The following is a 72,089-nucleotide window of genomic DNA, read 5'->3' on the forward strand; positions in this document are numbered from 1 at the left end:
CTTCACCAACAAACTAAAAACTGACCCAGAAACCTAAAAATACCCCTTTACCCACAAACTGAAAACTGACTCAGAAACCTCACAAAACTCCTTTACCCACAAACTAAAAACTGACCCTGAAAACTTACAAAACACCTTTACCCACAAACTAAAAACTGACCCTGAAACCTAAAAATACCCCTTTACCCACAAACTAAAAACTGACCCTGAAACCTGACAAAACCCCTTCACAACAAACTAAAAACTGACCCTGAAACCTAAAAATACCCCTTTACCCACAAACTAAAAACTGACCCTGAAACCTGACAAAACCCCTTCACCAACAAACTAAAAACTGACCCTGAAACCTAAAAATACCCCTTTACCCACAAACTGAAAACTGACTCTGAAACCTCACAAAACTCCTTTACCCACAAACTAAAAACTGACCCTGAAAACTTACAAAACACCTTTACCCACAAACTAAAAACTGACCCTGAAACCTAAAAATACCCCTTTACCCACAAACTAAAAACTGACCCTGAAACCTGACCAAACCCCTTCACCAACAAACTAAAAACTGACCCTGAAACCTAAAAATACCCCTTTACCCACAAACTAAAAACTGACCCTGAAACCAGACAAAACCCCTTCACCAACAAACTAAAAACTGACCCTGAAACCTAAAAATACCCCTTTACCCACAAACTGAAAACTGACTCTGAAACCTCACAAAACTCCTTTACCCACAAACTAAAAACTGACCCAGAAACCTAAAAATACCCCTTTACCCACAAACCAAAAACTGACCCTGAAACCTAAAAATACCCCTTTACCCACAAACAAAAAACTGACCCAAAAACATAAAAATACCCCTTTACCCACAAACCAAAAACTGACCCTGAACACTTAAAATACCCCTTCGCACATACACAAAAAACAGACCCTAAACGCACAAAATGTAGCTTTGATAAAACTACCCACCCTGATCTACTATAAACTCTACACCCCACTCCTAAAAATATGATACATTTATTGATTTAATATCTACTACATTATATATTTTTGATTCTTTTTACTACATACACAAAATACCTCAATTTAGAACAACAACCTAATAGTGTTCATAATTTCGTATTTAAATAATATTTATATAAAATTTCGATTCTAAATTAAAATGAAATACAAGGCAAAATGTTTACTTCTATGATTAGAGTATACTTTGTTTATACACTACCCACCCTTATCCCCTTGAAAATATACATCCCACTCATAACATCATTAGACAAATATTTTTAGAAAATATATGAAATTATTATAATTACTAATATATTTTAGTACATAGACAACAGCAAACTTAAAAAATAAGTACTATATTCGAATAAAATCGATATCATTTCGCAAATATCGAAATATTAATTGCAATTTTTGAAATTTCGCAAATTTATATGAAATAGCGAAATTTTAATTTATATAATCACCCTATATATTTTTAAAACACTACCCACCCTTATCCCCTATAAACTCAACATCCCGCTCCTAAATTTATAGTACAAATATTTAAAAAATTTAATGTAATATTTTCATATTTATAATTATTTTTTATACATACACAAAAATTATTCATAATGTTTAATGTACTCCCTAAATTGCGATCAAATTTTGACTACTCCCAAACAATTTTTTATAAATATCGAAAATTTGAAATCTAAATGAAATGCGAAATTTAAAATTTTACAATTTCACTATACTTTTTTAAAACACTACCCACCCTTATCCCCTATAAACTCTACATCCCGCTCCTAACATTAATATACAATTATTTCGTAAAAAAATAAATATTTAGATATATTTACACAATCTAATAATATATATCCAAAATCAAAGAACAACTAATTTAACAATACTCAATAATTTTATACAAAATTTCGCAATTATAAATATTTTGATTAAAATTTCGCAAATTTATAAATTTACTTCAAATGCGAAATTTATTATTCCATATTTACACTATACTTTTTTAATACACTACCCACCCTTATCCCCTATAAACTCTACATCCCGCTCCTAACATTAATATACAATTATTTAGTAAAAAAATAAATATTTAGATATATGTACATAATTTAATAGTATATATCCAAAATCAAAGAACAAATAATTTAACAATACTCAATAATTTTATATAAAATTACGCATTTATAAATATTTTGATTAAAATTTCGCTAATTTATAAATTTACTTCAAATGCGAAATTTATTATTCCATATTTACACTATACTTTTTTAATACACTACCCACCCTTATCCCCTATAAACTCTACATCCCGCTCCTAGACTTCTAACTAAAAATAATAAAATTAAATGTAAAAATTATCTTATATATAAACAACATTTAAATAAATCATTACTTAACATACTTTAAAACATCAATTTTACATATCGATATTTTTGACAATCGATATTTTCAGCATCGATATTACTGATTTCGAAATTCATGTCTTCGATATTTTTGACACACACATGAATCGATATTTTCTACGACGATATTTTTGTTTTCGACATTTCGGACCATCGATATTTTGGACTCGATATTATGGTACATCGACATTAACAACTCGATATTTTGACTGTCTACCGGGACAGACATGCTTGGAGCAGTGGGGGGGGGGGGGGGGGGGGTGGCGGAGCCTAGCTACCTTGTGGCTGCCGTAACGTCAAGCTTGGCTTCTTTCACCACTTTCATGTTTCTTATTTCTAGCGAAGTCAAAAACTCATCAGAGGCCTACTGATTTTGTTCGATTTTTTTCCCTTCCTTTTCAAGTGTGTTTCATGCTAAAGTTTCTGTTTAACAGGATACAGGGATTACTTCGTATTTTACATATGTCTTCTTTATTAGGGGTTCTCTCCGGTTGAGTCAGATGATGTACCTCTAATAAATGGTCCGGGTGGAACTAGTTTCTCAATCAGTGGGGAGTAGATGGGCATGACAGATTACAACGGGGGACAAAGGTCCGCATTACCCACCCTTCACTACTTGCAAAGACTAGACAGAATATTTCTATTCCACGTTATTTGCAAACAGAGAGTACCTCGAAAGAACTATTCCTTGAACAATAAATGTCCAGCCAATCAATCAATCAGGCATGACGGATTACAACGGGGGACAAAAGTCTGCATTACCTATCCTTCACTATCTGCAAAGGGAGACAGAATATCTCTATTCTTCTCTGTTTGTAGACAGGGAATATCTCAAACAGCAATATTCGATAAAAAAATTAGTAGGATTATAACACTTTAATAACTTATAAATATATACATCGCAACAAAAACAGTAAACACCTTAAAACATTTTTTATTAAAACAGAAGCAACAATGACAACTAACAGTAGTGATATCCTGGGCGGGTGATGGAACTGGGATTGTTAATGGAAAAAGATCTACAGAGAAAACTATTGGTGAATTATACTTCTCCGGAAATTTAAAACTCACAAATGTTTTATTTGTGTAATCGTTTCAGGTCAAACGGATTGTGGGACAATGTTTACAATGGAAGAGTCACCAAAAGGCATTTGGATCGATGTTGCAGCAGGCTGCCATTTTTATAGTTATTTAATAAAATGTTTTACCCTGTTACTTAGCTGGTGTGTTGTATATATTTATAATATTTGCATAGGGTTTGTCATTATTTTGGGTGGGGTGGGGTGGGCGGCGGAGTCGAGCTGTCTTACAGCCATCATGGTGTGGAGCTAAGTTCATCTTACTAGTTTCGTATTTCTCATGAGGGGTTGTTCTTAATGTTTCTATTTTAGCGAGGTCAAAAACAGATCCCATTAGTGGCCTACTGATTTTGCTCGATTCCTTTTGTTTTTTTAAACGATTTTTCACTATCTGCAAAGACTAAACAGAGTATTGCGACTCTGTGCTTGTTTGTAAATACAGAATGAACCAAAGAGAACCAATTCTAAAACAGTAAATGCTTGGAAAGCAATCAATCAAATAGAGAGAGAAGCAGGCACGACGGATTACAACGGGGGCAAAGGCCTGCGTTAACTACCCTTCACTATCTGCAAAGAGAGAGTACTGCTAAGAGAAAAGAGGGAGGGGCAGGGGGGGCAGCGTTCAAAGCACATCAGCGTGCATAAACATGAAAATGTTTTTACCTATCATGTACTTGACATTTGACAGCATTTGATATTTGGTATTAAAAAAACATTGAAATTCACTGAAAAAACCATAGGTTATAGACCATATATAGTTAGGGATTAGCATTTACAAAACCTTATTTTACTCGCATAAAACCATTGAAATTCGTATATATAGTTAGTTGCGCTAACTATATATCGCGCACCCGCAATCCACTGCTGATGATGTCACATATTACATCATTCATGACATGGTCAGTGACATCACTGATGACATCACTGATGACATCATCCAGTTACTGTATGTTCCTGTAAAATTAAAATATGTCTTACATATTGAAGAATGAGTGGATGTATAAGTGTCTGGATGAAGGATTTAGTAGGTGCATGACTGACTGTATGAGAGAGTGATTAAATGTGTCTCACTGAGTGCATTGGTTAGTGACTAAACTGTCTGAATGTGTGCATCAGTATGTCTGTTGTTGTGTAAGATGCTGCATGTGTTAATCAGTACCTATATGAGTAACTATATGGGTTATTGATTGGTTGCCCAAGTATTTGTATGGGAGAACGAGTGTGTGTGTGGGGGTGTCTGGGAGGTGTGTGACTGTGCATAGATGTGTTAGCAGTTGATTCACTAGATGTATGGGTTCAAAACTGCATGTGGAAACAGCTGTCTGGGTGGTTGACTGTGTGCATGAGTGGATTGGTGAGTGAATGGATATCTCAGTGCTACATGTCAAAGTAAGTACATATGTAAAACACAGTACATGTGAGAATTCACATATATAAATTACTGTGTATAAGAGCCAATGAATGTGTGAGTGGCTGCATGGATCATTGAAAACTTGTATCAGTGATTGTATATGAGAGTAAATATGTGTTAGAATATGTTTGAATAAGTAAGATGTGTATAACTGTATAGTTGAGGAAATGGAGGTGTGATTGATTCAGTGCATGACTGACTAGGTGTGTGAGTAACTCAATGGATGAGTGACAGCCTGTGAGTGTCTGTTTACTCTGAGTGTATCTAAGGATATATTTGAGTCTGAAGAGGTTAATCGTATTATCACATGATTGATGTCATCAGTGATGTTTTCTGTGATGTCATTCGAGATATTAGTGATGACATTTGAGATGTCAGTGATGTCATCAGTGATGTCATTTGAGATGTCATCAGTGATGTCATCAGTGATGTCACTGACCATGTCATGAATGATGTAATATGTGACATCATCAGCAGTGGATTGCGGGTGCGCGATATATAGTTAGCGCAACTAACTGTATATGCGAATTTCAATGGTTTTATGCGAGTAAAATAAGGTTTTGTAAATGCTAATTCCTAGCTATATATGGTCTATAACCTATGGTTTTTTCAGTGAATATATATATATACATATATATATATATATATATATATATATACATATATATATATATATATATATATATATATATATATATATATATATATATATATATATATATATATATATATATATATATATATATATATATATCTATACTACTATTATAAAGAGAGAACTGTGTCCTTTGAGCCAGGTAAACTCGAAAAGTACACCACCAATCACAACACCCAATACAGCGTTGGAAAGGGGAGGTCCAGGAGATGGACATAGGCTATACATCGACACACCATATACATTGGGGGGGAAAGAACGTTAGGGGAAAAGTAGTCCGTATGGGCGTATGCATACAGTGATTAGACGCGCGGCGTTCCGCGTCACAACGATTGCGAGAGGCGCAATGGCGTGTGGACGTCGTGTTACGTAAACGCGGCGTTCGGTGTCGGACAGGAGCGCTGGAAGGAGCAAGGGACCGACACCCGACATGCGGAAGTACTCATCTGATGGAGTGCCCAGCGCGGGGAGGAGCCATCGCAAAATGCAAATATTGTGAGTAAGTAGTATAGATTCACATTTTAAATGTTTGACGGCGTGTAAGGAATCACACTTGACCGTGTTAGCAAAACGCTTTTTCGTGCTGAACGTGTAAATACAGCAAGCTGTGAGTGCAAGCGGTGCCATTTGCTTCTCAATGTTAGCTGGGGGGGCCTCAGACATGTTGACCCCGGCGCGCCCTACCACAGCTTGCACCTCTTCACATTATCCGGGGGAATGTCTCCCATTCCAGTAAAATGTGCACCCTGCCACCTTAGGATCTGGCACCTTCTGACTACGCATGGCACTATCTCCCAAAAACAATAACACCCCCACCCGCCGCTGGATCGCCACATCAACAGTCAAGTGAGCCCTCCTTCAGACAGCGGGGTACACTCCAACTGCACTTCGCCAACAGCTGCAGGGTCAGAACAACAGGGCGGGCAGGGGTGCCGAGCCACTTCAGCGGGCCTCAGTAAAGTATGGGTTCGGACAGGCACTTCAGAAGAGCACAGCAGATGAAGTGCCCAGCGCGGGGAGGAGCGGCGATGCTGGTGGGGGAGGAGCGGCGATGCTGGTCAGTACTCTCCAAAAGCCTACCCTACGGGCTGCTAGTATATATATATATATATATATATATATATATATATTTATATTTATTTATATTTATATATATATATATATATATATATATTCAGTTTCACATTTGCCCAAGAGCAAGGCACACTCACTGTCGGCATTACATTGGGTCAGGAAAGGGGAACAGGCACGCCCAGCGTCTGCAGCACCTGACGCGTTTCGGGCATCAGCCCTTCCTCATAGGTTCGCTGCTTGCAGATAGAAACCAGCACAATGACTCTCCAAGTTAATCCCTTTAATACAGCTCAGGTGAGTAAAGTGCATCCTGGGACTGGTCGTCACAAATTAATACCCATGTGGGTTGCTGGCGTCTTACATGCAAAATTTCAAAGTTCATCATATCAGGGAGTGTCGCCCACACCTTCCCTCATTGAGCCACTTGCCAGTTTGTCCCGCAAAGCCATCCACGAACAGCTGCAGAACCGCTAAGTATGTGCGGCGGTGCACCTCCCGGCCGGACTAGCCGTTTTGTATTCAGTTTCACATTTGCCCAAGAGCAAGGCGCACTCACTGTCGGCATTACATCGGGTCAGGAAAGGGGAACAGGCACGCCCAGCGTCTGCAGCACCTGACGCGTTTCGGGCATCAGCCCTTCCTCATAGGTTCGCTGCTTGCAGATAGAAACCAGCACAATGACTCTCCAAGTTAATCCCTTTAATACAGCTCAGGTGAGTAAAGTGCATCCTGGGACTGGTAGTCACAAATTAATACCCATGTGGGTTGCTGGTGTCTTACATACAAAATTTCAAAGTTCATCATATCAGGGAGTGTCGCCCACACCTTCCCTCATTCAGCCACTTGCCAGTTTGTCCCGCAAAGCCATCCACGAACAGCTGCAGAACCGCTAAGTATGTGCGGCGGTGCGCCTCCCGACCGGACTAGCCGTTTTGTATTCAGTTTCACATTTGCCCAAGAGCAAGGCGCACTCACTGTCGGCATTACATCGGGTCAGGAAAGGGGAACAGGCACGCCCAGCGTCTGAGGCACCTGACGCGTTTCGGGCATCAGCCCTTCCTCATAGGTTCGCTGCTTGCAGATAGAAACCAGCACAATGACTCTCCAAGTTAATCCCTTTAATACAGCTCAGGTGAGTAAAGTGCATCCTGGGACTGGTAGTCACAAATTAATACCCATGTGGGTTGCTGGCGTCTTACATGCAAAATTTCAAAGTTCATCATATCAGGGAGTGTCGCCCACACCTTCCCTCATTCAGCCACTTGCCAGTTTGTCCCGCAAAGCCATCCACGAACAGCTGCAGAACCGCTAAGTATGTGCGGCGGTGCGCCTCCCGGCCGGACTAGCCGTTTTGTATTCAGTTTCACATTTGCCCAATAGCAAGGCGCACTCACTGTCGGCATTACATCGGGTCAGGAAAGGGGAACAGGCACGCCCAGCGTCTGCAGCACCTGACGTGTTTCGGGCATCAGCCCTTCCTCATAGGTTCGCTGCTTGCAGATAGAAACCAGCACAATGACTCTCCAAGTTAATCCCTTTAATACAGCTCAGGTGAGTAAAGTGCATCCTGGGACTGGTAGTCACAAATTAAAACCCATGTGGGTTGCTGGCGTCTTACATGCAAAATTTCAAAGTTCATCATATCAGGGAGTGTCGCCCACACCTTCCCTCATTCAGCCACTTGCCAGTTTGTCCCGCAAAGCCATCCACGAACAGCTGCAGAACCGCTAAATATGCGCGGCGGTGCGCCTCCCGGCCGGACTAGCCGTTTTGTATTCAGTTTCACATTTGCCCAAGAGCAAGGTGCACTCACTGTCGGCATTACATCGGGTCAGGAAAGGGGAACAGGCACGCCCAGCGTCTGCAGCACCTGACGCGTTTCGGGCATCAGCCCTTCCTCATAGGTTCACTGCTTGCAGATAGAAACCAGCACAATGACTCTCCAAGTTAATCCCTTTAATACAGCTCAGGTGAGTAAAGTGCATCCTGGGACTGGTAGTCACAAATTAATACCCATGTGGGTTGCTGGCGTCTTACATGCAAAATTTCAAAGTTCATCATAACAGGGAGTGTCGCCCACACCATCCCTCATTCAGCCACTTGCCAGTTTGTCCTGCAAAGCCATCCACGAACAGCTGCAGAACCGCTAAGTATGTGCGGCGGTGCGCCTCCCGGCCGGACTAGCCGTTTTGTATTCAGTTTCACATTTGCCCAAGAGCAAGGCGCACTCACTGTCGGCATTACATCGGGTCAGGAAAGGGGAACAGGCACGCCCAGCGTCTGCAGCACCTGACGCGTTTCGGGCATCAGCCCTTCCTCATAGGTTCGCTGCTTGCAGATAGAAACCAGCACAATGACTCTCCAAGTTAATCCCTTTAATACAGCTCAGGTGAGTAAAGTGCATCCTGGGACTGGTAGTCACAAATTAATACCCATGTGGGTTGCTGGCGTCTTACATGCAAAATTTCAAAGTTCATCATATCAGGGCGTGTCGCCCACACCTTCCCTCATTCAGCCACTTGCCAGTTTGTCCCGCAAAGCCATCCACGAACAGCTGCAGAACCGCTAAGTATGTGCGGCGGTGCGCCTCCCGGACGGACTAGCCATTTTGTATTCAGTTTCACATTTGCCCAAGAGCAAGGCGCACTCACTGTCGGCATTACATCGGGTCAGGAAAGGGGAACAGGCACGCCCAGCGTCTGCAGCACCTGACGCGTTTCGGGCATCAGCCCTTCCTCACAGGTTCGCTGCTTGCAGATAGAAACCAGCACAATGACTCTCCAAGTTAATCCCTTTAATACAGCTCAGGTGAGTAAAGTGCATCCTGGGACTGGTAGTCACAAATTAATACCCATGTGGGTTGCTGGCGTCTTACATGCAAAATTTCAAAGTTCATCATATCAGGAAGTGTCGCCCACACCTTCCCTCATTCAGCCACTTGCCAGTTTGTCCCGCAGAGCCATCCACGAACAGCTGCAGAACCGCTAAGTGTGTGCGGCGGTGCGCCTCCCGGCCGGACTAGCCGTTTTGTATTCAGTTTCACATTTGCCCAAGAGCAAGGCGCACTCACTGTTGGCATTACATCGGGTCAGGAAAGGGGAACAGGCACGCCCAGCGTCTGCAGCACCTGACGCGTTTCGGGCATCAGCCCTTCCTCATAGGTTCGCTGCTTGCAGATAGAAACCAGCACAATGACTCTCCAAGTTAATCCCTTTAATACAGCTCAGGTGAGTAAAGTGCATCCTGGGACTGGTAGTCACAAATTAATACCCATGTGGGTTGCTGGCGTCTTACATGCAAAATTTCAAAGTTCATCATATCAGGGAGTGTCGCCCACACCTTCCCTCATTCAGCCACTTGCCAGTTTGTCCCGCAAAGCCATCCACTAACAGCTGCAGAACCGCTAAGTATGTGCGGCGGTGCGCCTCCCAGCCGGACTAGCCGTTTTGTATTCAGTTTCACATTTGCCCAAGAGCAAGGCGCACTCACTGTCGGCATTACATCGGGTCAGGAAAGGGGAACAGGCATGCCCAGCGTCTGCAGCACCTGACGCGTTTCGGGCATCAGCCCTTCCTCATAGGTTCGCTGCTTGCAGATAGAAACCAGCACAATGACTCTCCAAGTTAATCCCTTTAATACAGCTCAGGTGAGTAAAGTGCATCCTGGGACTGGTAGTCACAAATTAATACCCATGTGGGTTGCTGGAGTCTTACATGCAAAATTTCAAAGTTCATCATATCAGGGAGTGTCGCCCACACCTTCTCTCATTCAGCCACTTGCCAGTTTGTCCCGCATATATATATATGTATATATATATGTCAGCGTTCACACACGAAGCTCCTGTTTTTTCCTTCTTGAAGATGCACGCTCCCAACTCCCCTATGACTCAACCAGTTCGCAAGGATGTCAACTCTTGCGGGGCTGGCTAACCCACAAGGGAAAGGGGAAGTGGATCGAGAAACAAGACAAACAAGAAAACACTAGAGTCTTCCTTCAGTCTCTCTCAGTGTCACGTCTGCTTCTCTTGGAGTGTTCAGGACCTCTTTTGTAGTATCTTAAGGAACAGGTACATAATCAGTTTGAATACACATAAAAATCCTGTTGCAGTAAACTTAGAATGGATTACATTACAGTACATACCAATAAATCAAGAAGTCCTTTCCTACACTCCTTTGCCTGGGTTGATCTGAGGTGTGGTCAAACCTTTAAGTACAAGTCAAGAATTACTAACGCCAAATCACTTTGCTAGACACATACATTTACAAATATTAGTCAACTGAGTTAGTGAAGGGGATTAGTTAACAAAGGTTGCACAATTTCTTGCCTACCTGGCAAATACCCGAAGGTCTCCTCAGAAGGGATTCTGTAAGACAGCGAAAAACAAATAGAAACAAACAAAAAAAAACAACCAGGTCTCTGGTAACTTTGTTTTTCCTCACATTAAGGTTGTGGTGCACTTCACTGCGTTTTTTCTCTATACAAGTATTGCTACCAACATTTAGCAACCCTATCACAAGTTTCTCTATACAAGGTATTCGCTACTAACATTCAGCAATTCTTCCACAAGCCTTTTGTATCATAAAAGTTCTTGTTTTTGCCAATGTTTATTAATTTGTGAAGTTGTACACACTTGTTGCAGGTCTTGGTAAAGTCTTTCCTTTTTATCAAATAAACGCGAGAAAAACGAAAAGCACACTCCGATGCTAATGGTCTCTTATAAAGTCATGAAACATGGTTTGCATTTGCCAAGGCTTTATTATTCAGGCAGCTCTTACTTGCTTTTGAAGATCGTCAGAAGGAAGATCAGGGACACCACCGGAAGTGTAGGAAGAAGGAAGGCGATGGACCACTCCGGAAATGCTGAGGAGTGTTGAGCGCTTCCAACGCTGAAGGCTGCCTGCAAAATGAAGGTTCCGTGGGTCTCTTCTCAAGACACAGGATCAGGTAAGGAGCAGGGAAGGAGCAAGAGCGCCGACGGGACTGGGCTGTTGAAGGGAAGAGATGCCGGAGGACGGAGGACAAAGAGATTCTTGAAGCAGCTGGGCTCGGGGAACAGGAACGCTCGCTGTGAGGCAATCAAGGAAGCGAAGCGTTTCTGTGAGGGCTGCTCGGTATTTATAGCTGAATCCTTGGGCGTATGCTTGATTAACTCACGTGTGCAGTTTTGACAGTTCCAACGTGAGACCGAGAGAGTTCTTCAAGAAGCGTAACACACTAGAAACCTTTGGAACTAAACAACCATTGGTACCTACAAGGAGCATGATGTGTTCCAATGTCTCAATAAAGTTAAACAAGCATTGTAAAAACCAAACAAATAACATAATTAAAAACTGCTGCTCAGTTCTCTAGTATTGGACAACCTTTTCTGAGATTTAACTAAGGATTGCCAAGGAACCCATGACATATATATATATATACATATATATATGTATATATATATATATATTCACTGAAAAAACCATAGGTTATAGACCATATATAGTTAGGAATTAGCATTTACAAAACCTTGAAAATTCACTGAAAAAACCATGGGTTATAGACCGTATATAGTTAGGAATTGGCATTACTAAACCTTATTTTACTCACACAAAACCATTGAAATTTCATATATAGTTAGTTGCACTAACTATATATCGCGCACCCGCAATCCACTGCTGATCATGTCACATATTACATCATTCATGACATGATCAGTGACATCACTGATGACATCACTGATGACATCACTGATGACATCTCAAATGACATCACTGATGACATCACAAATGACATCACTTATGACATCACTGATGACAACATCCAGTGACTGTATGTTTCTGAAAAGTCAAAATATGTCTTACATATTGAAGAATGAGTGGATGTATAAGTGTCTGGATGATGGATTTAGTAGGTGCATGACTGACTGTAGGAGTGAGTGATTAAATGTGTCTCACTGAGTGCATGAGTTAGTGACTAAACTGTCTTAATTATAACTGTTGTTCTGTAAACTGCTGCATGTGTTGATCAGTAGCTTTATGATTAAGTATATGGGTTATTGATTGGTTGCCCAAGTATTTGTATGGGAGAGTGAGTGTGTGTGTGGGTGGCTGTGAGGTGTGTGACTATGTGCATAGATGTGTGAGCCGTTGATTCACTAGATGTATGGGCTCAAAAGTGCATGTGGAAACAGCTGTATGGGCGGTTGACTGTGTGCATTAGTGCATTAGTGAGTGAATGGATATCTCAGTGCTACATGTCAAAGTAAGTACATATGTAAAACACAGTACATGTGAGAGTTGATATATATAAATAACTGTGCATAAGAGCCAGTGAATGTGTGAGTGGCTGTATGGATCATTGTGAACTTGTATCAGGGATTGTATAACAGAGTAAATATGTGTTAGTATATGTTTGAATAAGTAAGGTGTGTATAACTGTATAGTTGAGGAAATGGAAGTGTGATTGATTCTTTGCATGACTGACTAGGTGTGTGAGTAACTCCATGGATGAGTGACAGTCTGTGAGTGTCTGTTTACTCTGAGTGTATCTAAGATTATATTAGAGTCTGAAGAGGTTCACCGTATTATCACGTGAATGATGTCATCAGTGATGTGATCAGTAATGTCAAATGAGATGTCATCAGTGATGTGATCAGTGATGTCATTTGAGATGTCATCAGTGATGTCATCAGTGATGTCATTTGAGATGTCATCAGTGATGTCATCAGTGATGTCATCAGTGATGTCACTGATCATGTCATGAATGATGTAATATGTGACATGATCAGCAGTGGATTGCGGGTGCGCGATATATAGTTAGTGCAACTAACTATATATGAAATTTCAATGGTTTTGTGTGAGTAAAATAAGGTTTTGTAAATGCTAATTCCTAACTATATATGGTCTATAACCCATGTTGTTTTCAGTGAATTTTCAAGGTTTTGTAAATGCTAATTCCTAACTATATATGGTCTATAACCTATGGTTTTTTCAGTGAATATATATATATATATATATATATATATATATATATATATATACATACATGCTCGTGGGGAATGTCCAAAGAGTGGGCCGGGCTTGCACCACTTCAGAAGCAGGGGGCCACGCAGCCCAGAAGCGAAGGGCTTGCATTGTGGGGCACGAATCGAGGATGCAGTGCGGCACGCTCCCGGGGCTCAATTAGAGCGGTATCCAGCATTTTATGATCATTGCGCAGGCTAAAGAACAGACTACACCTACCGGCATGCAACGTACATCTCATTAGAGCGACCAATCATGGCGTACGATAGAGCTATAAGGGGAGGTGTGGTTTGACCTGCGCTGTGTGACTGCATTGCCACCGAGGAAGGGAACTCCCGAAACGCATCGGGCAGCAGTCTGATGCTTTTAAAGGACTGGAACTCGTGAATGCACCGTACCATGAGGAGCCGAATGGGGATAGGTGGATTCGTGCAGAGTGCTGTCCACTCTTTGGACATTCCCCACGAGCACGTATATATATATATATATATATATACATATATATATATATATATATATATATATATTTATAGTTGCCAGTAGGTAGTTAGGGCCTCGTTTCCATAGGAAAATGATTTGTGTGTGTCATGTGATCAAGGCTCACCCCGAACCGAAACACGTCAGGACCGAGTAGGCAAATAAAACTTACTTTTTGTCACAATTCAAGTGGTTTGTTTCTGTCCAAGCGTGCATGTATATATATGTATATATATATATATATATATATATATATATTTATTCACTTAAAAAAACATAGGTTTCGGGCCTTATATAGTTAGGAATTAGCATTTTAAAAACCTTGCAAATTCACTTAAAAAACCATAGGTTTCAGGCCTTATGTAGTTAGGAATTAGCATTTAAAAAACCATTGAAATTTCTCCTATATAGTTAGTTGTACTAACTATATTTCGTGCACCCGCAATCCACTGCTGATGATGTCACATATTACATCATTCATGACATGGTCAGTGACATCACTGATGACTTTACTGATGACATCTCAAATGACATCACTGATGACATCACTGATGACATCTCATTTGACATCACTGATCACATCACTGATGACATCATCCAGTGATTGAGTGTTTCTGTAAAGTTTAAATATGTTTTACATATTGAAGAATAAGTGGATGTATAAGTATCTGGATGAAGGATTTAGTAGGTGCGTGACTGCCTGTATGAGTGAGTGATTAAATGTGTCTTACTAAATGCATGGGTTAGTGACTAAACTCTCTGAATGTGTGCATTTGTCTGTCGAAAGGCCTCGGAAACGGACTCGGCTTTTCCGGATACGATTTGTAGCCCTTGATTCTGACCGAATATACACATTTCCGTACGACTGAGTTCAGTGCCTAGAAATCATTTTCGCTGACCAAATCGATTCCGGGAGACATTCATACAGGGCGAGCCTTCCGGAGCCAATTCATATAGCTCTATGGACTCGCTTTCCAAGTGAGCGAGGACAATGACCTATTCGGATAGCCGTTACGATTCGGTTACTGGAATCGGTCTTACGGTGCCTGTAGCAGGCCCCCCTTCAACCAGGGCTCTCCGAATCAGGCCAGAAAGGATGCCCATGGGACCCCCCTTTCCAACCATGCAGTGTTGCAGGCACCAAAAGGGTGCCCGCCACAGGGTGTAGGTCTTTCCTCAACCATCCCTTTCTTCAATGGTGCCGGTGTTCTCGTTCGGAACACAGGCTCCTATTGAAGTCAATGGGAGTCCGACCGAATTGTACCCGGGTGCACACGTATGTATTGCACTCGCTCGGACTTCACCGCTCCGAGTCGTACCAAATGAATTCCGGATCAGATTTAGTCGGGATGCTTTCGGAAGGAGATCGGAATCGGGCCCTATATCTACTCACAAGAGATAAAACCACAACAAAGTTCACAATGGCATATTCCAATTCTCAGTTCACAGGACTAGGATTTGATTTAAGTCAATATCTCAGCCAGAGGTAAGAAAAACCAAAACTCTACAGAGAAAGTTCTTTTGAAAGACTTCCAGTCTACAAATGACACCAATTGATAGAATTTAATTTAAGCAGACATGGTCTTCAGACTATTGTTTTCACAAGCAGTCTTAATGGTGCTTAAAGATTTAACTTAAAAGAAATATTAGGTTAATAACTTACCTATAATCTCTTTACAGGGATTCTCAGTTGTTATAGGAACCCTGCAAGCAGGACACTGATTATTGTTCCTCAGACAAACTTCAATACAGACGGAGCAAAAGACATGATAGTTGACACTAAGGGTGGGCGTAAAATCCGTTTCGCAGGCGAATTTGCGGATTTTCCGCGATTTCGCGATCCGCGAATCTCGCGAAATCGCGGTAAAATCCGCGAATCAGCGGGGTCGAATTTTCAGCCAAGCAAGGGTTACAGCAGCAGATGCAAAAGTTGAACCTAATTTCTTTGTAACCTTTTACAAAAGGGTTACAAACAAATTAACATCAACTTGGACACCTAATGCTAATTGCTTCCTGGAGCCTCGTTGCCTACTTGCAACTATTCTCTGACCCTGCTCTGACCCTTGAAGCAGGGTCAGAGAATAGTTACAAGTAGGCAACAACACACCTGTCCAAGGAATTAAACCTCATCAGGAAGCACTTACAGATATAAAAAACAGGAAGAAGGGAGAGGATGGCAAATACACCCATTTTGAGTTGTCAGGAGGGGTTAAACTAAAAGAGACCTTTACAGCACAAGTTTCATATGCATTTTGCTAAAAATAAAAAGCTGTATGTTCTGTAGGGGCAACTCAGGATTCTGGCCCTTCTTTGTTTCTCTCGTTCTCTCTCTCCCTCTCTCTTTCCCTCTCTTTCTCTCTCTTTCTATCTATCTATCTATCTATCTATCTATCTATCTATCTATCTATCTATCTATCTATCTATCTATCTATCTATATATCTATCTATCTATCTCTCCCCCTCTCCCATAAACGACTGCATGGGTAACTTCGCTATGCAAGCGGCTCGCGAAGACGCAAAAAGCCCCGCGAAGACGCAAAAACCCCGCGAACACGCAAAAAACCCGCGAAAAACGCAAAAAAACAAAAATCCACAAATTCGCGAATTTTGCGGATCGCGAATTCGCAAATCCGCAAATTTGCGGATCGCAAATTCGCAAAATTCGCCCATGCTTAGTTGACACAGATGACAGGCTGGCGTACCTTTTAAGACTAGTACGTGTTTACGAGTGTCCTCCGTGCCCCACGGTAACCAGATTACAGGAAGTATTGCGGGGTCTATTAGAAGGAGATCCTTCCAGAGCCGAACTGAAGCTCGCTGCGCAAGTGAAATAAAGTGTTGTTTTTTTTAAATGCCGTTATAGTTTGTTTAAATATTTTATGACAGATTTAGAAAGGCACATGACAAGCAAGTAATTATAACCGTAATAATGTACGGCAAATATATAATATACGTGCAGTAATTGCAGGGTTTTAAAACGATAGTTAGTAAAAAAAAACACACAAAATGCTGTAAAAAAAATAAAATAGATCCTGCAAAGGGATTCGAAATACGAGAACGTTTTTATTGCTCCATTCAGCATGTGAATGATGAACTTGTAGTATTGGGGTGACGTATCAAATGGCATGCTTACTAAGAGCACAGCAGCCGCAAAAAAATAACGCTCCTTTTGTTAATAGTGATACTACGTACATAATACACCGCAAAGGTTTAGTAAATAAAGCCATCCCCAAAAATGTAAAAAGGTTAACAAATTTGTATTTAAATAAGACATGTCAAAAGTAAACCGCAATAGCATAACATTTGTCATCGAAGACTGAACCTAATAAAAACAGGAAAGAGACACAAACTTATAGTGTGATAGGAGACATATAAAGCGGCAGCAGACGAGATAGCTGTGCATTAACAAAAGGTCAGGAAACCTCCTGAAACTCAGCCAGGGCATCGTACAGCACTGGGACCGAATCTTCCGTATCTTGTAAATATACTACAGCATAATTCATGTCTAATGTGACCACACATATTGTGTCCTATCTAAATACCTAGGGCTCTAACTTCTGTCTTAACGGTGCTAGTGCAAATAACATTTGCAACAGAGGGCACCACTATTTGGTACTGCCATGTACTGGGAAGCTTGCAGATCCAAACCACCCGTCTGGATCATTGCAAAGTAACTCGAGCCAGGAAACTTATTTGGATCTAAAACACATTTTGTGTTAGACCTGCTACTGAAATTTCCATGCGACAGAAGCAATGTTAAGGAACACTAGTGAATAGGAACTATCCCATAGACTAAGGGTATAAATGAGTTGAAACAGTGTAAGCAGATTATACATGGCGCTCCTATTTGGAATGAACCTGTAGTGATGTTTATATATAAGAGCTGACAGAAACTGTAGTAGTGAGGTGGGCAACAAGCCGCTAATTCTTTTAACGTCCATATTTAACATGTATAGCGGTTTATAAGACGTCCCCTCCACCAGTACCTTTCCCTGTTTCGGCACCAGCACCACAACAGCTTCTTGCATAGTATATAGAAGGCGTCCATATTGGACCCTATTAACTATCACATCGGCATGTTTATAAATAAATATGTGGAAAAGGCCATATCCCCCAGGTGTTTTTGCAGTTTTTCGATGTTGCAATGATACCAGGATCTACTCTCAGGTTACATCTGTGTCAATCAATTGCTTATTTTCTGCTCCAAACGGAAAGTAGACTGGTGATGACAGTGCTGGAATATGGTGCTTATGTGAAGCACTCCGAATGCTTCAGGTTGAGTTTGCGCTATATAAATGTTAAGATGTTAAGAAAACAAGGGCCGCTTTGAAAGTGAAAGCGGGCATGGCATGTTGTGCGTGTGAAAGGCACTGCATGGGGCGGCAGAGAAGCACTTTTATAAGCAATGAGTCACGACAAGGGCAGCTTTGAAAGTGAAAACGGGCATGGCATGTTGTGCGTGTGAAAGGCACTGCATGGGGCGGCAGAGAAGCACTTTTATAAGCAACGAGTCATGACAAGGGCCACTTTGAAAATGAAAGCGGGCATGGCATGTTGTGCATGTGGAAGGCACTGCATGGGGCGGCAGAGAAAAGATCGGGGCAGGGCGAGAAAGGTTGCTGGGTCAGGTCTTGGCATTGCTGTGGGGAGGGTGGGAGGAGAAATGCAAGACATGGCCTCGCGGCCGTGAAGTGTGAAGCAGTGGGCGGGGAGCGGATCCCTTTGAAGTGGGAGGCAGGCGGCTCGGCAGCAAATGGTAAAAAGCGCGCATAAGCACATGCACTCGACGAAATCCGCGATGGTTTCAAAGCTTATTTGTCCCACAATACTCTCGTCTATTTATTCCTTGCGGAATAGAATTGTCAAGATCTAAAAAAGGAGGGCTCAATAAAGTGTGTTTCCCATAGTAATTCCCATTTAGATTTTAGACACGACTGCAGCCCGAACGCTGAACGTAATTACACCAAATTTGGCAGGAATGTAGGTCTTGGTCCAGAAAGCATGCTTTTTGTAGGCCTTTGCGGTGAACTTTGCTCCGTTTGCAGAGTTTTCTGCACTCCGCACTCCATACTCTGCAGAGCTCGCCGAGTGCAGAAAACTCCACTTCGAGATGTGTAGCTGAGTTTTTTCCCTGCTCGCAATCGCGAACAGTAAGTTTGCAATCACAAACTGTAAGTTCGCGAGTGCGAGCTGCCGCTCGGATAGAATTTCTACCCGAGCTGCAGGAATACCAGCACAAACTGCAGTCGAACTACACTTCACCACTCGCGGAACTTTGCAGAGTTTTTTTGTAACTTCACGGAGTTAGGCATAGCAAAACTCGACAAACTACGCAGCCCAGGAAGTAATTCATGATGATCAGACTGGGTTTATTGCAGGACGCTATATGGCAAACAAATACGGAATATCTAATTCAGGCATTGGACTATCTGAATGCCAATTTGGTGCCAGCTTGCATTTTAATGGTCGATGCCGAAAAGGCATTCGACTTGGTGAATTGGGAAGCCCTATTCTATTCTCTCGGCCAATTTGGATTCCCGGCGCAAATAGTTAAGATGCTACATAATATATATACTGGAGCATCTGCTCAGGTAATAATTAATGCGAAACAGGCCGGGAGGATTAATGTAACCAGGGGCACTAGGCAGGGCTGTCCCTTATCTCCCTTGCTTTTTACCGAGCCCTTGGTGGCAAGGATTAGGGATAATGCGGCTATTTTGCCCCCTATCATCGGCATGTCTAAACTAAAATTATTTGCCGACGACATCATCCTTTATCTTGCTCCTGAAAAGAATGTCGCTGAGAATTTATTGAAAGAGTTTAAAGCGTATGAAAAGATCGGGGGATATAAGATAAATGCTAAAAAACGGAAGTCCTTGCTTTAAATACAGATATAGGGTTTCTCCCTAGTTTCTTGCAAGTCCAAGCTACAAGAAGAGACCCAATAAGATATCTGGGTATTTTTGTAACTGCAGAGTATGATAGGCTTTTTGACCTGAATTACATCAGAATGAAAAATAAAATCAAGCACCTGTTAGATAAATGGTTTTTGCTCCCATTGTCAGTGATCGATAGGGTGTCAATGGTTAAAATGTCAGTTCTGCCTCTACTTATATTTTTGTTTACTAATGTACCGATAAAAATTAATTTGTCTTTTTTTAAAGAATTAGAAACAATGTTAAGAGGATTTATCTGGGGCAATAAAACTCCTAGAATTAAGCTCCCGGCGGTACAACTCTCAATAGATCAGGGATGGTTAGCGTTACCCCACTTAAAGACATATTATGAAGCTGCTTTTTTTGATATAGTGGCAGGTCTTTTGAGGGTTCATCAGACAAGAGATAATTTTTTTGGGAGAAAATGGTTCAAGAAGCAGGTTCCCAAATCCCAATTTTTTTAAAGACCGCAAAGCTTCCTAAAAAATCAAGGTATAAGACGTTGAAAGAATATACAACGCGCTTGCTGCTGCTTTTTGAAAAACATGGTTCTGATGGTTCCCAGTATCTAAGTTTGTCCGAATGTAGTAAAATAGGCCTTCCATTAAGTTTGTCTAAGATTAAAACATAGAAATTGTGTGGGTTTCGGGAGTTGAGAGACTTGCTAGTCCAAAATAGGGTTATTAGCTGGCAAGAGGTGATAACTAGAACAAACATTCTAAGGAGAACGTCTTTTTTTGAATATCTAAAGGTTATTTATTTTATTAAAAAGGATGTAAGTGGCCTGTTGAATGCCCCTAATAACTTACTAAATACCCTTTATGGAAGGAAGAGCAGCGGGATAGGGCAGTGGTATAAATTGCTCCACTGCTCGGGTCAATCCCCACTGATCGATAAACATTTGAATAAAGTAAGTCTCTCGACCCAGTGCTTTTTCTCCTTGAAAGATTGGGAGGCTCTCTGTTTACTGGGAAACAAATCTTTGCGCGCTGCCAACTATAAGAGGATGGCCTTCTTGTCCCGTTGGCTAGCTTATTATACGCCTGAGGCTATGGAAAGAATGTTTCCTGGAACAGAAAAGAAGTGTTTAGATGCTCTGCACATGGTCAGGGAGGATGATATCATATCTTTTTTGCCTGCCTGATGTTGGAATCTTTCTGGAAAGAGATATTTGCGGAAATTGAATTGGCCATTGGAAAATCATTTTCGCCAATGGTAGAAGCAGCCTTGTTTGGCATAAGCAAGGATAGGAGCAGGTTTAACAAATCTGAAGAGGTATTTATATTTATATCATGTGCGGTCGCTCGCTCTTTAATACTACAAAAACGGAAATCAAGGGAAATTCCATCACTGATAAAATGGTTTAATAAGATGAGGAGAACCTGTCTCTTTGAAAAAGCATGAATGTGGCCTGGTGTGATGAGTCACTAGGACTCTAGTACGCACTACAAAAATACTAATTCTCCTTTATACCGTTCAATTTATTTTCATCAATATTTGAGCATTATGAGAATATCACATTTACATTTGATAAACGTACATTTTTACTTGCGAAATCAGTAATTATTTCATTATTGCAGCATTGTAAATACATTTAAGTATAAACATAAAATTTCCGAGACACAAAAATATAATGAAAAACTCAATGCATTTCGGGGCTTTTGCCCCTTCGTCGGGGGTCTGTTGAAAAGAAATACAAATAAGGAAGATATGTTACTTTTGTTACTAATAGAGGCGTTTAAATCAACGAACTGTGTTATATCCAATTTAGTTCTTACCCTCAATGCGTGGAAATAATATGGTTCTCTATTTTATTATTATTTGGCAGCGTTCTACAAAAGAAAGTTCAGTTTAAGTAAAGAGAGGAATATTTGGTGAGTTAATGGTTAAAATATGCAGTTGAGAATACGGAATCGGGTTACCTGTAGTTTTATGTATGTTGCGTTATCTACAACAAAAAGAGGGGGTGAATAAACGTTATTTAAAACATGCCTGGGATGAACCCAAATTAGGTTTAACGCATATTAGGACTCGTAATGAGCTCACCTGCAGGTTTTCAGAGTCTCGCTTACATGAACGAAGACCTGAATAGAACAAAAATCACCCGTCAGTCGGACATTCTATTCGAAGATATTGACGAATAGAATGCCCGACTGACGGGTGATTTTTGTTCTATTCTATTCAGGTCTTCGTTCATGTAAGCGAGACTCTGAAAACCTGCAGGTGAGCTCATTACGAGTCCTAATATGCGTTAAACCTAATTTGGGTTCATCCCAGGCATGTTTTAAATAACGTTTATTCACCCCCTCTTTTTGTTGTAGATAACGCAACATACATAAAACTACAGGTAACTCAATTCCGTATTCTCCACTGCATAATTTAACCATTAACTCACCAAATATTCCTCTCTTTACTTAAACTGAACTTTCTTTTGTAGAACGCTGCCAAATAATAATAAAATAGAGAACCATATTATTTCCACGCATTGAGGGTAAGAACTAAATTGGATATAACACAGTTCGTTGATTTAAACGCCTCTATTAGTAACAAAAGTAACATATCTTCCTTGTTTGTATTTCTTTTCAACAGACCCCCGACGAAGGGGCAAAAGCCCCGAAATGCATTGGGTTTTTCATTATATTTTTGTGTCTTGGAAATTTTATGTTTATACTTAATTGTATTTACAATGCTGCAATAATGAAATAATTACTGATTTCACAAGTAAAAATGTACGTTTATCAAATATAAATGTGATATTCTCATAATGCTCAAATATTGATGAAAATAAATTGAACGGTATAAAGGAGAATTATTATTTTTGTAGTGCGTACTAGAGTCCTGGTGACTCAACACACCAGGCCACATTCATTCTTTACACAAGTGGGCAGGCACTAATCCAGTACAGCACACGTATCGAAACAATATTGCTAAAAAAAAGTTGATATTGAGTGCAGTACCCTTCTTCATTCATTATATATTTCTACTGCAACCCAAGGGAACTAGCACCAACCGAAAATGTCTTTTGATTCAATAGCGTCAATCACTGAAAACAGAGCGAACACAAAAGCTCACACAGCGGATGAAGCCAGTCAAATATACAAACTCATCAAGGAGGCAAAAACCTTTGATACTCAAGGAGGATCTGTGGCACAACAACTAAAACAACTGGAATACCTAACTAGACGCAAACTAAATCAACGATTACACACAACTACGTTAATCCAATATCACCGGGTGAAAAGGATCCCTAGAGGTCTAAGATTAGCTATTCAACCTATGCTATACAGGTTGAATAACAACCCAAAATTCATGGAAAAATGGTTTGAAATTTTGAACAAGTGTTCCTTGGATGTAATTTTGTTGCTAATAGAAGAACTTGCAAAAACTATACGAGATTTAGAAGAAGAAATATTTAATGTCAAACGAGAACTGTCGGAAAGATTGGAGGAAGAACAATGGGCAAAAATTTTGGAGGACACTAACACACGACTAGACAAATATGGAAAGGAGCTACAAGAAACAAAACTTCGCAAGTTCAAGCGTGACACTATCGATTATAAGCTAAATGAAGCATATACTTGGGCGGAAGTCTACGCAAAAAAGAGATTTACCAGCAAGAAACAACAAGCAGCTTCATCAGATGAAAGTGTAGTTTCAGACAGCGACCTAAATACTGCTAGACAACCGATAACATCTCAACAACCCCGAAAAACAGGTTCTCAGGCTCTTCATTTGACAGACATAACACCTGGAACATCGTCAGATGCTTTTTTAGAGAAAGACCTACCACCGAGCAAACCACCGGATTTACCAACAACACAATTAGGAGACAAAAGACGAGAAGAGGACAAGGAAAAAGAGAAGGAGAACGACAAGGAACAAGCAAAGAAGACGGGCTTGCGGAGCCAGACCAAAAACTCGTAATTAATATTTCAAGTTACCCACTGTCGAATTTTGAAGAAAAGCTGTTAAACAAAGGGATATCTTTTGTTAGAACATACCAAACAAATGAATTGGAGACGGAGGTAGCTTTTTTAAAATTCATGAGAGTTCTGAGGTTAAAACATTTCTTCACAGTCTTAAATCCAACTGATACATTGGATGAAACGGAGAAACAGTTCAAACCTAAAAGTAGTTTCATGGCACCCATATCTCATAAGAGCCTGGATACGTTTGAAACCTTGGTGAAAGCAGATCTAAATAAGATTCACTACAAAAGAAAACTCAATAATTTGACAAGGGCAGAACACAGCGCTCTGCAAAGACTGGCAAGGAACAACACCATAATGATTTAAAAAGCAGACAAGGGTGGAGGACTTGTTGTAATGGATTTAGACTTTTACAGGCGAAAAGGTGAAGAACACGTGCAGGACACAAACACTTATGCTAGACTGGAACAGGACCCAACAACGAGCATTTCACAAAATTTGGATACCATACTCAATAAAGCTGAGGATTTGCAGTGGATTGATAACACCACTAAACGGTATCTTAAGCAAATATATCCAAGAAGGCCGAAAATAAATTTTTTGCTTAAAGTGCATAAAAGCATAGACAACCCTCCATTTAGGCCGATAGTATCAGGCTGTTCATCGATTTTTGAAAATCTTGGAATTTTTATTGATGCACACATGCAATCGTTTATTCAAAATTGGCCGACGTACTTACAAGATACATCAGATTTCCTCAGAAGTCTTGCAAGCATCACAACAACAGGGTGCACGGAATGGACACTTTGTACTATCGACGTTACTTCTTTGTATACGTCTATCCCGCATAAACAAGAAATAGAAGCCATGGAGTGGGCTCTACTTAAAACAGATAAACCAGAGGAGCTGAAAATCTAGGGGCATATTATCAAGAAAGGGGGTTACATTATCGCCGCTTTTATCGGCAGGAAACTGCCGATAAAGCGGCGATAATGGGCTTGATAATATGCTCTATGAATTCCAATCGAAGCCCATGTTAGATGTGAAGGCATTTAACATGGGCTTCGATTGGAATTCAATAGAGCATATTATCGAGCCCATTATCGCAGCTTTATCAGCAGTTTCCTGCCGATAAAAGCGGCTATAATGTAACGCCCTTTCTTGATAATATGCCCCCTTGTTACTACAGCTATTGGAATTTTGTCTTCTAAATAGCTATTTTCTTTGGCAAGACGGATACTACACTCAACTAACAGGCACAGCAATGGGATTTCCAGGGGCATGTATATATGCCAACATCTATATGGCGAAATTTGAGCTGGATTATATTCTTGAAGACCCTACTTGGAAACAAGGCATAGTATACTACAGACGCTATATCGATGACATATTTATAATATGGAATCGTTCAACCTCTGAATTAATAGGTAATATCAATAGCCTGAATTTAGTTGATTCAAGGATTCAGTTCACGTACAATATAAGCAAAACATCTTTACCTTTTCTGGATGTCCTTATGGAAATTAAAAATGATTCTATCCACACAAAACTGTACAAGAAAGCAACGGACAAGAACACGGCATTGCTGTATAGCAGCTTTCATCCAACAAATTTGATAAATAATCTTCCTGTATCTCAGTTTATGAGGATTAAACGAATTTCGTCAAACAAAGAACAGTGTGATAAAAGTCTGGATGAGCAAAAGCAGAGATATCTAGATAGAGGGTATCCGAAAAAATTATTGGAGGCACATCTGGAAAAGATAACAACAATACCTAGGATTGAACTCTTGAAAAAGAAACCAAAGGCAGTGAATACAAGAATGGTCTTTGTGTCTGCATATTCAACTGCATCTAGGGATATAATGAGAGTGATTCTGAAAAGATGGGAGATCCTACTAGCAGAAAAGGACTTCAGGACTCTGTTTGTTGAGAGGCCATTGTTTGCATATAAAAGAGCCCAAAATTTGAAAGAACTTCTACGTAAACCAATGAAGGAAATTTCGCAAGAACAATTGGTTTTCAAGGGTACTACACAGTGCTTTAATTGCATAAATTGTAATAATGTGATACCAGGAAATGTCTTGTTACATCCTCGCACTGGTGAAAAAATAGCGCTTAGGCATACAACGAATTGCGATTCTGAACACGTGGTCTACTCCATAAAATGCCCATGCGGGCTATTATACATTAGAAAAACCGACAGGAAACTAAAACTAAGACTTACGGAACATAAAAGTCGAATTCGCAACAAAAACCATACTTCGCCATTGGCGACGCATTGGATTGAAAGAAGCCATTCCATAGCTCAATTGCGATTCCAAATTATTGAGCAAATACCGCAAAGACTAGGAGCAGATAATGCTAAAATCCTGCTCCAGAGAGAGGCTTTCTGTATACGAAAATTGCAGACATTGACCCCAAATGGGTTCAATGATAAGATGGAGATGGTTTGCTTCCTGTAAGGTTTCTATACATCAGCACATCTCTAGTTGTTCTGACACACAGTGATATATACATGCACAACACTATTTTTTACCATTAAACATGTGATTATATAAGGCTCTTTATTAAAATGAGGTATAACAACCACTCATATAGATTGTAAATAGGCAGTTTTTTATATCTTCCATAGAGAGCGGTTTATTTATAGATTGTATATAGGCAGATATGCCAATTTATTCAATCATGAAGTGGTTACAGCAGGAAGTGAGAATTGTATGTAGATATGATTCTTAGTCTGAATCTGATTGTGATTTTCTTTCTACTACATAGATATTACATAAGGGTTAAAAGTTCTAATAATTCATCATTGCACCTATTATAAATGTCTGGCTAACCTCATTTATGACGTTATGAACAGCAAGTTTAACACACATAGAATTCATTAAATGAATGATCCCTCAGTTTAAAAACATGCTAAATTCACTACATGCCCCTTAAAATTTGTATTTTTACAACATCGCGAAAAAATAGGAAAGCCACACGTAATAAAAGTGAAGCGTCGGTTTTTAATTCAAAAGCGTCAGCTTTATGCTATAATTCTCAGTTACAAGTCGTTACTCTTAAGTAAAAACCACTCAATGGCGTCCGTCGTCTGAAACCCTTTGTCTATGTCTATGCACTTAATAGCATGGCAACCATAATAAAGAAAGGACTTTCGTTTATCGTGGTGTTTCCGGCCGGCGAGTTAGGTGATGGTCGTTTGTTTTGAGCAGCGATTTCTCAAGTCGAACGGTAAGTTCTCTTGAGGAAATTACGTATCCATTGAGAGTCAAGTAAAGTCGGTATTGCAGGTTTTAAAATGGATTTATCCGTTTTATTTCTAGCATCGTGAACTGAGATTACAGCGAGACCGAAGGCTAACTTACAAGGCTCGCAGGTAAAAGCACGTTTTTTTCACCCTCTTTTCGTCAATATCTTCAAATAGAATGTCCGACTGACGGGTGATTTTTGTTCTATTCAGGTCTTCGTTCATGTAAGCGAGACTCTGAAAACCTGCAGGTGAGCTCATTACGAGTCCTAATATGCGTTAAACCTAATTTGGGTTCATCCCAGGCATGTTTTAAATAACGTTTATTCACCCCCTCTTTTTGTTGTAGATAACTCAACATACATAAAACTACAGCTAACCCGATTCCGTATTCTCCACTGCATAATTTAACCATTAACTCACCAAATATTCCTCTCTTTACTTAAACTGAACTTTCTTTTGTAGAACTCTGCCAAATAATAATAAAATAGAGAACCATATTATTTCCACGCATTGAGGGTAAGAACTAAATTGGATATAACACAGTTCGTTAATTTAAACGCCTCTATTAGTAACAAAAGTAACATATCTTCCTTGTTTGTATTCCTTTTCAACAGACCCCCGACGAAGGGGCAAAAGCCCCGAAATGCATTGGGTTTTTCATTATATTTTTGTGTCTTGGAAATTTTATGTTTATACTTAATTGTATTTACAATGCTGCAATAATGAAATAATTACTGATTTCACAAGTAAAAATGTACGTTTATCAAATGTAAATTTGATATTCTCATAATGCTCAAATATTGATGAAAATAAATTGAACGGTATAAAGGAGAATTAGTATTTTTGTAGTGCGTACTAGAGTCCTGGTGACTCAACACACCAGGCCACATTCATTCTTTACACAAGTGGGCAGGCACTAATCCAGTACAGCACACGTATCGAAACAATATTGCTAAAAAAAAGTTGATATTGAGTGCAGTACCCTTCTTCATTCATTATATATTTCTACTGCAACCCAAGGGAACTAGCACCAACCGAAAATGTCTTTTGATTCAATAGCGTCAATCACTGAAAACAGAGCGAACACAAAGGCTCACACAGCGGATGAAGCCAGTCAAATATACAAACTCATCAAGGAGGCAAAAACCTTTGATACTCAAGGAGGATCTGTGGCACAACAACTAAAACAACTGGAATACCTAACTAGACGCAAACTAAATCAACGATTACACACAACTACGTTAATCCAATATCACCGGGTGAAAAGGATCCCTAGAGGTCTAAGATTAGCTATTCAACCTATGCTATACAGGTTGAATAACAACCCAAAATTCATGGAAAAATGGTTTGAAATTTTGAACAAGTGTTCCTTGGATGTAATTTTGTTGCTAATAGAAGAACTTGCAAAAACTATACGAGATTTAGAAGAAGAAATATTTAATGTCAAACGAGAACTGTCGGAAAGATTGGAGGAAGAACAATGGGCAAAAATTTTGGAGGACACTAACACACGACTAGACAAATATGGAAAGGAGCTACAAGAAACAAAACTTCGCAAGTTCAAGCGTGACACTATCGATTATAAGCTAAATGAAGCATATACTTGGGCGGAAGTCTACGCAAAAAAGAGATTTACCAGCAAGAAACAACAAGCAGCTTCATCAGATGAAAGTGTAGTTTCAGACAGCGACCTAAATACTGCTAGACAACCGATAACATCTCAACAACCCCGAAAAACAGGTTCTCAGGCTCTTCATTTGACAGACATAACACCTGGAACATCGTCAGATGCTTTTTTAGAGAAAGACCTACCACCGAGCAAACCACCGGATTTACCAACAACACAATTAGGAGACAAAAGACGAGAAGAGGACAAGGAAAAAGAGAAGGAGAACGACAAGGAACAAGCAAAGAAGACGGGCTTGCGGAGCCAGACCAAAAACTCGTAATTAATATTTCAAGTTACCCACTGTCGAATTTTGAAGAAAAGCTGTTAAACAAAGGGATATCTTTTGTTAGAACATACCAAACAAATGAATTGGAGACGGAGGTAGCTTTTTTAAAATTCATGAGAGTTCTGAGGTTAAAACATTTCTTCACAGTCTTAAATCCAACTGATACATTGGATGAAACGGAGAAACAGTTCAAACCTAAAAGTAGTTTCATGGCACCCATATCTCATAAGAGCCTGGATACGTTTGAAACCTTGGTGAAAGCAGATCTAAATAAGATTCACTACAAAAGAAAACTCAATAATTTGACAAGGGCAGAACACAGCGCTCTGCAAAGACTGGCAAGGAACAACACCATAATGATTTAAAAAGCAGACAAGGGTGGAGGACTTGTTGTAATGGATTTAGACTTTTACAGGCGAAAAGGTGAAGAACACGTGCAGGACACAAACACTTATGCTAGACTGGAACAGGACCCAACAACGAGCATTTCACAAAATTTGGATACCATACTCAATAAAGCTGAGGATTTGCAGTGGATTGATAACACCACTAAACGGTATCTTAAGCAAATATATCCAAGAAGGCCGAAAATAAATTTTTTGCTTAAAGTGCATAAAAGCATAGACAACCCTCCATTCAGGCCGATAGTATCAGGCTGTTCATCGATTTTTGAAAATCTTGGAATTTTTATTGATGCACACATGCAATCGTTTATTCAAAATTGGCCGACGTACTTACAAGATACATCAGATTTCCTCAGAAGTCTTGCAAGCATCACAACAACAGGGTGCACGGAATGGACACTTTGTACTATCGACGTTACTTCTTTGTATACGTCTATCCCGCATAAACAAGAAATAGAAGCCATGGAGTGGGCTCTACTTAAAACAGATAAACCAGAGGAGCTGAAAATCTAGGGGCATATTATCAAGAAAGGGCGTTACATTATCGCCGCTTTTATCGGCAGGAAACTGCCGATAAAGCGGCGATAATGGGCTTGATAATATGCTCTATGAATTCCAATCGAAGCCCATGTTAGATGTGAAGGCATTTAACATGGGCTTCGATTGGAATTCAATAGAGCATATTATCGAGCCCATTATCGCAGCTTTATCAGCAGTTTCCTGCCGATAAAAGCGGCTATAATGTAACGCCCTTTCTTGATAATATGCCCCCTTGTTACTACAGCTATTGGAATTTTGTCTTCTAAATAGCTATTTTCTTTGGCAAGACGGATACTACACTCAACTAACAGGCACAGCAATGGGATTTCCAGGGGCATGTATATATGCCAACATCTATATGGCGAAATTTGAGCTGGATTATATTCTTGAAGACCCTACTTGGAAACAAGGCATAGTATACTACAGACGCTATATCGATGACATATTTATAATATGGAATCGTTCAACCTCTGAATTAATAGGTAATATCAATAGCCTGAATTTAGTTGATTCAAGGATTCAGTTCACGTACAATATAAGCAAAACATCTTTACCTTTTCTGGATGTCCTTATGGAAATTAAAAATGATTCTATCCACACAAAACTGTACAAGAAAGCAACGGACAAGAACACAGCATTGCTGTATAGCAGCTTTCATCCAACAAATTTGATAAATAATCTTCCTGTATCTCAGTTTATGAGGATTAAACGAATTTCGTCAAACAAAGAACAGTGTGATAAAAGTCTGGATGAGCAAAAGCAGAGATATCTAGATAGAGGGTATCCGAAAAAATTATTGGAGGCACATCTGGAAAAGATAAAAACAATACCTAGGATTGAACTCTTGAAAAAGAAACCAAAGGCAGTGAATACAAGAATGGTCTTTGTGTCTGCATATTCAACTGCATCTAGGGATATAATGAGAGTGATTCTGAAAAGATGGGAGATCCTACTAGCAGAAAAGGACTTCAGGACTCTGTTTGTTGAGAGGCCATTGTTTGCATATAAAAGAGCCCAAAATTTGAAAGAACTTCTACGTAAACCAATGAAGGAAATTTCGCAAGAACAATTGGTTTTCAAGGGTACTACACAGTGCTTTAATTGCATAAATTGTAATAATGTGATACCAGGAAATGTCTTGTTACATCCTCGCACTGGTGAAAAAATAGCGCTTAGGCATACAACGAATTGCGATTCTGAACACGTGGTCTACTCCATAAAATGCCCATGCGGGCTATTATACATTAGAAAAACCGACAGGAAACTAAAACTAAGACTTACGGAACATAAAAGTCGAATTCGCAACAAAAACCATACTTCGCCATTGGCGACGCATTGGATTGAAAGAAGCCATTCCATAGCTCAATTGCGATTCCAAATTATTGAGCAAATACCGCAAAGACTAGGAGCAGATAATGCTAAAATCCTGCTCCAGAGAGAGGCTTTCTGTATACGAAAATTGCAGACATTGACCCCAAATGGGTTCAATGATAAGATGGAGATGGTTTGCTTCCTGTAAGGTTTCTATACATCAGCACATCTCTAGTTGTTCTGACACACAGTGATATATACATGCACAACACTATTTTTTACCATTAAACATGTGATTATATAAGGCTCTTTATTAAAATGAGGTATAACAACCACTCATATAGATTGTAAATAGGCAGTTTTTTATATCTTCCATAGAGAGCGGTTTATTTATAGATTGTATATAGGCAGATATGCCAATTTATTCAATCATGAAGTGGTTACAGCAGGAAGTGAGAATTGTATGTAGATATGATTCTTAGTCTGAATCTGATTGTGATTTTCTTTCTACTACATAGATATTACATAAGGGTTAAAAGTTCTAATAATTCATCATTGCACCTATTATAAATGTCTGGCTAACCTCATTTATGACGTTATGAACAGCAAGTTTAACACACATAGAATTCATTAAATGAATGATCCCTCAGTTTAAAAACATGCTAAATTCACTACATGCCCCTTAAAATTTGTATTTTTACAACATCGCGAAAAAATAGGAAAGCCACACGTAATAAAAGTGAAGCGTCGGTTTTTAATTCAAAAGCGTCAGCTTTATGCTATAATTCTCAGTTACAAGTCGTTACTCTTAAGTAAAAACCACTCAATGGCGTCCGTCGTCTGAAACCCTTTGTCTATGTCTATGCACTTAATAGCATGGCAACCATAATAAAGAAAGGACTTTCGTTTATCGTGGTGTTTCCGGCCGGCGAGTTAGGTGATGGTCGTTTGTTTTGAGCAGCGATTTCTCAAGTCGAACGGTAAGTTCTCTTGAGGAAATTACGTATCCATTGAGAGTCAAGTAAAGTCGGTATCGCAGGTTTTAAAATGGATTTATCCGTTTTATTTCTAGCATCGTGAACTGAGATTACAGCGAGACCGAAGGCTAACTTACAAGGCTCGCAGGTAAAAGCACGTTTTTTTCACCCTCTTTTCGTCAATATCTTCAAATAGAATGTCCGACTGACGGGTGATTTTTGTTCTATTCAGGTCTTCGTTCATGTAAGCGAGACTCTGAAAACCTGCAGGTGAGCTCATTACGAGTCCTAATATGCGTTAAACCTAATTTGGGTTCATCCCAGGCATGTTTTAAATAACGTTTATTCACCCCCTCTTTTTGTTGTAGATAACGCAACATACATAAAACTACAGCTAACCCGATTCCGTATTCTCCACTGCATAATTTAACCATTAACTCACCAAATATTCCTCTCTTTACTTAAACTGAACTTTCTTTTGTAGAACTCTGCCAAATAATAATAAAATAGAGAACCATATTATTTCCACGCATTGAGGGTAAGAACTAAATTGGATATAACACAGTTCGTTAATTTAAACGCCTCTATTAGTAACAAAAGTAACATATCTTCCTTGTTTGTATTCCTTTTCAACAGACCCCCGACGAAGGGGCAAAAGCCCCGAAATGCATTGGGTTTTTCATTATATTTTTGTGTCTTGGAAATTTTATGTTTATACTTAATTGTATTTACAATGCTGCAATAATGAAATAATTACTGATTTCACAAGTAAAAATGTACGTTTATCAAATGTAAATTTGATATTCTCATAATGCTCAAATATTGATGAAAATAAATTGAACAGTATAAAGGAGAATTAGTATTTTTGTAGTGCGTACTAGAGTCCTGGTGACTCAACACACCAGGCCACATTCATTCTTTACATAAGTGGGCAGGCACTAATCCAGTACAGCACACGTATCGAAACAATATTGCTAAAAAAAAGTTGATATTGAGTGCAGTACCCTTCTTCATTCATTACATATTTCTTTGAAAAAGCATACGCGGGCAGAGTAGGTTCTCTTAGGAGGTTTGAAAGGAATTGGAAGTATTTTGGGGATTTGGAACAATTAAAGGTGGGATGAGCTGAAAAAGAAGGATGGAGATAAGGAAAGGGTCTTTACATTCGACTGTACTAGCACTTTTCTAGATTTCACTTTATTATAGCTTTTGCACTTGCAGTAGCACTTTCTTGCAGGTTTTTGCACTTTTTTGCAGTGTCACTTTATAGATTGCGGATTTTTCACAGACCCTTCTTGATAAAATTGTTGTTTGTATTCCCTTTCTGTGCTTGATGAATTTCTTCTCCTCTTCCTAATCTTTGTGTCCCATGTCTGATATATATATATATATATATATATATTACCTACTGGCGGTCGCCAGTAGGTAGTTATAGTTAGGATTTTTTTCAATGTTAAATCTCAAAATTCTATTTGGAATAACTTTGGCACCGGTTGACGAATCTGCCTGAAAATTTCATGAAAATGGCCTCGTCGAGCTCCGGTCCTTCCCTGAAAGTTTGGGGGGGGATACGTCAAGCGGGGGCCGAGATAAAAGGGGGGTCCCAAAACGTGTTTTCCCCATGTTAATTTCCATAGGGCGGTCGATTTCACTTTTAGCCCGAACGGCTGAGTGGATTTGTACGAAACTTGGCAAAATTGTAGGGACTGTTAGCCCGATGTGCCTTTGCTATGTCTCAAGATATGTGCTCCAGTGGATTTTGAGTAATTTAGGTGCAAAAAAATATATATATCTATAGCAGCGCACCGGTGCGCGCACCGGGGAGCGCTCCGGGCGCGTGACGCGAGGTGCGCATGGAAAGCTGATTGGCTCTCGGGTGTCTGTAAACATTCGAAACAGTCCAGAGCGGCTGCCATCTTGTGTCTCGGTAAAATCGAGACATAAGAGGTGGCTAAAACAAAGGGGGAACTGACCATAAGGCGTCAGGGATAGACCCCTTTGACCCCCCTAGGTTTGATGTGGGGGCTATAAAAGGGCCCCGCGGGGCATTTAAAATATTTTATTTTTTTCGTTTTGCGCGGGGGAAGCGCCCGGTGCGCGCACCGGGGAGCGGCCCGGGGAGCGTACTATGATGAAAAAAGGTGACAGAGTTTTTAAAAAATGAAGTTTTGATTTAGAAATTGGAGGTAGTTCTAAAAAGAACTTTTTTTTTTCTTCTTTTTGTTGTTTTATATTTTTTTTGTGTTTTTTGAACTTTTTGAACTTTTTTTGGCTTTTCAAAACAGTTTTATATTTTTTTTGTATTTTTTTAGGGGGAGAAACAAAAAAAGGGAATTGAAACTGGCTCAACTGGAGCAAAAAAACAAAAAACCCAAAAAATTACTTCTTTTTGGGGCACTTGTGATTATCACCTGCAAGGACGATGAGCTTAACACTTTGTTCCCCATAGGAGATAAGCTTGCCACAAGCAGTACAAGTAATTTTAAAATCAGCAAATCTCGGCTGAATGCAAGGCATCACCTCGGATGTTTCTGGTTCCGAGGAAGTGGGTTGGTTTCTTTGGGAGGGGGTCCTTGATGACTGGGGGAGGTTACTGGCCAGTTCCCGGAACTCTGCACGAGAGTAGTTGTTTGGATGCTTTCTTGTCATGTGCCGAATCATGGTATAGTTACCAAATGAGTATTTCTTGTTTGGGTTGCCCCGTGAAAGTTCATCATTGCAGATGAGGCAAGTCACCTTGGCCGCATTCACCTTTTTTTCCCCTCTGGAAGTGAAAAAAACTCCCATACAATGTGTGGTTTGGGTTTGTATGGGGTATTTTCTTCTGGCAGCCATCTTCTTCTCCCCTCCTCCTCTTCCTCTTCCTCCTCCTCCTGTTCTTGACCACCAATATAATTTGGAGCTGGTCCTCTTGGTGGTTGTGGTGGTGGTGGTGGGGCAGATGCACCAGCTGATGCTACTAATGAAGCCATTATTTAGAGCAAAAAAGTAGACAGAGCAACAAACAGGTCTTCCTCAGTCAAAGGACAAAGTCAGAATAAGGAAAAAAGGTGGGGTCTTTCATCATTTAGAAAAAAAATACTGTCCTGAACCAATGAGAAGTGTTATTTTCAGGTCACAAGACCAGGGGCTTCATCATTATGAAACCAAAACTGTTATGAACCAATGAAAAGTGTTATTTTCTGCTCACATGACCCGACGCGCTTACGCTACGCGCCCGGGGCGCGCCCGTGCGCGCCCGGGGGCGCGCCCTGGGTCGCGCAGCGTAAGCGCGTCGGAAGTTTACGTTGTGCGATCGTATTCGCTCGAGTACTTCCGGGTGCGCTTACGCCGTGCGTATCACGTGGTCGCGGCTACGCGATACGTCACGATCATGTTTACGTTTGCTATATTGGCGCTCACGGGACGCTCCCCGGAGCGCGCCCCGGGGCGCTTTTCAGAAATACGCTTTTCGGGGCGCTCCCCGGGGCGCGCTCCGGGAGCGCTCCCCCCAAAAATTAAAAAAAAAAAAATGGGATAATTGTAGGGACAGGTAGCCCTATTCTAAAGTGGTTTGTAAAAAAATTAACTTTAGAAAAATATGTATTGTGCTACATTGGGCTTAATATATGTTAGAGCCAAAATGAAGCCCAAATGTAGCCCAAAGTAGCCCAATGTAGCCCAAAGATGGCCACCAGAGACTAAAAATTGTAAATGTAGCCCAAATTTCAACTAGATGTAGCCCAACTGTAGCCCAATGACAGAATGTACCAGAGTGTTAAAAAGAACAACTAGAGTGCTAACAGTCTTATTTATAAAGTGAAACTTATAGTTAGGAATTAGCATTAAAAAAACCTATGAAATTCACTGAAAAAACCATAGGTTTCACACCAGTTATAGTTAGGAATTAGCATTTAAAAAACCTTTGAAATTCAGTGAAAAAACCATAGGTTTCACACCGGTTATAGTTAGGAATTAGCATTTAAAAAACCTATTAAATTCACTGAAAAAACCATAGGTTTCACACCAGTTATAGTTAGCTGGAAATTTTACTGATATAAAACCATTGAAATTCCTACGTTATAGTTAGTCGGACTCACTATAACTTGCGCGTGCAATGCACTGCTGATGACATCACATATTACATTACTCATGACATGGTCAGTGACATCACTCATGACATCACTGATGACACCATCCAGTGAATATGTGTCTTTCTGAAAAATAAATATTAGTGAGTTATGTTTAAATATTTAAATACATATATTAGTGTTTCACTTTGTGTATAAGTGGCTACATGTGCTGATAAGTAGCTACATGCGTATGTATATGGGTTATTTGATATTTTTATTAGTATCAGTATGAGTGTCTATATGGTTTGGTGGGGGTATTACTTAGCACATAGATGCATGAGTGACTGACTCTTTGTTTGTATGTGTTTTGAAGACAGCATATGTACAGGACTGTATGGGTGGATGAGTGTCTATATGTGTTTGTTAGTGAGTGAATGACTGTCTCACTAGTGTCTTTATCAGTAACTACATATGTTTTAATCTAGTATATATGAATATTGATGTATATAAGTCAGTATATGTGAGAGTAAGATATTGTAAGATTTCCTGTTTAAATAAGTACGTGTTTCTATAAGTGATTGTTTAAGAGAATAAATATGTGTAATTTTCAATAGAAGTAAGGTGGAAGTGTGTGTATAACTCTATATTCAAATAAATGGTTGTTCAATAGTTTATTTGCACGTGTGAATATGTGTGTGAGTAACTTTTGGATGAATGTCGGTGTGTAACAGGATGTATAGGTGTATCTCTTCATATGATGAGTGAGTATATGTATGAGTGACTATATAGAACTGTTGGTGAATGAGTGGATGTGTATATAGATAGTGGAATTACAGAATTGCTTGTTGTAACTGATATAGGTATCTCCATTTTTTTTAAATTTCAGTTTCTATTTTTGAATATGTGTCTGAAGGGTTACTTTACACTGAGAGGAGGTCTGTCACTGTGTCACAAGGATGGTGTCATCAGTGATGTCATGAGTGATGTCACTGACCATGTCATGAGTGATGTAATATGTGATGTCATCAGCAGTGCATTGCACGCGCAAGTTATAGTGAGTCCGACTAACTATAACGTGGGAATTTCAATGGTTTTATATCAGTAAAATTTCCAGCTAACTATAACTGGTGTGAAACCTATGGTTTTTTCAGTGAATTTAATAGGTTTTTTAAATGCTAATTCCTAACTATAACCGGTGTGAAACCTATGGTTTTTTCACTGAATTTCAAAGGTTTTTTAAATGCTAATTCCTAACTATAACTGGTGTGAAACCTATGGTTTGTTCAGTGAATATATATATATATATATATATATATATATTACCTACTGGCTATCGCCAGTAGGTATATATAGTTAGAATTTTTTCTCTATGGGACTTTTGAAAATTCTATGTCTAATAACTTTGGCGTTTGTGGACGGAATCGGCTGAAATTTTCAGGAAAATGGCACATTTTGATTCTGAGCAGCCCCTGAAAATTTAGGGGGGTTTCGTCAAGGGGGGGCTGAGAAAAAAGGGGGGTCCCAAAACGCGTTTTTCCCATTCATTTTTCCATAGGGCGGTTGGACTCACTTTTAGCTCGAACGGCTGAATGGATTTGCACGAAACTTGGCAAAATTGTAGGGACTGTTAGCCCGATGTGCCTTTGCTAGGTCTCAATATATGTGCTCCAGTAGTTTTTGAGAAATTAACGTTCAAACCAAGATATATATCTGTAACAGCGCTCTGGGCAGCGATCCGGTCCGCTTACTTTTCGCTTATCGGAACTTTGCGCGCAGAAAGCTGATTGGCTCTCCGGTGTCTGTCAACATTCTAAACAGTCCGGAGCGGCCGCCATCTTGTCTCTCGGTAGGATCGAGAGAGAAGAAGAGGTGAAAAACGAAAGGGGAATTTAATGAAAGGGGGCAAGGTATCCCCCTCTTGACCCCCTAGGAATGTTGTTGGGGTTATTAAAGCGTCCCGTGGGGAAAATAAAAAAAAAATGATTTTTCACGGTAGAAGCGCGGCCGCGAACTGGTAGCGAAACGGGAATTCGCCATTTTGTGCTTCGTTAATTAAATTACTAGTTATAAGTGGGTGCGGGAGACGTATCCTAATCCCCTATGTTTCCTGAGGGTGGCTGAGGAGGCTGATATATGTTGATACATCTCTTCCAGCGGCTGTGCGTGAGCTTTTTTTTTTTTTTGCTGCGTGACAGTCCGGAGCGGCCGCCATCTTGTCTCTCGGTAGGATCGAGAGAGAAGAAAAGGTGAAAAACTAAGGGGGAATTTAATGAAAGGGGGCAAGGTATCCCCCTCTTGACCCCCTAGGAATGTTGTTGGGGTTATTAAAGGGTCCCGTGGGGAAAATAAAAAAAAAATGATTTTTCACGGTAGAAGCGCTTCACGGGCCGCGAACTGGGCCGCAAACTGGTAGCGAAACGGGAATTCGCCATTTTGTGCTTCGTTAATTAAAGTACTAGGTGTAAGGGGGTGCGGGAGACGTATCCTAATCCCCTATGTTTCCTGAGGGTGGCTGAGGAGGCTGATATATGTTGATACATCTCTTCCAGCGGCTGCGCCATCTTGCCTTTTTTCGAATGCCACAATTTTGTCGTGCACGGCAGCCATTTTAGATGCCAGGCTGGTCCCAGGCTATCACCTAACCCTGCGGATGTAGTTTATGGCCCCAGCTGTAGAGAATTCAGACATGCCAATCCTCCTGATTCAGGCGTGTGAGTACTGATTTCAGTGCTAGTCTCCCGCCTCCCGATTTCTGCAAGCAAAAACCCGGGGGCATATTACGAACAACTAGCGATAATTTTTGTCTCTAACTTGTTTAGAGACAAAAATTATCGCCGCACATCGGCGATTTTTATCGCAGATAAACCTTGCTATTATCGCAGAAAAGTCAGCGATATTCATGTATTATCGAGCAAATGCTCTTAGCCATGTTATCCACCTCCCATTGGATAACATGGCTAAGAACTGCTCAGGGCAGGTGAAAAGTCAGCGATATTCATGTATTATCGAGCAAATGCTCTTAGCCATGTTATCCACCTCCCATTGGATAACATGGCTAAGAACTGCTCAGGGCAGGTGTTAGATTTTGGAGATATTCGCGCTTAGCGCGAATATCTCCAAAAGTTGGTAATAGAAGGTAGCGATGTTAGGGACTGTTTCCAGTCGCTAACATCTTGGCACGCCACTTTGCATGTCATTAGTGATAAGTATCACTGACATGCAAAGCGGGGCCCAAGATGGTCGCTATCTCCTTTTAGCTGTCACTAACTGGTGTTAGCGACAGCTTGGTAATAGGGAAATAATTTTATCTCCGCTTTCATGGCTTTTAAAGCCAAAAAAGCGGAGATAAACCCCCTTGATAATATGCCCCACGATTCCTTGGGGGTTTCAGCTGACAGGGCTTGGTATTGTGTTACATGGTAATTTTTCCATGAAACGTCAGAGGGTCGATGCAGGGGTTCTAGAAGAGGTGATAAACCATTTAAGCCTCATGAACAAGCGCATGGTCTTTTAAAGATTTGTGAAGTACTCGGGGCGGCGGTGTGTGTGTGCCCTCTTTCAGGAGCGGACGGGGGGGCACTGCCAACAAGTTGCCAGGTCAGGTAGTGTTCAACACGTGCATCACCCTTTCTCTGCCTGCTATTGCGCTCCATGCTTCGGAAAGGTAAGAAAAAGAACGTGCATTTGAGTTTGAAATGTCCGATCCTGCAGCAGCACACTTCCAAAGCCCACACATGACAATAACCCGATTCAAGGCCCCATTCACCCGTTTTTAAAAAAAATAGATAACACTCCAACAAAGTAAGGTTATAAAACTTTAATAACAACTAACTTTAACGAACGGAACAAAAACTAAAAACATTTAAACATTTCTCAACACAAAAAGCAACAATGGTTAGAAGCTGTCTTTTGTGCGAATAGTCCCAAGGCAGCACAACATGCAGAGTTCTGGACGGCACCCAGGTGATGTCGCCTGGGTGCCGCACTGGTTTAGGGATCCTACAATGCTGCTCCGAAAAATGGCGTGGGGCGTCCCGGGTGGGGCGGGGGGAAGCCTCGTCAGTAGCGGTCTGTTGTGCGAATAGTCCCAAGGCAGCACAACGTGCAGAGTTCTGGACGGCACCCAGGTGATGTCGCCTGGGTGCCGCACTGGTTTAGGGATCCTACAATGCAGCACAGAAAAACAGCGTGGGGCGTCCCGGGTGGTGCGGGGGGAGGCCTCGTCAGTAGCGGTCTGTGTCCAGTGTCACATGGCTGACACAACATGTACGACAGGCACCCAGGTGATGTCCAGTAAACTGCCGCACTGGTTTTGGTATCCTACAATGCTGCTCCGAAAATTGGCGTGCGGCGGCCCGGGGGGGGGGGGGGCGTGGGGGAGCCGGCGTGAACGGGCCTCCCCAGGTGGCGGCCATCTAGCTGAGTTGCGCTCGCTCTTGCGGCCACAGCGTCTCGCTCACCATGTTGTTGAGTTGCTCCCACTCTTGCAGTGCAGCGATAGGCGGCTGCCACATGGCTCTTAAAATGGCGGACAGCTCCTCGGTTTTAGGCCTGGTCCACTGAAATGGTCCTGGGACACTTTGGAACTCGGACGCTTGCCTGCTAGGGCTTGGGCTCCATTCTCGAAAAGCGTCCCCTCAGCCGTGAAGATTGTATAAAAGTCTTGGGGGCCCCCGACTCCCGCAGGCTTCCGGTGGGGAGCGGCTGCCATGATTGCTCGCGGAATGACCACGACGGAGCCACGAGATGGTGGTGCTCTCATGCTGACGCCAGCTTCAGTCTGAATGATCCAGAAACAAGGTGGGGCTTTCATCGTTTGGGAAAAAAAAATGTTCTAAACCAATGAAAAGTGTTATTTTTAGGTCATATGACCAAGCCTTCCATCTTTAGGAAACCAAAAGTAAAATGAACCAATGAAAAGTTTTATAAACAAGTCACATGACCTGTTATGCGGCATAGGGCTACAAAAAGCGTAGAAAATCCGTTGGCACGTGAGGCGGCGTCAGTAGCGGACCGATGTGCGAATAGGCCGAAGGCAGCACAACGCGCCGAGATCCGGATGGCACCGAGGTGGTGTCCAGCAAATTGCCGCACTGGTGTGGCCATCCTACAATGCTGCGCCGAAAGACGGCGTGTCCAGCTGAGTTGCGGTCACTGTTGCGGTACAGTGACTCGAACGCGCCGAGATCCGGATGGCACCGAGGTGGTGTCCAGCAAATTGCCGCACTGGTGTGGCCATCCTACAATGCTGCGCCGAAAGACGGCGTGTCCAGCTGAATTGCGGTCACTGTTGCGGTACAGTGACTCGAACGCGCCGAGATCCGGATGGCACCGAGGTGGTGTCCAGCAAATTGCCGCACTGGTGTGGCCATCCTACAATGCTGCGCCGAAAGACGGCGTGTCCAGCTGAATTGCGGTCACTGTTGCGGTACAGTGACTCGAACGCGCCGAGATCCGGATGGCACCGAGGTGGTGTCCAGCAAATTGCCGCACTGGTGTGGCCATCCTACAATGCTGCGCCGAAAGATGGCGTGTCCAGCTGAGTTGCGGTCACTGTTGCGGTACAGTGAGTCGAACGCGCCGAGATCTGGATGGCCCCGATGTTGTGTCCAGCAAGTTGCCGCACTGGTGTGGCCATCCTACAATGCTGCGCCGAAAGTCGGCGTGGGGTGCCCCGTTGGCTTATGAGGTGATGTCAGTAGTGGACCGATGTGTGAATAGGTCGGAACCAGCACAAGGCACCAAGATCCGAATGGCAAGTCCTGGATGTTGAGTGCCTCAGTTGAGAGTTCTGAGCAGTGCTTGTAAGACTATCTGAAGTTTATTATAAGAATCAGAGTAAGTTGAAGACTGTCTGAAGCTTATTTGCACCTGCTGCAGCTTCACTAGGTCCGGCGGAACTTTTTTCCTTTTCCTTTCTGCTTCTTTTCCTACAATGCGTTTCATCTGAAGACACGACCAGGTCCCTGAATGTGTGCAGGGGGACGCTATTGATTGAATGAAAATGGCGGCTTGACACAAAGCTGACTCAAGCGTTACTGTTGGTGCTATACAGACAAAAATTGGTTTTCAGTTTGTACATTCTTCAGGTTTTTTTTTCCATCCAAGTCTGATTGAGAGTTTGTAGAAAAATGGCTTCAGATTTTCCACATACTACTCTTCAACATTCTTCCTAAATGTAACAATGTGAAACTCACTAGGAGAACGGCTGTTTCTGTTTCCTTTCAAAATGCTGCCACCAATATTTTCTGAATGGAAGACACCATCTTGTAGCATAAAGGGCCGAAAGGGGTTCTGGTCTGGCCGATGGTTGGTGGAGACATTTTGACTATATCTTGGACCTGCCCGGCCTCGCCCAAAATGGCGCCGGTATAAATGGGACTCGTAACTCCTTGCCCGCAAATGTATATCTAGAAAATGTTATTGTAAGTGGCCCTGTCGTATTTTAATTACAAAATGTACGTCCACCGATTCCGCAACTGTTAGACACCTTTGTTCTTGTCACCTAATGGCCCGCTCGTTACGTTCTTCTACAATGTAAATGTCTCCTCATCATATACGATTTCAGTTTGCTCCGTGGCCGGCCCACGTGGTTATAGGCCCGTATTTGTATACTGACATTTTCACAATAAAGGTTTTTAAAACAAAACACGGTAGTAGTATTTACATTTGTAAAGTTTTTACTTTTAGTGACTGTTTTCGAATCAGTAAAAGGCAAGTGAAATAAAGCAGTCCAATTACACGACGGATAAAAGGTATAATATGTAGGAACGCAGTAAAGATAAATGGTCAAGGGCAGTTGTGTTTTTCATGTCTGCAACATAAAGTGATCGATAAGAATCTGATAATCAGGCGTATCGGCGACTAAGACAGCAGGCCGAATCTCTTTTACTCAACGGCTCCGTCATGGAAGGAAGAAACGCCCTTTTTCTCGAAAAAGGAATATATTTTACTTGCAAGACAGTTGTAAATTTTCCGGGAAAGTGCATTAGCCTGGAATATTATAACATGTGTTTGAAAAAAAAATATTGTTCGAAAATAATAAAAAGCGTAATTTTTAGGTCATATGACCAAGCTTTTCATCATTAAATTAACAAAAGTAAAATGAACCAATGAAAAGTTTTATTAACAAGTCACATGACCTGTTATGCTTTCGTTACGCGCTGCGCGCCGCGCCTCGGATCACTTCCGGGTGCGCTAACGCGGCGTGTCATAAAACGCATTACGCGACAACGTAGGTCAACAATATAGTCTAAATGTCTCCACCAACCAGCGTTCAGAACACAACCCCTTTCAGCAGTCCAAAAAGTTCTGTTAAATGACAACAGAGGGGACAGGCAACAAGAACCATCAGTCAAAGAGGGGAGGGCAAGTTCTTCTCTTCCGGGTCATGTTGGGGCGCTACCGGAACTGATCGAATTGGTAGTCTATAGTGTTTCTGGATGTTTCAGACTAAAGCTGGCGTCAGCATGAGACCACTACCATCTCGTAGCTCCGTCGTGGCCATTCCACGAGCAATCATGGCAGCCGCTCCCCACCAGAAGCCTGCGGGAGTCGGAGGCCCCCAAGACTTTTGTAGAATCTTCACGGCTGAGGGGACGCTTTTCGAGAATGGGACCCAAGCCCTAGCAGACAAGCGTCCGAGTTCCAAGGTGTCCCAGGGCCATTTTAGTGGACCAGGCCCAAAACCGAAGAGCCGGCCGCCATTTTGAGAGTCCTGTGGCAGCCGCCTATCGCTGCAGCGCAAGAGCGGGCGCATCTCAACTACATGGTGAGCGAGACGCTGTAGTCGCAAGAGCGGGCGGTAAACAGCTGAATGGCGGAAGAGGCACAGTGTAGCAAAAGCGGGCGGAATGGCAACTAAAACGTTAAAGGGGCGCCCCACTACAGCTTGTCTTCAGGTCAAACGGATTGTGGGACAAGGTCCAGAATTGAAGAGTCATCAAAAGGCAAAAAGTTCCGCCGGACCCCGGGAGCCGGCCGCCTATGTCGGGGGCGATCTCAGGCTACACCAGTGCTATAAGACTTGGGGAGGGTGTCGGAGACAAGCGTCTTCTCCGAGTCCATGGCCATCACACCGCCCCTCAGGGGCCTCCGTCAAGCTGTTTAGGAAGGTAACATATCACATTGTTTTCTAATGCAGTCAGGTCCACAAACGACACTCACTTACTTTGAGAATAGTGAAGCTGCAGTAGGTGGAAATAAGCTTCAGACAGTGTTACAAGCACTGCTCAGAACTCTTAACTATGGCACCCAACATCCAGAACTTATGCTATTTGAGAATGGTAGTGACATCGAAGCATCTCAGGGACCAAAACCATTAACGTACTTTCACGTATGAAAATCTTACTTGGGGAGGGGGCAGGAGCGAAGCGCCCCCTCCCAGTCAGCGCCACCACACCGTATGTTGAAAATCTGAAGCCATCGTTCTACAAAGTCAACCAAACTTGGATTGAAAAATCTAGAAAAATGTACAAACTGAAAACCAGTTTTGGTCTGCATAGCATCAGTAGCAACGCTTGAGTCAGCTTTGTGTCAAGCCGCCATTTTGATTCAACAAAGCACAGGCATTGAAAAAGGCTGAAATTCAGAACTCTAAACTATGGCACCCAACATCCAGGAGCTTGCCATCCGGATCTTGGAGCCTTGTGCTGTTTTCGATCTATTCACACATCGGTCCACTACTGACATCATCTTATAAACCAACGTTATGTAAATAGTTTTTTAATAAAATGTTTTACCCTGTTTCTTTGCTGGTGTGTTGTCTATATTTTTAATATTTGCATAGGGTTTGTCGTTATTTTGTGCGGGATGGGTGATAGAGCCGAGCTGTCTTGCAGCCCTCATGGTGTGGAGCTCAGTTCATCTCACTATTTTCGTATTTCTTATGAAGGGTTGTTCCTAATATTTCTATTTTAGCGAGGTCAAAAAGAGATCCAATTAGTGGCCTACTGATTTTGCTCGATTACTTTTATTTTTTTACACGATTTTTCACTATCTGCAAAGACTAAACAGAGTATTGCGACTTTGTGCTTGTTTGTAAATAGAGAATGATCCAAAGAGAACCAATTCTAAAACAGTAAATGCTTGGACAACAATCAATCAAATGGAGAGACAAGCAGGCACGACGGATTACAACGGTGGTAAAGGCCTGCGTTAACTACCCTTCAGTATCTGCAAAGAGAGAGTACTACTAAGACAAAAGAGGGGAGGGGGGGGGTGCAGCGTTCAAAGCACATCAGCGTGCATAAATACGAAAATGTTTTTATCTATCACGTACTTGACATTTTAAAGCTTTTCATATTTGCTATTAAAAAACCAATGAAATTCACAGAAAAAACCATAGGTTATAGTGGATATATAGTTAGGAATTTGCATTTAGAAAACCTTGAAAATTCAATGAAAAAACCATTGGTTTTAGGCCATATATAGTTAGGAATTAGCATTTACAAAACCTTATTTTACTCGCATAAAACCATTGAAATTCCATATATAGTTAGAAGCGCTAACTATATATCGCGCACCCGCAATCCACTGCTGATGATGTCACATATTACATCATTCATGACATGGTCAGTGACATCACTGATGACATCACTGATGACATCTCAAATGACATCACTGATGACAACTCAAATGACATCACTGATGACATCTCAAATGACATCACTGATGACATCACTGATGACAACTCAAATGACATCACTGATGACATCTCATTTGTCATCACTGATCACATCACTTATGTGATAATACAATGAACCTCTTCAGACTCTAATATAACCTTAAATACACTCAGTATAAACAGACACTCACAGACTGTCACTCATCCATGGAGTTACTCACACACCTAGTCAGTCATGCAAAGAATCAATCACACCTCCATTTCCTCAACTATAAAGTTATACACATCTTACTTATTCAAACATATAATAACACATATTTATTCTCTTATATAATCCCTGATACAAGCTCACAGTGATCGATACAGCCACTCACACATTCACTGGCTCTTATGTTCAGTTATTTATATATCTCAACTCTCACATGTATTGTGTTTTACATACGTACTTACTTGCACATGTAGCAATGAGAAATCCATTCACTCACCAACACACCCATGCATAGTCAACCGCCCATATAGCTGTTTCCACATGCACTCTTGAACTCATACTCCTAGTGAATCAACTGCTTACACATCTATGCACAGAGTCACGCACCTCCCAGCCACCCACACACACACTCAGCCTCCCATTCAAATACTTGGGCAACCAATCAATAACCCATATCGCCACTCTTATAGCTACTGATCAACACATGCAGCAGCTTACACAACAACAAACATACTGATGCACAAATTAAGACAGTTTAGTCACTAACCCATGCACTCAGTGAGACACATTTAATCACTCACTCATACAGTCAGTCATGCACCTACTAAATTCTTCATCCAGACACTTATACATCCACTCATTCTTCAATATGTGAAACATATTTAAACTTTACAGACACATACAATCACTGGATGTTGTGATCAGTGATGTCATCAGTGATGTCATTTGAGATGTCATCAGTGATGTCATCAGTGATGTCACTGACCATGTCATGAATGATGTAATATGTGACATCATCAGCAGTGGATTGCGGGTGCGCGATATATAGTTAGCGCTTCTAACTATATATGGAATTTCAATGGTTTTATGCGAGTAAAATAAGGTTTTGTAAATGCTAATTCCTAACTATATATGGCCTAAAACCAATGGTTTTTTCATTGATATATATATATATATATATATATATATATATATTTTTTTTTTTTTTTTAAAGCCTTTTTAACAATTGAAATGATTATTGAAAATGAAAAATGAAGAGATGTTCTGTACCATTGATTATCCATTGCTATGTTCAATAAAAATAAAAAAAAAATAAAAAGAACTACGCCCAGGCCTAGCTTTTAGTTATTTGGTGTAAATGCATTCAGTAGTTTTTGATATATTAAAGGAAATTCAAATTTGTATATCTGGGAGGAGCCAATCATGGTGAGATTTAATTGGTTGTCTGCACTTCAACCAGAAAGTGATGGCACCCATCTTGGGGCCCATATACATAACAGCACCCCATTGAAATGAATTGTAGTGAATGGCAGGTTTTTGAGCATCACAAAAAGGAGAAGGTATAAAGGGTGATGACAGATTTTAGTTACAATATAAATCATTTGTTGATAAGGTGATTTTACCCAGTGAAAATGCCTTCTGCTGGGATTTCACGAATCATATTTGAGAGAAAACTATTTTCTCATGATTTTCCCTTTGAGGTCATGGAAGGTGCCTCAGCTAAAATTAGAGCATATTTCTGTAAATTCATGCTATCTTTCGCCGCCATATGAGAATGAAGTCTGGCAATCTCAGTAAAACATGTACTTCAAACAGGAGCAGCCTGTCAGTTGATTCCCATGTGTTCTACTGCAGCGTCCCGAGTGTTCTATAGAACAACTAGAGGCTAGCAGTCTTACTTATTATAAACGTGTGGCACGCCTGAAACAATTTTGATTGAATCAAATTAGTAAAACTTAAAACATTACATTTAGAAAGCAATAAAATGAGGGGTTTAATGTTGTCAAAGAAATGATGGTTAGTGCTGTAGAAAGAAAAATTAGGACACATTTTAAGTGAGTTCTCAAATATCTTCCTCTTCTATTTCATTCAAAAATGTTGACATGTAGACTGAAACATGCGCTTTCAACACCAGCAGCAGATTGCCAGTTAACTCCATGGTGATCAGCAGTTTACTACAGTGTTCTAATGAGCATCTAGAGTACTGACATTCTGAATTATGCCAAAAGTGTGTCACATCTGACCGCCATCTTGATGGAATTGAAGTGGAAAACTGCAGTAAATGAGGAGATTCGGGAGCTTCATAATAAATAAGTCTCCGAAGATGGTCACCGGATAGAAAAGAGCCCAAATGTATCACAAATATCTCCCAACTTTAACCCAAGTATAGCCCAATGACAGAAGTGTGCAAAACACTTAATTATTTGGTTTTTTTACAGTTCTATATAACGCAGACTTGACCCAAAGGTATTGGAGTGCTTTACATGAGCATCAGTTACATTACACAAGTACCCATTCCTTTTGGGCTTTAGGTTTAGGGAGATTAAATAATGTGCCCAGAATTACAGAATGTTGAGCTGACGCCAAAACTCGAACCTGGTTCCCCAACTGCAAAATCTGCATCTGTTGCTGTAATGCCACATTCTTTCCCATAAGTGCAACATATATCAAGTGATCAACTGAATAAAAAAACATCAAGTTAGTAATTTTAAAGTGCTTTGTTGCTATTTGAGAACTGTGTCCTCATTTTACGTTTGTAGGGCACTAACCATCATTTCTATGGGAATAAGATACTCTAATTTTTATAATTTCTAAAGGAAATACTTTGGGTATTACAGTTTTGATTACATCAAGATGATATCAGGCATGCCACACTTTTGTAATACATTTAGAATGTTAGCATTTAGTTTTTCATAGAATACTGTGGGGAGGCAGATCTTGGGTGCATGGATTCAGATAATTGAGGGTGGGGAGGAGGGTGCAGAGGCAGCAAAGTCACCATGTTAGGCAGGCCGGAGGTGCAGTGACAGCAAAGTCACCATGTTAGGCAGGCCGGAGGTGCAGTGACAGCAAAACCGACCATGGAGGGCAGGGGCAACAAACCAACAATGCAGGACAAGCAAGTGTGGCTGTAGCAATGTAACAGACCTAAAGAGCAGAATGAAGAGGCTGTTACAGTACAGCCATACATGCCAACAGACCTGATTCAGGCAGGAGACCTCTGATGATTTTGAGCCCAGATGGGATTCCATTTATCTACATCCTACCTAAAATCTCCTCATTTTCAATGTAAGTCCATGAGGAAAATCAATTCCCCAGGTTTTTAAAATCTTCATCTTACCAAGTTCAAAATGTTGGCAACCATGATACTTTGGAGCCCTCAGTGGCAGAACAGCAGCCACACAGGGAGCAGGGGCACAGACTTGGACAATGGATGGCAATGAGGTGGGGGGCAGAAGCAGCAAGCTTGGGTGGGGGTAGCTCAATGCCAGGCCAGGCTTTGCACCGAACTCCTACCCTCCACCTTGCATTGCTTTGGGCATTGTACTTAACGATAAAAAAAATAGAATTTGTCTGAAAAAACAAAGGTTACAGGGATGTTATAGTTAGGAAATAGAATAGAAAAAACCTTAGAAATTCAATAAAAAAGACAAAGGGTACAAGGTCATAATGGTTAGGTTCAGATTTTACACCCACAAAACCATAGCAATGTAGCTGTTATTGAGTTATTTCAAGTAATTATAACCCGTTCCCTTGCAATGCACTGCTAATTACCCCAAATATTACATCACTCATGACATCTTCAATGACATGATCGATAATATCACTGTAACATTTGCATTAAAATATTGATGAAAAACAGTGCATGGCTAGGGCACGAGTTACATTTACCTTAGGGAATGAGCAATATTTAAATAACTCTAACAGCTAAATTTATATGGTTTTGTGTGTGTAAAATCTAAACCTAACTATAATATCTCTGTAACCTTTTTTTTGTGAATATATATATGAATATATATATATATATATATATATATATATATATATATATATATATATATATATATATATATATATATATATATATATATATATATATATATATATCTATACTACTATTATAAAGTAAGAACTTTGAACCTTTGAGGCGGTTAAACTCGGGAACCACAGCGCCAATCCACACACCCGATACATCATTGTAATCGTCAGGGTGTGCAGACAGACATAGGCTATATAAACTATACAAATATGCGTTATTTAAAAATTTTACATTAAAAAAAAGTAGTCCCTTCGAAGTAGCGCCGGCTGCGACCTGCGTGCTGAAGTCAGGAGCGCGGGGAGGAGCGGCGTCCAGGAGCGCGAGGAGGAGCGGCGGACATGGCGTGGGGGAGGAGCGGTGAGGAGCGGCGGACAGGAGGGAGGAGCGGTGACGAGCGGCGAGGAGCGGCGGAGCAGTGAACTGAGGAGCGGCGGCTGAGGTAAGGCTCCGGGGGACCCACGGACAATGTCAGGGCAGGCGGGGGTCGGGGCAGGCAGGGGTTGGGCAGGAGGGGGACGATGCAGGCGGGGGACGGGGTGGGCGGGGGCCCGGGCCTAATGGACAATGTTGGGGCGGGCGGGGTCACATCATGGATAGAGCCAAACAGCAGCAATGTCACATCGCTCCAAAAGAAAAGTACAATTGTGCTCAATACCAAGAGCCCCAAATAACAAAGGGCACTAATGATCGCGGCGGGGGCCCGGGCTGCTGGACAATGTCGGGGCGGGCGGGGGTCAAGGAAGCCTGATTGCTCCCGGACAAGGTCGGGACGGGCTGCTAGTATATATATACACACACACACACACATATTTATATATATTTATACATATCTAACAGCATGTGTACATATATAAATACACATATATATATTTATACATGCAAACGTATGTGTGTGTGTGTATATATATATACATTTGGCTGTAGGTCAGTCCACTTAAGCCATTATTTGTTTTCTGTGTGAGGAATCAATCAATCAACCAGGGAATTTAGAAGTGTACTACTCACCTGTGAGGGCCTCAAGGCGCTGGGGGGGATCAGCAGCTCTAGTCAGTCAAAGAGCCAGGTCTCGAGGGTCTTCCCGGAGATGTGCAGAGTAGAGGTACGTCTGAAGTCGATCGGGAGCTTGTTTGAGGTCTTAGCCGCGATGTAGGAGAAAGGTCTTCCACCCGTTCTTGCTCTGTGGATGCACGGGAGTTCTGCGAGGGTGAGGTCGGTGGATCGGAGGTTTCTCTTGGGTACATGGAAGGAGATTCTTTTGATGAGATATTGGAGTCCGGTGTTATGGAGGCATTTGTAAGCATGGGTGAATATCTTGAAAGTTACTCTCTTATCGACGGGAAGCCAAGAAGGTTTTGTAGGTGTTGGGTGATGTGTTCATGTCGAGGGATGCCGAGGATAATTCTGTCTGCGGTGTTCTGTATGATCTGGAGTTTGCAGAGCAGAGACTTGTTGATCCCGGCATAGAGGGCGTTTCCGTAATCCAGTCTGCTGGTTATGAGTGCGTGGGTGACGGTCTTTCTTGAATCGGGGGGATCCATTTGAAGGACTTCTGAAGGATGCGGAGGGTGTTGAAACAAGTGGAGGTTGATCTGTTGGGTCATAGAGAGGAAGGAGTCGAGTATGATGCTGAAGTTCTGGGCGTGGTCCGTGTGGGTGAGGGGGCTGCTAAGGGCTGTAGGCCACCAGGTGTTGTCCCATGCAGAGGGGAAGGGTCTGAGGACAAGGACCTCTGTCTTCTCCGAGTTGAGCTTCAGGCAGCTGCTGCTCATCCAGGATGCAACGTTCTTCATTCCTTCCTGGAAGCTGAGTTTGGTAATGATGGAGTCCTTGGGGAGGGAGAGGATGAGCTGGGTGTTATCGACGTAGGATACTATGCTGAGTCCGTGCTGTCTGACAATGGCATTGAGGGGAGCCATGTAGATGTCGAAGGCAGTAGGGCTGAGAGATGATCCTTGATGTACTCTACTGTTGATCTCTGTGGTACGGAGAAGAAGGGTGGAAGTCTGATTCTTTGGGTTCTGCCAGTGAGGAAGGAGCAGAGCCAGTCGAGGGCAGTTCCCTGTATGCTGGCGTCATGGAGTCTGGTGGTGAGAGTGCAGTGGGATATGGTGTTGAAGGTTGCAGAGAGGTCGAGGGGCGGATGTCATCTGTAGCTGCAAGTAGAGCAGTCTCGGTACTGTGGTTGCTGTGGAATCCAGATTGGGAGGTGTTGAGGATGGAGTTCTCTTCAATGAATGTCATAACTTGACAGTTGACAGTGTTCTCAGTGACTTTGGCCTCCAAGGGTAGGATGGAGGTTTGTATGTAGTTCTTGAGGTCAATAGGATCTGCTGACTGCTTCTTAAGTAGGGACTTGACTTCTGCGTGTTTCTAATCGTCAGGGAATGTGCCAGTTTCAAAGGTGGCATTGATGGTGCGTCGTAGTTCCAGTGAGATGGTTGGGGGGGCTCTGTGGAAGATGGTTGGAGGGCAGGGGTCATTGGGGGCTCCTGAGTGAATGCCTTTCATGGTTGATGCGGTGTCTTCGGTGGTGACTAGAGTCTAGGAGGAGATGGTGGGCTGGCTGGCATTGCTGGAGGAGGAAGTGGTTTCGCAGTCATGTGTCTGTTCATTGAAGTTGTTGTAGAGGGACTTGATTTTCAGGTGGAAGTAGGAGTCAAGCTTGTTGCAGAGGTCCTGGCAGGGGGTGATGTTCGTGGGTTTGCTGGGGGATTTGGAAAATTCCTGGATGATGCTTAAGAATTCCTTTGAGTTGCTGGAGTTGGCGAGGATCTTGTTCTGGATGAAGGCCCTTTTGGTGGATCTGATGAGTTGGTGGTATTCTGTCATTTTGTTCTTGTATGTGGTGTGATCTTCAGAGGATTTGCTGTTTCTCTAATTCTTCTCGAGACATATCCAGTCACCTCTGGATTCTTGGAGGTCGGCGGTGAACCAGGTGGCCTTTCTATGGCACTGTCTGCCTGGGTTGCGGAGGGATGCGTGCTCGTCTGCACAGTTGGTGATCCAACTGTGAAGTTCTTTGGCTGCGAGGTTGGCATTGGTCGTGGTGGAGGGGGCATCACAGTTGAGGTTAGAGTTGAGCTGCTCCTCTGTGACCTTGCTCCAGTTCCTTCTCAGGGGTGGGGTGCAGGTTTGGGGGCGATGGGTTTGTCAACATGGAAGTGGTGGTCCATCCAGCGGGGTTGCGTGGTGTGGCTGAAGTGGATGTTGTATGCCTCCTATGAAGATGGGATCGAGGGTGTGTACTGCCTTGTGGGTGGGTGTGGTGATGAGTTGCTTCAATCTGAGGTTGGCGAGGTTGTCCAGGAGTGTGGCAGAGGTGGGATTGCTGAGGTTGTCGAGGTGGAAGTTGAGGTCTCTGATGAGTATTTAGTCCACGGAGGCGATGGCATGAGGCGCAATGAGGTTGGCGATGGTAGGGATGAACGCGATTTGCAGTCCGGGAGGTCTATAGGGGAGGGTGCCTCGTAGGGTCATTCTGGGGCTGGTCTGGATCTGGAAATGGAGGTGTGCGGTGGTGGACAAGCTGTCACTCATGCTGGACCTGGTGGGTCAGAGGGAGCTCTTGTATTCAGTGGCAAGTCCTCCTCCCAGGCGGTTGAAGCAGTCCTTCCTCTGGATCTTGTATCTGTCGGGACGGCGGTGGTGATGTCAGGGGTGGAGGTGGAGTTGGTCCAAGTTTCTGTGAAGAAGGCGACATCTCGCTAGAGGGTGTCAAGGAGGTCCCAGATCTCTACAGCGTGTCTGTGCAGGGGGCGCACATAGAGGAGAATGTACCTCAGGGCTTCGAGGGTGATGGCATCCAGCGTGGGGGCGTCGGCTGCGAGGGTGCGGAGGGTGGTGAAAGTTTGAAAGCAGTTTCGGCAGGAGAACTGGCCATGGGTGGAGTTTGGTGGAGACAGCTGTCAGTTGTTGTTCCTTCTGGGGTTGAGTGCAAGATGGGTAGCTGAGTCATATCGGTGGGTAGTCGGAGATCCAGGGTCCCTGGCGCTCTTCATGGTCAGGTCGAGGAGGGCTTGCCTTTGGTACACCAGTGGCGCGGCCGCACAGTGGCCACCATTAAATAGGGAAGGGGAGGGAAAAGCAGCTTGGAGGCGGGAGCGGGAAATGGCAGGAGGAGGGGCTGCGGGGTCAGCAACAGTGGGAAAAGGGCAGCGAAAACGGGCACAGAGGACACATGTACAAGAACAGAAAATACAGGTACAATTACAAAATAATACAAACTAAAGGCAAAATAAAAAAGGACAGAGAACAGAAACAAAAGACAGAAAACAGAAACAGAAACAAAAGACAGAAAACAGAAACAAAAGACAGAAAACAAAGACAGAGAACAGCAGACCAGCAGAAGAGCAAGGCTCTTTCACTGGACCACCAGGGATGAGGCGCCGGCAGAAGCTTACCAGTGTAGGAGGGCCTCAAACACCTACCTTAACAGGGCAGCAGCACACCAACGGAGCTACAGGGGGAGAGAGTAGGTCTCTGACCAGGAGGTCAGAGGTCTTGCCTCATAAACAGCTTTATGCTGAAGTACAGTGTCCTCACTCCCACAGAAATTAGTCCCCAGCAGTGTCAGAGACTAGTAGGCCAATGTACACCTTTTCCTAAAAATATTTTATAGTTTCCCATTTTTAAACATCTTTTTAAACTTTGAAAAGGCAAGTTGGCTCACCAGGGACTCCTACAAAGTCCAATCCACCACTTGGAATGCAGCGCATTCCATGCGCTCAGTTTACAGGCAGTATGTCTGTGAATTGGCTTCATTCCATACAAAGATTGTCGCCATTGAGCGTGAATGCCCATGTTGGCTGTGCATGCAAAGGCAGTCATCTTTGAAAGTTTCTATAAAACTTTTATACACAAAACATTCAAAGACATCTCCCTGCACATGTGCCTGTCAACCTTTATAACAAAAACATTCAAAGACCACCACCTAGACATGCAGTCTTTGTGTAAGTATGGGCAGCCAATTTTTAAAAAATATTTTTCTAATAAGGCTTGCAAAAGCATTAAACAATACATTGGCAAAGCCAATAGACCGCAGCTAATGGCAAAACCAATGGCTTTGCCAATGCTTGACCATTCTAGTGGGGCATAGCCTATGGGATTTATTGACTAATCCTTGAGACATCTGTGGCTGTTGGGGGATTTTTGTGATAATCTTTGTCTGCAAAGTAGGCCATTTCCAGTATATAGTTATTTTTGGCTTCCTGTGGCCAGTATGGGTCTGCTTACATACTCACAATGTGGGACAGAGAAGATGTACAATGAAGTAAGGCCCTGATTACTTACCAGCAGGGGCATAGCTTCAGGGGGGTGTTGGGGTGTTACACCTCCCCTAAGAAAAGTATTCTGTAGTAAATAGTTGGGTGCAAGTGCTTTGAGTTGGGCACAGTGAGTTGTCTGTCTAATTTCTTCTGGGATATTCATACAGACAGACAATAAACACACACGCGCTCTCTTGTCTCTGTTATGAAGTTCTTACAAAATGTTGCTTAGTTTGAATAGTATTGTGTTTTAAGTACTCCTAATGCACTGCCCATTTAGCCCCCTCTTGCCCTTATTCTCATATATTGTATTTTCACTATATAGGCTACCTGAATTGTTGGGATATCTGAAGTTCACCCCCCCCCCCCAATATTACTGATACTGAAGCTTCGACTCTGCTTACCAGTAATCTTAATTTCTCTGGGTCCCAGACTTCCTTGTCATAGTCCTGGCTACTCACTCACCCCTCTTTCTGCTATTTGACCACCGGAGTATTGGGACTGCTTTGTACATCTCAAAATCTGTTAACGATGGTTGATAGTTGTAGCTACCTGGAGCGGAAGGAATAGTGCTAGGGATTATGTGTAGTTGTATCAAAATTATAAAAATTAAGGCAAGGTAAGTACTTTTTGCTAGACTAGGTGAACCTCATCATGTAAGAACTGTCAAGAGAAATCCTAGGACTCCGAGTAATGAAGGTTGCCGGTAGGCAGTGCTTGATTTGAACCAGTGGTTTCAGGTGCTCGGCACCGGCCTCAGTTGTCAACACCGACACTTATGACAGCTGCCACATGGTGGCACTGCTTGTGTTATTTAGAGATGAGCGGACAACAGCTATTTATTAATTCAATATACAATAAAAAACAACTAATATCGGCCGCCCAAGCAATTCTTATGGTTTTGGAGGCCTCAAATAGTCTGAATTGTCACACTTACACACAGGTACTGTCATTGACCCCACTGGCTTGGGCAGTGGGTGGTGCAAGCTGCAGTGGCCTCCTGAAGAGAGCCCTGGCACTTACCTTTTTACAAATGAAGCACGGCCAGTAGGTAATCAGGACATAAAACACTAATGTGTACACAAAATATGTTGGCTCAAATAGGCATTGTCAAATTGTGTGCTGCAGTAAAAGTACAAACGGTGTCAGGAACACTCACTCAGGCACAAGGCAATGCTTAAAAAGAAATTGCCACGTAATCCGGCCTTTGGCGCCATCACAAATATATACCATCAAATAACTTCATACCATTGGAGCTGTGTAATATAATTGCCTTATCGTATTTCCAGTTTCCATTGAAGTCGAGAACATGCTATGTGGAAGACAATAAAAAATGTTTGCCTGCAATTATGCATTTGCCCTTCACAGGTTACCCAGGACGAGTCGCGCGACACTAATTATGTGCAGCATGAATGAAAAATGGCTGCCACTGTGTGTTCAGGACATTTCGTTTCAGGAAGAAGGGGATTGATAGCTTCCGCAATTTCCCATTTCTATTGCCTGCATTGTTACGACATATTCTGTCTAATGTGTAATCAGAGCATACACGGTGTTAGAATATTCAGATTGTAAAATGACTCTATTAATATTAACAGAGCGATACACATCGCATCTGCTGCCTCGGATGAGAGATGAGATGATTTATTCGGCAGCTGTAATCCTCTGGTATTTGACATTTGCTCTTGATTCTTTTCAGAAATGCTGTCACCACAAACGATTATATTTTAGGTGTTTCATCAGATTGTAATATACAGTGCGGCCAGCGGCTGCAGAGTTAAATAGGCACCAGTACAGTGTGCACGGATGCCTTGCCTTGCCATTGTACCAGTTCAAAAAATAGGAAATGCCTTCATGTTTTATTATAACTGTGGGTGAAGTCCTATCCACTGATTCAACTCTATGGGGCCTATTCACAAAGTCTACTTTGGATAAGGTAAAGCAGTTCTCTTTATTTATTCGTATGTATCTTAAGTAATGGGCCTCAAAAGATCTAAATCGGAAATTCTATGGTAATGGACGTTTTTTAAAGCCCTGATTTAATGTTTGGTGAACGTACTAAAGTTTGCCACCCTGACGTACTACTGTCAGCTGTGGTATCCAGGGTTATGAAGAACAGAAGGTTGTGAGGGTGATGTGCGATGTGGGAGTCAGAGGTTCCGAGGACCGCGGTTGGGTTGGAGATGGAGGGCTAAAGGTGGATGAGACGCTGTCATCTCCTGCACTTGAATAAACCTTGATATGAATTAACTGATTAAGGTACTTTGTCTCATCAGTAAAGTTTAGAGATGACCACCAGCCCACTGACACACTGGTTCCTTTCATTGTACTAAAGGCTTGGTGAACAGCTGCCATCGATTTTGACTACCATCCACCAAACTTGTATCTTTGTGTTTTTTTAAATTCTCCCACAGCAGGAGTGTAGTTTTGAAAACCAAAAAAAACAATGACGTTTTATGACTAGTGTGTTTTCTCCTGGGATGTCGGAGTCGTTATCAGTTTTTTTCTGTTCCTTACCATTAGGATTCTCCTGGTGGTGACTAACAGGGAAAAAAACTTTACACCATCCCCCCTAAATAGGGTGGCAGTGTAATGTCCTTTCTCCAATGGCCCCAACTGTATCTGGCATCGGAGGAAGTATTCAATACAGCAGAGTAAATCGGGGCCCTGCTGATAGAATGGTTAGGGACCACATTTCTCTGAATGAGACTGGTGGACCAGTGGTTTGACGGGTAGAGTGATCCTTTTCATTTATGACAGCTATTTTAATAACAGGGTGCAATAAATATTTTTCTAATACTATCTATTGATGAGGGGTGGTAAATGTAATCCCTCAGTAAGGGTGTGGGGGCAAGTGTGCCAATTAGACCATTTTCTTGTCTACTAAGCCATTGTAATCCAGCACATCACAGGTTGAAAGTTGTCTGCTGATAAGCGATGTGTGTGTGGTTCCCCTTCACATGCTAGTAGTTATCAGAAGGAGATTCCACACACACCACCAGGGATTAGACCAGCAGCAGACTATGTGGTCCATATACTAATAATGTTATCATTGGAAAAGTGCCCATGATGCGTGACAAAATGGCCTTCTGGAATGCTCTCAAGACCAACCAGTTAGAGGCACCCCAAGACAAACATAGAATATTGACTATGTGTTTTCCTCTTGGGATGGTGTCACCAGTAAAATAGTTTAACACCTGGGGAAGGATATTTGCGTGCACTGATACTAGCATGGACGGCACACCTTCTTTGGCAGTTCTCCCTGACATACTGAAGCAGGAGCAGAAAGAGCATGGAGCTGTAGCAGCTCTGGACTTAGGAATGTAGTTAATGGGGAAGGTTTCTACTGCTTCTTGTATCATTCTATGTAACATTAGAGGAAAATCTTAGGTTCTGGCTATACGTAAGAGACAGGAAGTGGTTTCAGTACACAAACGGGAACTACCAGTAAATATGCTCTTTATTTTCAATAAAAAATTACTGAAATAAAAACAAAATAATAAAAAAAAAGAAATCTGCAATGGAAGGGAAGAGGAAACATAGGGACAAAGAGAAAAGTTGGACTGGATCTCCCACTTTTAGAAAGTCCAGTAGGGGTGACTACAAGTTAAGAGACCACAACATTTTTTTTTTTAAACATGAAGGTAGCTGCTTTTCACGTTCTTTTCAGGATATTGATGGTAAATAAACAGAGGGGGAAATTAATAGAGTACCAAAGAGAGGAGGAGTACAATAGAAAAAGGGAAGCAGGATGGAGAGTGCAGCAAACTTGGACAGAAGAAACAAGGAAGAGAAATGAAAATATTTCTCCTTGTTGCACCTCCCCATGGAAGGCGTAGCATTTTGACGCATTCCCAAGTTTACCTTTCTTGGTAGGTCTGGGAATGTACCAAAACCATAAGTGAATTTGTGGGAACACGCACTCTTCACCTATGGTGGCCTTGTGTTGCTTAGTAAATCTGACTTAGGGATTGCGTTGCCCTTAAGACACCATGTGTGATGCAAGGACAACGCAATCACCTGATTAATCTGGCTCTGAGAATTTAGAGCATCATGAAACATGCACTGAGTAAAAAAAGAAAACTACATTTGAAAGAGAAAATTTATAACATTTAATAGGCAAAGTCAAAAAGGTAGATTCCCTTCTTAAGATGCATGAACATGGATCACGTGTCTCAAAAAATCCCATAACCACTATCTCAGCTTTTCTAGGGAAAATATATAAACAGTAGTTGCTATGTGCTATTGAGTCTCCACTTTGCCTTAAATGTGGCATTTCAGGTCTATGTTATGTTGGGTTGTTATGTTAGATATTCTTGTAGAGCCGAACTTCTACTTGTAAAGAGTATTGTGGCTCTAAGAGTTAAGAAGAGCACTGAAGTACACTAACTTGAAATAATGTTTACTCTAACATGGGATTTTAAGTACCTTTCTCATAGGAATATGTGAAGAAATCTCTTTAAGTTTCCATATTAACATACTCCAGCGTTTTCCCGCTATATAGCTGAAACAACTGCCTCCAAAAGTTATATATTTATCTGGGGATCACCATATTATACATTGTGGGCTGATTTAAGGGAGCAGTATTTTTCTCAACAGGAACCCAATGTAGTTTATGTCTAAATGCAGGTACATGTGCCCATCCTCTAAGTCTAAATATGAAACAAATTGCTACGTTCTTTAGCACCTGAGGTTTTATCAGTCTCGCTTTGTAAATGCCTAGTGGCTGTTACAATAATCCAGTCTTCAAATGAGTAATGCTTATGTGACAATTTCCTTCTAAAGTCAAAAATGCGAGGAAAACAATTCAGCAACGTAAGTGGGAAAAATCCAGTAGAATTTTTATTATTTACCTGGACAGTGAGAGATAACCTATCATTGAGATAAACCCCTAGGTTCTTCACCACTAAGTTGAAACAGGGGAAGCCTCAAATTCCAGGGGTTACCAACTGTGAGAAGGTGGCCTGATATGCAGTGCTCACTATTCTAGTGAACACTATGTATCAGTCCAACAACCCTTATTGATGATTGGTTGTAAGTCAACCTTATAGACCAGCTATCCTAGTAGCGTGTATACGAGCAGTCTAAGGCTAAAGACTCGAGAGGGCGTGTTAAAGAAGGTGGCCTGATATGCAGTGCTCACTATTCTAGTGAACACTATGTATCAGTCCAACAACCCTTATTGATGATTGGTTGTAAGTCAACCTTATAGACCAGCTATCCTAGTAGCGTGGATACGAGCAGTCTAAGGCTAAAGACTTGAGAGGGCGTGTTAAGCCAGCTGTTTACCACACATATACCCCTTGAATACCAAGTGAAAGGACACCACACAAGTGTTATGAAAATAAACAAGATATTTATTAAGAATCACAACAGCCCTGTACTCTTTATGAGGACAGGGTACTAAGCACAAAACAAAACTCTTACGAAAATACTTAAGTTAGCACAGGATATACAAATGCCCGAGGGGCACGGAAAACCATATACTCTGAAAGTGGAATGCGAAATTACTAGCAGGTAAGTACAGTACTAATAGGCTTTGGAATCGCTAGGACTTGACTATAGAATCGTTAGATTACTTCTAGGAGACCCAGGGGACTCGGGTGCAGAGTGTGCACTCTCACGCGTGATGCGGGACAAAGTCTATGATAGCTAGATTTCACAAAATTAGTGTTCTCGGGCGAACCCGACCTGGTAGGAGGAAAACGAAAGTGGATCCTGACCCTTGGATAGTGAGGCTATGCTGGGGCACCGAAATGCCGAAGTTACCTAGCCCAGGGGCTGCAGCTGCATAGGTCTCAAAAGACGTCGGGAATCCTCGTAGACGGACCAGGAGCCTGGAAGAAAGAAGTTGCTGGCAGGCGACCAGTGAAGAAAGTTCGATGGATCCAAGCCTGGATCGAGGGAAGATGACACCTGAAAGCAGAGGGGACCAAGTTCGTGACTACTAGCCAGTAGTCAGTGGGCACCAGGAGGGCACCGGATGGTAGCCACCTCGACTAGGTGAGTGGGTGACGCTGTGTTCGCAGATCTCACGGACCAGGAGGCGTTGTCGGCGACCAGGATGGAGGAGCGAGCTGTCCCACGATGGATGAAGCTGTCGGCGTCGCTGGACCCAGGATTGGGCAACAAAGCCTTGGCAAATTCAAGCCCACGCGGTGGACTCAAAATGGCGTCTGGAGTGGACCAGGAGGGTCCGGGGTGCCTCTCTTGAAGAAGGAAGCAAGGGCCAGTCTGGAGCAACCAGACCAGCAGCAGTGATGTCGTCGGGCATCGTGAAGAAGGCCACAAGCCAGCCGGCTAGTAGCCACACAGAGCGGTGAGCACGCAAAAGGGCCCCACGCAGATCGTGGAGATGCTGGAGGGCTGATCTTCGGTGCTGGAGCTGCTCAGGGTTGGGGCTTCTCGGACCCCAAAGCACTCACCAGTGGAGCACACAGTGGGCTTGTTGAAAAGAAGTCGTGCAGTCTTGGCGATCGTCGGTCCCTCGAGGTCTCGTCGCACTCACAGTTCTCAGCTTTGCTGTAGAGGTGAGTAGAGGTCACAGGTGCCAGGGAAGCTGGGTCTCGTCGAGCTGGGTCGTCGGATTCGTGAAGAAGGACTTGCAGCAGACCGCAGTGTTCTTAGGATGGTTCCTGCGGATGCAGGGTGACTACTCCTTAGCCACAAGGGAGAATCTTGAAGAAGGAAATCTTGATGCCTTTCGCAGAAAGTCGGGTCTTGATTCCAAAGATGATCTAATTTGAACAGGGGGCCCGCTCCTATCTTTATACTAAAAAAGGGGGCTGACCCGGTGACTAGGTCCTGCCTATGGGTGGGACCAGGAGGGGGGTGGTTACACCCCTCTCCCCTGCCGGACTTTCCCCAGGCCAGGGGCTGGTGTGCCCCTGGAACTGGTTCTGACTGGCCTATGCGTAGTGAGCACCGGGGTGCCACTCAGCAGTCACCTTCCTGTAAAGCCCTGCCTACCCAGGATACACAAAACTCTGTCTGGGATGGTGCTAGCACCGCCCCGGACAGGAAACCCTTTGTCCAAGCCTCCCTCGCTGGAAGGACTCCCAGCAGCAGGAGGTCAGACTCGTGTCTGTGGTGGCAGCATCCATTTTGTGGAGCTGAGGCTTCAGTTAACTTTAACCGGGGTTCACAGTTACATACATGTCGTGTCCCTCTAGAAGGGTGGAATGCTAACCCCGTCGCCAGAATTGGCGAGGGGTTAGTATTCCAATTCGTATGACACCTTACTCGACATGTTTTGATAAAGCAATACCAAAGATAGCATTTAACCGCGAGGATTATAATGCACTTAAGAGTATATGGTATGCGATATCATGGAACAGCTATTAGGACTTGGTTCCGCAAGCTGCAGACAGGCTCAGCTCATGCCAGAGCACCACCTCACACGATTCCAAGCACTCTGCCTTCAGGATTGTTAAGGCCTGCCATAGGAGTGACTGATAGGAATCTGTGTGTCCATTTTAGGGTTAGATATAGGTATACTATATCTACAGCAAAGGGTGATTACACAACTTTGCCCCAGCTGTCATGCAGCCAGTTGTGTCAAATTTAGGAGGCCAGCCAGGGGTGGCATAATACATGCTTCAGTCCCTGGCAGCCCTGGGTACACCCATGCCCTGAGTTACAGGGTCTGATAGGGTGGCCCAGTACCAATTGGAAATGCACCTAGGGTACATGGAATCCATTTTAGAGAGAGAGCAGTAGGCCTGGGGTCCTGATTGGCAGGGCCCCAGGTCGACTATGTCAAAAACCAGCTAAAACACAGGGCAAAAAGTTGGGGGCAACCATAGTCAGGAGGTACCTTCCTACACCAACTATCAGATGAAATTGTCTTGGTTTTTTGTGTTCAAATATTTTATTGTATTTAGATAAAAGAAATACAGTCTCAAATCAATAGTGATACATAAGAATCAGACATTGATGTTGACAAGCAGTATCAGGACTGTGATAAAAAAGGTCAAAGGTTATCATATAAAAAAGATCAGGTACATATAAAGACAAATAACAGATATACAAATTCATCAAGTATTAATTATAATCCAAAGGAAGATGGAACAGATGAAAAAATCATCATATGGCTCAGTAAAGTTGTGTACAACAGAAGATGTACCACATGGTAAATAAAATACATCAACATGGGGAAGAAATGAAAAGGGAAAGAGAAAGAATAGGAGAGGAAAAGGAGAGAATATTAGAAGGGAAGAGAATGCAATGGGCCATCTGCCACACATAGAATGATTAAATCAAGAAAGGGGCTCAAAATGATGTTGAACTACTAAACCCAGAGCAGACAGATCCATATATTTATCCAAAGAAAACCATACCTTACTAGCGATTGGAGGTGACTCTTGTTTCCTTTCAATAAGAGTATGAGCTCCACAAAGCTATGACACCCATGCCCACCAGGTATGGTAAGACAAAAGATGAAAAGATTTCCATTCTGTGAGTATAATTTTGACTTCAATTCAAAAGAGCAAATCTAATAGCTTCAAATATGTATTGTAAAGAGGCAATGGGGTAAATACAGCTCATGGACCTAGAATAATCGTAGGCAAGGAAAGAGTTACAGGTGTATTAAAAATTAGAGACAAGTGGTTTTGTATAGGGACCCAAAAGGAATCTAATAACTTACATTCAAAGAATATATGTTGATGGGGGCCTGGTTCTGAATTACAATTCCAACATAGATCACTATCCTGTAATTTCAGTTTGTATATGCGAGCAGGAGTGTAAGAGATTCATAGATGAAATTGACTTGTTTTGACCAAAAAACAAAACCTTAGTCTTATCTGAGTTATGTTTTAGAGCATTAATGCACGTCCATTTTGCTGTAGCCGAGAGACTCTTTTATACTGTGTCTTGTTAAAGAAATTTTCTCCATTCATCCTCAGAATCAACTGGTATCATCATCATACATTGCAAAATGGAATACAAAGGAATTGATGTTTGGCCAATGGGGTGATATAAATATTGAAAAGAGTGGAACTTAGGGATGGTCCCTATGTTCTACTGGAAATACAACACACAAGATTGAGTTAATCCTCACTTTTAGTCTGAACCCTTCAAGATAACACTGAGCAAAAGTACGGCTTGCCCTTTGAAACTTATCACTAGGAGTCTGCCTATCAAGTAGGATCTAATAAGAGATGGTGTTGAAGGCAGCAGAAATATCTAACAGTATGAGAACTGCACTACTCGCTCAGCAGAGTTTTTGCAACTCTTGCAGATCTAAGTATTTTGTTAAACAAATGTCACCAAATAATTACAAATTCTTTGCACAATCTGAAAGCTTACATTTAGGTGTTCTGAATTAGTGAAAGAGTTTATGGTTTTGAGGATCTCCTTAGTTGAACTAGTCTATTCTATGATTCACCCACTGAAGTATTCTCTTTTTGCAGCGCAGGCCTGTTTTTTATATCTGTGAATTTCCTTCAGAGGTAACTCTTCTCAGAAGCATTATCTTTACACAACATTCTTTGTAGTTGCTTGCAATTTTGTTTTGCTTAGAGCAAAGTGTGTGAAAATCTTGGTTGTCAAATGCAAGTCTATGAATACCCTTTTGGAAATAGACACTAAAAATGATTACTATACAAAGAAACTGTTGGCTATGCCCACTAAGATGTAACAACACAACCAATATAGATGAAAACATACATTGTAGATGTGTGGGTTTATCTTTGTAAACAGCTATTGGAAAGGTAAGGCACCCTCGAGGGACCTGCTTATTTCTCTCGTCTTTCATAAAGTGGCCCAACAAATCTTGTCGTGAGTGTCAGGGGTTATTTAAAGTAAATGGAGTTTTCTCTCCTGACTGTGAAGGCTGAAATACTGTTACAAGGTATAGTGGCTAATGTGTTGTGAAACCTGCCATCACAGGTCTCTCACTAAATCCTCAGTAAAACTGCATCACATGATGGCAAACTACACAGTTCACACACTATTACCAGCAATAGACAGAAAGCAATTGTACAGGAAAAAATGCACAAGAGTAGTAACTTCTTACTCTTGCCAATGGTTATGCTGCTGAAAACAGAATTATAAGCTGAAGAATAGTGGCAATAATAATTACACTATCAGCTTTTACCTTCTAGTTTTGCACCCCACTCATAATGAATGTGTAAAGGTGCTCATTCACTGATGATAGGGAGATAGAAGGATTAAGTAATGATTTGGACTACAGACCAACACCTATATGTTTGTTAAGCTATATTTTGACAAACAAGGTTAGGAAATATAGGTGGTGGAAGATCGTAATCTCAAAATGTTGAATGGTTTGTTGAGTAGAATAGTTGAAGAAGATTGTCCAGGAACGCACACAAGAATCTCAGATACTCCAGAATCACATCCAGGTTATACTTTGTTTTTGATAACGAACTTAAAAAATTGGAAAGCAATTGATGTCTCTAAGGGTGTTCCAAGCATACTCTTTTGCATGTAAAAATAGCGGTAAATCGCCCCTCAATCTTAAGGATATGTAGTTAATGGTCAGCCTTTTGCTGAAGTCAGATGGAGGAATGTGTAGCTTAACTCTCTCTCAGATACGATCAAAATAAATAGCCTTCATTCTAAACACGTTTGAAGTTGTAATGATTTCTCACCACAAGGTTTGTGAAATATTTTGTCAAAACTTCACAACCCTTATTAATTTTTCCAGATTTTGCAGAACCCAATTTTAACTTTCATATTCAAAAATGTTTTGTGGCAGATTGCTTTAGAAAATATTTTCTTCGATGAATTTTTACTTGTAAGCTAAGTTTCATGAAGACACAATCTTCGCAAAGTACAATAGTTTTCAATTTCACAACAGTTTGAGGCAAATTGTAAATTTCGCACATCGTTCATTTTTTCCATACAGACATGTCTGATTTAGCTATTGCTATTAATGATAAGTGGATCACTAACTATGAGTTTTCCAAAGCATTTATATGGATAAAGCTAGGAATTGCTGGCCAATTTGGGCTAGTGCCAGCCATTTATCTCAGTAGGTTTGATAGCTAAGTGATTGATATGAAAAATCAATCCTATGGACAATGCCAAATGAAAAAAGAACACAATAAGTGATTTTGATATTAACCATGATATCGAGAAGGCTTTGTGCGTTCAGTTAATTATAAAAAGTGGAATCTGATGGAGGAAAATTGACAACTTATATAATTCAATAGATAGATATGACTGTTTGGAACATGGCGGGCCAGGCATTATGAGTGATGGTCCTACCGATCTGCAAACTGTAATTTCAGAATTATAGTGAGTTGCATATATTGGGAATTTAAATATGTGCAGTGAACATCAACATTGTCCTTTAGTAGGTTGCAAAATCAACAGTTATTTATTAATATTCCTAACAAATCCTTAAAATCAAAAGGGTAGAGGGAATGAGCGAGATTAGACTACCTTTAGCATTCTCACAAATGAATATCGCTATCACAACAGACAAACGTATCCAGTGTGAGGCTAAGTAAATCGCCTCAGTGTCCTCCTTATAAATTAATATCACTCTACTCGAAGATGCTTCTATGTCCCTAATGCCAATATACAGGACCCTGGGCTATTTATAAAACTATACAGGATGACCTAACACACCTCCCTGGGTGTCATGCTTCATCATCGGTCAGCCTGCACTTGCCAAAGAATCGTTTAATGGTAGGTGGCCCTCGATTGCGTTGAAGGTACTTGCAGGTAAGAAGGTGTGAATGATCCAGGTAGAAAATAAAAATCCTGCTAATCTACCCTCAGGCGAAGAGAAGTTTAAAAGGGGGACATGGGATGTGTAAGAGACATCACTGTTTTTTACATCCATCTGGGTCAACATGTTTCAGCCCTCATAGTGGCCAACCAAGGGTCGAGGGCTTTCATGATGACCGGAATCCTACTTTCCCTAACTTGAGTCCCTAGCTACATGCACTCATTACAAGCACAAATACATATAGTACCAAGGAGAATATTATGCCTGGGAGCGGAAATTCACTTATAAATTAGTATTCATAAGGTCTTGTTACATAAAACATGAAAACAATATTGAAATTAAGACATTGAGACAAAAATAATAATAAATGACAAACAGAACATGAAAACAAACAAAATCAGGAGATGCCGCCTCTGTGTGAACTGCAAGCTTGCAAACAAGCTAACAGGGTGAGTTCTCACTGCAGATCTCTCCCAAGAGTGAACATCCGTGTAAGTATGAAAACATCATGCCATTAAGGCCACTTTTACTTACCCTCACCATGCAATTTTCAAGCATTATGGAGGAGATAACGAGGGAAGCCTTGTAGTCACACACTGTAGAAAATGTTCAATGAGTGCCTTAACTCTAGGTAGATGCTGTGGCAACAAATGATGAATTGAATGCTGAATAAATCAAACACTCACCCCCAATCAATAAATCTGGGTTAGCTCCATTGTCTGTTTGCTCACTGCATCACCCCTGTTTGGTCCAGCCATATGCAAATCAGTCTTGACCCTGTTCCTCATGGTAACACTCCACCCCCAACTGCCAAGCCAAGTTATCCCTGGACCAAAAACAAGTATCCTGAGACTGGTTTCGGGGTATCACCCCATATCAGTCAGGCCAGCTTGAATCCAGCGGCACAGCAAGCAAGGGACCCACAAATGGGCATTCCCATCCCATTTAGGTTGAGGGTGAAAAATGTTGCAGCAACAAATGATGGACAGAGTGCTAAATAAATCAAACATTCACCCACATTCAAAACATCTGGGTTAAATCTAACGTTCTATTGATCACTACGTCACACAAGTTTGACCCATCCTTATGCAAATCAGGCTTGTTTCCTGTCCAGGGAGGACCAGGCTTGGCAGTTTAGAATGGACTGTTCCCATGAGGAGCAGGGTTAAGACTGATTTACTTATAGCTGGATCTAAAGTGCGTCAGCGTAGTGAGCAAAAGAATGCTGGATTTAACCCAAATCTCTAAAACTGGGGGTGAATGTTTGATTTATTCAGCATTCCATGCATCATTTCTTGCCACAGAATTAACTCTAGGCAGGTCAATCTAGGTACTTAAACATGGATATTAAGTCTTATCTGTAACCACTTACTTTGTAAAAGATTTCTCCCTGTTTGCCAACCTACTTGTGCATTTGCTCTTCTCCGGAGAATCACTGGAGGCGGATTGCATCAGCTATTTCAGAGTGCTCGGATGCACCACAACTCGGCGCTCGAGTGACATCACTGTGCACCCAGCATGGGCACTGGGAAATGTAGTCATTGAAAGTCATGTGGTGTATGTACAGCATGAGGGGATCCATTTTGTATGCCTATATCCAGTAAGGACTGAAACACTTGGAAGGGGGCCAGAATAGATCAAGCCGCCTTCTAGCTTATTTCTGAGTACTCACCTCTTCTTCCTTGCAAGTACCCTCGACACAGCTGAGGGCCGCCCACCATTAAAGGATTCTTTAGTGATTGTGGAATGACCAGTGGTGAAGCATGACACCCAGGGTGGTGTTTGAGGATATGCATATATTTTTATAAATATCCCAGGTTCCTGTATGCTGGCATTAGGGTCATATGGGCATGCTCAAGTAGAGTGGTATTATCCTATACCTAGGAGACTACGGTGATTTACTTAGCTTCATACTGGATACATGTGCCAGTTGTGACAGCAACAATTATTTATAAGTAATGATCACTGTTGGCTAAGGTATTTATATAATGCAATGCATACACAGTGGTGTGGACTTGTGGATTTTGTCCAAGGTAACTTAACATGTTTGTCCCATTGGATTTAATTGTTCACCCTCTAATTCAGTCAATTGGATTAAAATTAACTATTCTGTGTTGACCTCCATAAAAGACAGTCATTTTTTCCCCATTTTTGACTGTGAAAGCAGGGAGGATTCTAGGGCTAATTGCCCTTGGAATGCTTGATAAAAAACACTTTTTCACAAGACATTATGTATCTGCTTGCTGGCTTGAATGAAGGATAACTTATTGATTCTCAATTTACAGTCAAGCTTCTGCAAGAAATAATAAACAATACATACTGGACTGGCTGTGGTACACTGGGCAAAAGGTGTCTAACAGGATTAATTAGTTACTCTAAATTGTGTTAATACATTTCTCAAGGTCCACTTTGGGATGATGCTATTAATTACCCATGATCTTCATTAAGAAACTGGTATGCCTGTTTCATTGGGTAAATGTGGTGGCCATCCTGGAAAGGTAGATTATTAATAAGAATGAAGCATGCATATGATCTTGCCTAATTCCATTCTATATCTTTATTATGGATCTATCGCTTAAGTTAAATCTAGCTCACCAACATTAGGGGATAGGTACCTCCCTGAATTTCTTTATGCAGATGACACAATGCAAACAGATCATGTTGTGAGTGGTGTACAATAATCATATGATGCCATCCATGAGCATTATTATGGGATTTAATTAAAATAAATATACATGAAAACTAGGATTTCTAATGTAGATGATCAAACTTATGAACATCTAGGGCCTCATTTATGAGGCTGTGCGTCACTTTTACGCCACCGGTACGTCACTTTTTGTGATGCACCAGTGGCGTACAAAATGCGCCTTATTGCGCCATATTTACAAAGTGACGCATCTAGGTAGATGCGTCACTTTCTAAACCCCTGCGCCACATTATACCTGCGCCAGGTATAATGTATGCAAGGGGGGTGTACTGACGCAAGAAAGGGCCATGGAAGTGATGCAGTGAAATCTATGAGATTTCACCACGCCACTTCTAGGACTCAAATGCGTCAAAATCTTATGCCTGCCTCACAGCAGGCATAAGACTGACGCAGGCCCTTTCACATGGGGCTTGCCCCATATGAAAGGACACATTGCTGGAGTTGCGTCGCTTTTGTGACACACTCCAGCAATGCGTCACTTTTGCGCCTACAGATACGTCAGAATTCTGACGTATCTGTAACTCCTTGCGACATGATGCGTCATATGACGTATCATTGGTGTTGCAAGGAGGGCGCAATGAAAAGTGACGCATCGCTGGTTTCACGCAGCGATGCGTCACTTTTCATAAATGAGGCCCCTAGTCTTTTAGTTACTAGGCGATCCTTTTGGGTAGTGGACTGATGTGGACTCCTCTTGAAATGCTTTGGAATAAACAGCCTAACGACTTTTAATAGAAAGTTTAGGATGTCTTTTAAGGTAAATTCAAAAAGGAATTGAAAACATCTTTACTCTAGTGGTGAAGTTGGCTGGACGGATCCTCTGGTTAATACGCTTTGGCACATTAAAAAGCGCTGGGACACTCTTACGAGTAGCCTTGCGCTTTAGAAATACCTGCATTCATTCAAGCACACCACAGTGTATGGTGTGTTAAGCCGGCATGATTGCTTACGAAGCCTGGTTTAGTTTCTTTTGATGAAAGAAGATCTAGAGAACATTTATGCAACATTCTGAATGTTCCCCATAAAATGACAGCAAAGTGATTTTGTTCAAATAACTTTTTGGAACTATTTATTAATTCTTGCAAAGGAACATTCCAATGCTTTTTGGGGGTGGGTGTTATGATTTCTGTCATCCAATACACACGCCTTTACTGGATGCTGTAAGGAGAATCATGAGATGCATGGATCTTCTTTCAATTAAAACAGCTTCTTAGTGTGCTGTCTTATAGTATTTGGGTTGGGAAATTAGTTGTTGGGGTTCAACTTCTCAAATCTTACTTTGAGTGACAAGTAAAAAAGACAGCAATGATGGGATACATTGGTACAGATCAGGTTGTGCTTGCTTCAATGGATGTGGTAAGATTTATATTCCATTTTTAATTTTAGCTGTAATGTTTTGAAAATAATATATCCTGTGGGTGACAGAGAAATAGTTCCCAGCAGTTTCCAGAACTTACTTTCCTGGCACCTACCACTTCACACTATGTCTGCTTTGCTTACAAACTCAGATTACCCCACTGCCAACGCTCCCCATAGCTAAGGCTGCTTGTTTAAACCACTCTTCAACTCCGTTGTGCTCCCATTACCTACCTCTTTACATTAACCTCTCCTTCTATGTCATTTGACCCCATTACCTACCCTAATTCTTTATTTTTTTTATATAATTTTCCCACTTCATTTCTTGCCTTTCTCTCCTCTGCCCACATCACCTATCTCTGCTCCTGACCTTTCCCCAGCTCACCTTCTCTCTCCACCCACCTTATTTTTAAGTGCTTTTCCACTACCTCCTTTTTCCATACTCACTTCATCACAAGTTTTATATACTTTCTCTTCTCTTTACTCCCAGCCATCCTTTACTCTCATTCACCATTCTTCCAGCTTTTCGCTGTTTTCTTCTCTTCTGCTTTTCTTCTATCTCTTTCCCCTCTCTATGATATAGCTTCACCTTTCTTAGAGACACGTCCCCATCCTCACCATTTCCAGATTCTACTTTGTACCTCTATCCTATGAGGTGGCCATGTACTGTCTCTTATACACACATATATGCATGCATCTTGCACTCTCTTGCTACTCCGCTTTCACATTACAGATCTCCTAACAAGCATCTGCCCTCACCCTCTAACTTAGGACTGTTTCTCTTTTCAACCCCCTCTCTAATACTTGTCACCTCCTTTCCATTTTAAGCCTTCATCTTTCAGTCCTTCCCATGTCACCTCATCTTCTTCTCTTTAGTCCTTTTGTCATGCCTCTTTTCCTGTCACATCAGTCTTCTTCACCTCTCATGAAACTACACCTCTTTCTCTTACCTCACT

Source organism: Lissotriton vulgaris, chromosome 8 (genome assembly GCF_964263255.1).
Source record: "Lissotriton vulgaris chromosome 8, aLisVul1.2, whole genome shotgun sequence".
NCBI lineage: Eukaryota > Metazoa > Chordata > Amphibia > Caudata > Salamandridae > Lissotriton > Lissotriton vulgaris.